The sequence below is a fragment of the Ctenocephalides felis genome, unplaced genomic scaffold, assembly GCF_003426905.1.
Source record: "Ctenocephalides felis isolate EL2017-DRISC unplaced genomic scaffold, ASM342690v1 CF-g0.4_SCAFFOLD_01492, whole genome shotgun sequence".
NCBI lineage: Eukaryota > Metazoa > Arthropoda > Insecta > Siphonaptera > Pulicidae > Ctenocephalides > Ctenocephalides felis.
Genome location: NW_020537646.1, coordinates 44,008,729 through 44,080,817, shown reverse-complemented (window position 1 = coordinate 44,080,817; position 72,089 = coordinate 44,008,729). Strand labels below are relative to the sequence as shown.

General features: G+C 29.2%; 2 protein-coding genes and 1 pseudogene across 2 annotated transcripts; 2 read left to right on the top strand and 1 right to left on the bottom strand.

Annotated features, from left to right (window-relative positions):
• The first annotated feature begins 14,286 nt into the window (after positions 1 to 14,286).
• LOC113371277 lies at positions 14,287 to 25,239 on the top strand. The gene is made up of 5 exons (XM_026611909.1): positions 14,287 to 14,329; positions 18,382 to 18,516; positions 19,888 to 20,036; positions 20,551 to 20,746; positions 23,660 to 25,239. The coding sequence occupies exons 1-5, from the start codon at positions 14,287 to 14,289 to the stop codon at positions 25,237 to 25,239; spliced, it is 2,103 nt and encodes a 700-aa protein (XP_026467694.1).
• A 3,196-nt stretch (positions 25,240 to 28,435) lies between these two features.
• LOC113370506 (MFS-type transporter SLC18B1-like) lies at positions 28,436 to 52,966 on the top strand. The gene is made up of 12 exons (XM_026611178.1): positions 28,436 to 28,712; positions 37,348 to 37,537; positions 43,456 to 43,536; positions 44,518 to 44,758; positions 46,433 to 46,506; positions 46,584 to 46,800; positions 47,790 to 47,880; positions 50,348 to 50,582; positions 51,600 to 51,695; positions 51,760 to 51,855; positions 51,912 to 52,080; positions 52,658 to 52,966. Exons 2-12 carry the CDS (start codon positions 37,350 to 37,352, stop codon positions 52,964 to 52,966), a joined length of 1,797 nt encoding a protein of 598 aa, XP_026466963.1. The 5' UTR covers positions 28,436 to 28,712; positions 37,348 to 37,349.
• A 772-nt stretch (positions 52,967 to 53,738) lies between these two features.
• Positions 53,739 to 55,086, bottom strand: LOC113370369 (annotated as a pseudogene).
• Between the last annotated feature and the right edge of the window lie 17,003 nt (positions 55,087 to 72,089).

Sequence of the window (72,089 nt, the reverse complement as noted above, 5' to 3'; positions counted from 1 at the left end):
CAAATGGATCAAATATATTTCACAAAAAATATTTTATATTTCAAATTATGCCTCTATGATTTAGTGCTTGTGTTCCGAGCTCATGTCCCAGCTTTCAATTTTGAGCTTTTATTCTCATCTCTCACTTGCATTATCTTGCAATTCAAACTTCTTCTATCATAATCGTAATATACAGAGCTTTTATTTCTAGCCATAAGTTTTCAATGCATTCTCAGCTCTAAATGACCAATTCATATAATTATTTGTTATTTTCTAATGCCTAATTTCATAACCTTGTGAGTTTTTGTCAACGTTTCATAACGTTTACATCTCTAACATGTATGTAAGGTTTTGATTCTAGCGCAGCATTGCAGTTTCTCAATTCGAATTTTCCAATACTCACCTGTTGCAAAGTTAACACCAAGTGACTCATCTAAGATAGTTTTGTTGCTAATTGGAGATTGCAAAGTTACGTACATAGCTGACAAACCACTTAATTTAATTGCTAGTATTATTTTATATGCATTTTAAAGTATTTATCAACGCAAGTATATGAAAATGAAAGATTTATTTGCAAATAGCTTATTCTCATTATTTCATCCACAAGCAGAGGCCATGAATATGAAAATTTGTAGTACAATTTGTCTTGTAATTGTACTGTCTAAATCAAATAAACTACATTACAACACATAACACGTATCAAACACATAACTATCGTGCCATATTCAGTAAAGTTTTTTAATTTCTAATTATAAAAATATGTTTCATTACTATTTTTCTTCATTAAATTTATCATATGTCACTTTTTCCAATAGGCGGAAAAAATGGGACAGCCAGGGACAAACAGATCTAATGTCTTATTTTTAATTTCAAAGAAAATTTACGAAATAATAGCTACAATATTCAATCTATTTAAAATATAAATCTCAATTTTTACAAACAAAAAAATAACACTTTATGTACCTAATCTTTATCTGGTATTATGTCAGGAATATTTATCAGTAGAATTGGAATAAATTTAATTTAATTTCTTTCTTGTAAAATTGATTTTTATAACTGAATTTAAAATTTTATTTACTATTTTCTACTGTTCACGCATTTAACCCCTTAACTTACAATTTAGATTCGAAAATGTCGGCCCAAAGTTGTTCAAGCTGGCGCGGCGTTGTGACTATTTTTCCTCATCGTGTACGGTTTATCAAAAAATAAAAATAATTTTATGTTTTATAGTTTTGTATGAATAAATATTTTATAATACTTCCGTTCACCATACCGGCCCATGCCCGAAATACGTAATATTTGCTTCTGGCCCGAATATCGTTTGCGGGCTATGGCCGTAATATTCACTTTTGGCCTAGCAATTGCACGCGGGCTATGCTCGTCATTTTAAGTTAAGGGGTTAATAGGTTAGAGCATATCAGTTTTTTTTTTTACCCCATCTACATGTAAGCTATTATACTGGTTATATGAAAACATCGGTTGAATCCAACTTAAAATTTACAATACATCTAATAAAACAATTAAATAACGTATACTTAAAAGCTATACTATTCTGTAATCATAAATATAATCAATTATTTGTTATTTTTCTTAGAGCTCTACGAGCTATTTGAAGGTTATGCGAAGTTCTTTCGTCCTTGCTGTTAGATTTCGGAATCACGTTTTGAATACGATGATTTAGTATATAAGAAGTAGAAGATTTAGATCAGAAGTCAGACTTAGTGTTCAGTTATTTAGAAAAATGTAGTCTTTGGTTATCGATAACCAAAGGGTTATCAAATAAATTATTCAATTGTAAAAATAGTTAAGAATATTATCAACATCAATCAATGACCATTGCTTATATCTTATCAACCGCTCAGGTCCAGCTACCGAAACACATTTCATCATTACATTAGTTGTAAAAACAACCAAACAAATTTCATTTTACTACAATAAAGTCTCGTTAACTGAACAATAGTGCTCACGACGTAAAAAACTAACATCGAAAGAAAATACATTTGATATGGATTTTCAAACATGGCCGTTTATCTTCTAATAACAAAGTAGTCCAATTTGAGGTGATAGCCGATTCCAGTTTTTTTTCTCTACTTTTAAATAATGAGTTTAAAAAATTTTTACTTTATTTTTGAGATATTGGTGGTGGATCTTTTTGTCCTTTTAAGGACTTTTAAGCCCCGCTCTACCCTATATATACATACACATCAGCGTCGAATTTCGCCACATCATTTTTCTTATTCGTCAAAATGAAAACCGATTGACACGGCATCGGCATAACATTACAATAGCCGCGGTGTCACAATGCGCAGTATATGTTCAGCTGTGATATATAATCTCCTAACGACCTCCTCTAGCGAAATGTCTGTAATGGGCCCAGCATTTCTAATGATAATAACAAAGCGCAAAACACATGCTATATGCCATTCATGTATGCATGCTATGAAATATTAGGTACTATATATTGCAAATGGATAAAGGTTGCATTCCTCCCGATTTCGACATCTATCAAAGTTTAAATACTCTATTATGGTAATATACAATATTTTCAAACTACTAAATATGACAAAATAATCTTGAGAAAGATCGAGTAAAACTTGCTCATTAATCGACAAGTATAATCGTCATGCTTACAAAATAGTGATAATTAACTTCCCGTAGGGTAAGTCTAAAAATCAAGATTGAGCATTTTTGCATTTCTTATCGTTTGTGTCTTCAAGAAATGGATGTGTGTGTGCGTGTCAACCGATTTGAATGACTCAAAAAACATTAGATTTCTATTGATAGGAAGATTTGTGGATTAGTTTTCGGCAAAGACAAGTCCAGCCGTTTTGGAGATACGGAGCAAAGAGTACAGAAAATAGAAATCGAGTTTTTGAGAGAACGGATCATACGATTTGAATGATCCAAAGAACATCTAATTCGTAAAGATGGGGAGAATTGGTGGTCAGTTTTTGACTAAGGCAGGTCCAGCCATTTTGGAAATACGGAGCCAAATGTGCAAAAAATGCAGTTTTTGAGAGAACCAAGCATCCGCTTTGATTGATTCAAAAAACTCTGTGCTGAAATATTCGGTAATGTCCTTCATTGATTCCGATTGATTAAGTTTTGTTTATTTACTTTTCTGTAAAATATATACAAACGTCGTCGTCCAATTAATAAGCTCTTATATTTTGTCTATAAAATAAAAATAATGAAAGTTACAGTATTTATAATAATTTCTTTGAAAACATTTAATATTCTTCAAATATTTTGTTACGGTATGGGATGTTCCAGCAATTTGCTTTAAGACACGATGCCATTCACCACTTGTTTGCTATTAATATTAAAAGTTAAAAAAAATAATAGTTAAACGGTTAAGGGTTTCTAGGGCATAATATACCACAATAGATACGCATTTGTATGATATACCTAATTTTAAGTATAACGCTCTCCTATTTTGTTCACATTTTGAATCACTTGAATCTCATATTAAGTAAACAAATAAGACATTTTTTGCATTTTTTGTTGTTTTCTGTTGTTTTTTGATACTAAACTAATGACATATCAATGAAAACTGTGCGACTTGATTGGATTCTCTAAACATTTTTATATGTCAACTTTTAGATGTCCCTCACCCGAATCAGCATTTTTACCACTATTTTTCACCCCCAAGATTATATATTTTTAATGTGGTAAAATTATTATAACACTATTTTTATCAGTATTTGCATAGTTGCAGGGATTTCTAAATTCTTGAAAATGATTAAGTAATAAATTTTTATGCGCCATTTGGAATAGGAGAATTTGATTTGATTGAGCAAGATGAGCATGATACAATTTAAGATATAATGCCCTAAGAGTTCTTTTTCTTTATGACTATCATTACAACATACGATGACACAGGTCGACACAAAAAAATTGTCTGTATTGGGTGATGGGCATTTGTTTTCTAATGTAGTTTTTATCGCTAAATACGAATCAAAATTAGGGATCAAATGACAAAAACTAAAATAACAAACGGCAAAAAATTGAACAAAATTCCCGATCTAGTGGTTCTTCTCTATTATATTTAAAATTATATCATATCTGTCGTTTCATGACCCTTATCACCTTAAATTATTACAGAGTTTTAATTAAATGATCTATTCAGTTAGCTTATTTTATAATTCAGAATTTCAGCAGTAATTTGCAAACATATTTACATCCCATTGCCTTTGGGTAATCTGCAAACATACTTACAATAGACTTTTTAAAAAGGTGTTTTCAAATTACTGCTGTAATCTACAAATAAAACTTTATAGATCATTTAGTAGAATACTCAATACACATTTAAGGTAAAAAGAGCCAGAAAGAGGCATACATTATAAGAGTTTAATTATTATGCAGAAGATCGGAGATTATGTCGGTTTTATATTTATTTTTTCTAATTTTTGCCAAATGACCCCAAATTTTGACTTTAGGTTCGTGCTCAGCCGTAAAAACTACAAAAAACAAACTACAGAAAACAAATGGACCTCCTCTAAGCTGCCCTGTGAAAATAACTTATATTACGCATATTGACTAAATGATAACAAGCTGAAACATTTTATTTCTCAAACCAATATGAAATATTGACAACATTCATTTCTTTTATATACAAGGCTGAATTTTACTTCTATCGATATCATTTCATCATTCAAATTTAAAATATCTATTTTTCATAATTAACTCGAGGTTTAATTATAATCTACCAGCTCTTACGCTCTGATAATTCTACTTGCGACTTACGAATTGCAATATGAATTAAATAAAAATAAAAACATCATGATTGAAAGTCGACAAATAACAAATCTCGTTGGAGAAATCCGATCCGATCGGTAGAGTTGCTTTCAGATGGGTGCATGTGATACAAGATAGATTGTTTGTTAATGTCAATTTCTAAGACATTATAATGCTTTTGACAGAACAAAACAATTTCTTTTTATCTAATACTGAGAATGATTAAAAACTTACCATGCAATAAGAAACTGCACATTTCATAAAGATTTTTTCAGACATGCATCATGTGCATAAAAATTAAATTTAAATATAATATAACAGCGCAAGTTCTGCCCGAAAAGGGCAAGTTTATGAACTAACTTATACTTCAACCTCATTCAGAGATGTTTATTGAAGGTTTCGCATTGCCATTTCAATAGTTTATTATTATATGAAAACCTTTTCTGATTTACATTTCTGAATGAAAATGTATTTTATTATTACATGATGGAATAATCAATGCACACACCACATACGCATACAATATATCTTTAATATATTTTGTTTCTTATATTCAACAAATTAGCTAATAGGCTAAAGATTATGTCAACGTTAAAAAAAAATCCCAAAATTATATTGATATACATCATTATAATAATTTATTATATAAAAATTTGTGAACTTTTTACATTGTTCGGTTTGATTTGTATAAAATAAAGATCTGAAGATTTTCTTGATACTTACACTTTTAAAGCATAAATATTTTCAAAAAAATAGCTCTATATGACAATTTTTAATATACTGCCTCATTATTTGAAGGGTGATACTGAAAATATGCAAAGGCATGTATAAAAATATGCAACTTTTAATTAGCAATACTCAAAAACCATCAGATTTTCCTTATATCACCTAAAATACCTATGAATGGCATATATATCATTTAAGCTCCAGGGTTGGGCAGATTTTGTATGAAAAAGCCCATACTCTTTTGATGAAGTTTATATGTACGTACAGAAGTTTTAATATAGATTTTACCTTATATATTTTATCATGGTGTTCCATGGCGTGACGGTTAAGCGCACTAACTGTGTGGACAGAGCCGTGAGTTTGATCCCCCACTCTGGATAACCCGATATCATGCAGGTGTGATATCTATTTTTACTTGAAAATATAGATCAAACATATATTTTTAAATAAAAATAGCCAATTTCGGGCACTGTAGTATGATATGACAATGAAAAATCTCTGACACTCTTTTTCCGTGAATCGAGCTGATGTTGGAACTCATCTTACGCACTTGTCCTAGGACAGTACTACCCACTGCATTTTTGTACTATTCAAATCAGTTCATATAGTTTATGAAGATGATTAAAATTCCTTCAGTATGAAAGCGAAGATACTAATTTAGTTATAATGTATTATACAGTATTTTAGGGACCGATTCTGCCGCATAATAGAAAAATGTTATGGCAAGGCCATGTTCCGCTCCAACTTCCATACATTATGCTACTGAATTATGCTGAAAACTGTCAAAATTTCATGTATTTGCTAATCAATTAGGCGTTTTACGAATATAGTGCAACGTCACTCTTATGTTATAAAGCCGTGTCAGAAACACCTTGTTATCTAAGATTTTTTTTTTGACAGTTGTCCTGTTTCTAGGTTAGATTTTCTATCTGACAGCATGAGAAAAACCGCCCGACGGCAGAGCAACCACATGGCCTTTTCAATATTTAATATGAAAAGTTCTGCATAACATGGCCTCGCTAACTAATATCATTTAGTATTGCATTATTAATTGAGAATAAATATTTTTAATACAGAACATCACGCAAAAATAAAACAACTCAAAATATGTATCCAATATATTTTTACCATATTCATTGGAATATCGTAGTTAATTACATCCGCACAAAAAAAAACTGTTTTTAGTACTATCCAAGTTCACCGGATTAATCAAGCAACAGCTCTTTGCAGTAATTGATCCCAGAAGTTCTAGGTCAAATTCGTGATGAGTACGGTACCGGCTTGGTACATGGTTTTTAGGCATAACAATAGTATATAATTACTAAAGTCGTATGTGAGTTGATCATTACAGGTTAGGTGTTGTTTTGTTGTCATTAAATAATTTGCTATTTGCCCGAAACCATTATACAATAACAGTACTATAATCTCATTAAACAATATCTGAGATAATCGAACATTTACGAATTTTGGTATATGTAAATATTAAACCTAATTGTGTGGTTTTCTGATCCTGACGATGCTAATATTTTTCAAAACATAAGTTTTATCTCCATATTTATGTATAATAGACTTTCTGATAAGATAATTAATTATCGATTCATCTCTTTAGAATATTTTAACTATAATATCTAATTAAACAATTGATTATTCTTTCAATAGATATTGATCAAAATATTAAATCTATTATTAACACAGTAATGAAGTGCCATGAACTCCATTATAAAAATGTAATTATAAATTATTTTTTATTGTGAAATGTGAATGTGTAATCTGAAGTCAAACAAATTCATGTTTAATTTATGATCAATATGATTGATTTATGCAAGAATGTTAATTGAAATGTACATTTACTTTTAATAATAATAATAAATTGTGTGTACAATATTTATCGTAAAATAAATATAATGTACATATTATTATATCATATAAAATGAAAAAGTATACCTATATTACTTAAGATATTGGTAAGTGGCAAATTGCAAAAATTTCCTTATATGTAAAAATAATTATTTATTAATCAATGAGAATGAAGTTATATAAATTTTTAAAAATCTGAAGACAGAGTTTTAAAATTTTGACGCAAACCAAATTTTGCGAAAGTTTTATAAATTAACTACATTGTAGCCTCAAATTATTTTAAAATATTTGTCAAGACCATGAACATCCAAAGCGCCAAAAATGAATCAGAATGTTTTCCAAATATTATCTTTCAATTGAATTTTGAATTTGCAAAATCAGTTTAGGATTATTTGGAAAAACTTTTTACTGCTAATTATAAAGAAACTCCTTCGCCGATCGTTTCGCAAAACTATTCAAAACTCTTTATCTAGTCTCTTTATCTCATCCTGACTATTAGAAGCTAATTTTAAATATAACAACATATATGACCAAGGAGGAGGAAGGGTCCATAAAACCTTAAAAATTGATCACGTGACCAACGAATGCCTCGTTTTGGAATAGAATAGGTCTTTCTTCGTGATTCTCATCCTGACCGTTAGTAGGTAATTTTAAATATCACCACTTATGACCAAGGAGACGGAGGGGTACAAGAATCCTTAAAAATTGATCACGTGATCAATGGATGCCCCCTTGTAGGAATAGAATTGCTCTTTCCTCGCAATTCTCATCTGACCATCAGTTGTTAATTTTAAATATAACCGCTTATGACCAAGAGGACGGAGGGGTCTGAAAATCCTTAAAAATCGATCACGTGATTATTGGACGCCCACATATCCGAATAGAATAGTAATTTCCTTGTATTTCTCATCCTGATCGTTAGTAGGTAATTTCAAATATAACCACATATGACTAAGGAGAAGGAAGGGTCCGAAAATCCATAAAAATCGATCACGTGATCAACGTTCGCGCCGTTGTCGGAAGAGAATAGCACTTTCCTCGTAATTCTCATCCTGACCGTTAGTAGGTAATTTTAAATATAACCACATATGACTAAGGAGAAGGAAGGGTCCGAAAATCCATAAAAATCGATCACGTGATCAACGGTCGCGCCCTTGTCGGAAGAGAATAGCACTTTCCTCGTAATTCTCATCCTGACCGTTAGTAGGTAATTTTAAATATAACCACATATGACGAAGGAGGAGGAAGGGTCCAAAAATCCTTAAAAATTGATCACGTGATCGATATACGCCCCCTTGTTGGAATAGAATAGCTCTTTCTTCGTAATTCTCATCCTCACCGTTAGCCGGTAAAGTTAGTATCGACTGCCTCCGTAATGCAACTGCAATTTGCGTACACTCTGACCCATTTCAAATTAGTTCCCTTACTCCGAACAGTCTATTATCGTCATTTCAACTGTAATTTTACGAACATATTCTCGATGCGGTACCCAATCTCGAATGACACAAGTACATGCCCATTCCGGGCTGCAATGACTTACAGACATGCCATTCCTGAACGGTAAGTCAATAACGTCAAACTATCTATTGTCTTGGCGAACGATGTTTCTGAGAAATTTCAGTTGTTTCTCCTGATAACGACGTGATCGTGTTTAAGATTATATGTACTCGTTTGTAGTTTAATGATACAATAAGGTTTTCCGTTATACAACAAAATTTTCAGCACTGAATGAACTAAACGAGATCAAATCGAAAATTATTGTTTACATAATTCAATAGACAGCAAATAGTCTCAGTTTTTTGCCAATAGAGACCAAGTTTGCTATGAGAGAAGCTTAGTGACACTGTCTTCAAAATGCTAACAAATTATCGAACAAAACGGTGCATAATTGACCTAAATAGGATCATTCTAACTATGTTTACAAAGCCTTTAATCTCATGCAAAAATAATTGATTTTTTTTACTTCACATAATACTACTATTGGCGACTAAGTAAGTGCAGCTCAGATGGTTTCAATATGATTTTTAGGTTTGCTGACGTAGTCCAAATGTACAAAACCTTTTGTTAATGGGTAGTAGCCTTTTCTTATTATTATTTTCATATTATATAACAATCATAGACAATCATTTGTTTACAGACCCTATGAGTTATATGGCTAACACATAATAATAATAATAATAATAATAATGATAATAATAGTAATAATCACAGAAAGAAATAACAAAAAAAAGAAATAAAAGTAAAATAAAATAAAATAAAAAAAAAAAAAAATTAAATAAATAAAATAAATTACAAATAAAGAAAAATAAATAAATAAAAAAAATGAAAAAAATAAATAAATGAACAAATAGTAATAATTGCTCCAATGAGCAAATGAATATGGAAAACATTTTTTTTACAATAAGACTATAGGCAGTTTCTTCTGTAGTCTTCTTATAGGCGGATTATCAAGCAGATGAGCCATTGTTGTATTAGGATGATTGTAAATTTTAACATGATGTCTAGTGCTGTTATTTTTGATGACATCCACTACACAAGGGATGTTAAGGTCATCATGTATGATTTTGTTGCTAACCAACCATGGGGCATCAGTAATCATCCGGAGTGTTTTAGATTGTAGACAATTTAGATGTCCATCAGTAAAAAAGAGTTTTTTTGAGAGATTGCTTAGTTTTTGTTTGGCATTTGTTGAAAGATGGAATTTTAAGTTTACAAAATGTTATGAGCTGTTTATGACGACGAAGCCTTAATCAAAATTGGTTTTCCCAATTTTGTTCTGGCTTTCTTCACTCAAAGATAAGAAACGTTCTGGTCATCCAGATGAAGCTGATTACAGCTGAATTGCCTACTTTTGCTTTTGAATATTAAACAATTTAATTATTCTGCTGGTGTCAAATTATACCTGATTTAGTTTTTTTGTAACAAAAATTTGTAAGGAACATAATGATGATGCTTCTGCTAAAAAGCCATGGATGAAAAAGGACAAAGACTTTTAATTGTATGAAAAAACATCTTTGAGTTTGTGACAAAAATCCGCACTTACTTAGTTACCAAACTAATATAAGGAAAAACCTATCGAAGGAAACATAGTTTTAACGAACTAAATTCCTAACTTAATAATTGAAATGAGTATGCCATAACTTACTAAAGTTTTTTCTAAAACCGTATAGCAATACTTGAACTAAATTTTATCAACATAAAATAATTTATTTAAATAATGAAACCGAATAAAAGTATAACTTACCTTGACCTTAAAGACAGTGGGATATATCACACTTGTAGTTGAGAGCCGGCACCGGTCTTTATTATTATGTCAGATGCTGCGACCGAGTATGTTCGAGTTTTTACGGTTACTTCGATCCGCTATGTTTTGCTCCCAAAGCGATCTTGTCCTCTGCTTGTCCAGTTTACATCGAGTTTTGCATTGCCATTTTATCATATGCACTTACACCGACTTAGACCTAAATATAAGGAACACAATATAAAATATGATTTGAATATATGATATGAAAACATAGTCAGTGCTTTAAGTTGTTTGAAAAGCTCTTAGCTTTAGTTACAGATAATTTAATTGTAAATTTTGGAGAGCTTTTTGCAGTACTGCACCTTACAATAAATAACAAAAAACTGCTCAAGCCAGAAATATATTGATTAATTTGATATTTATAGGGAAACCTGCAAATAGCAGCTGTTAAGCTAATCAACTATTCAACATTTGAAAAACCGATTAACCTTCTTTCCTAATATGTGAAAACTCATCAACATGAGTATATAGCGAAAATTTATATTGTTAGCAAATTACGGTAATGCCCCGCTTAACGCGTAATATACGTATATATGGATACGTTCCATCAAAATAGAGCGTAATGCGAAACAGCGTTAGACGATGCTACCTTTGCACGTAAATATTGAGTTAGATATTACATTTAAACTAGGAATAGATATTACCTTTTACTAGAACATTGGTTAGATATTAAACTTAAAAAGTGTTTTTTTAGTAAAAGTAAAAACAAACATTTATTTCTTAAAATTCAAATTAATACCACATTATTATTTCTTGCAAAAATAAAAACAAAACTTAAATAACAAAACGAATATTCTTGAAAACATCTTGAAAAAACATATAAAATACTAAGTCAGTCATATTTAGTTAGCCTTTTGTTCCATTTCTAGTGATCAGCCTTTTTGTGACAAAACATCTAATGTTGTTTGCCTTTTTTGCGTTGTTCTCTTAAAAGTTCTTCATAAACGCGTAGAGCATCTCTAACACCAAGCCTTTTCATTCATTCATTTGGGTTCATTTTCAATGAATTGATCCATCATTTTAGTTATGGAAGACAAACTCGTTTTTACAAACGCCATCAAAAAATTTTTTGATCTTCCTTTGAATCTGAAATCTAAAGTTTCCTTCTTGTTCATTAAATTCCTTAATCTCAACATTGAAAAGACTGCGCTGCTTCTTGAATTATTTCTTCGACATCATCCACATTTACCCCTCCAAAATCTGGGTTTAAATAAAAGAGCGCAGAACCGAAACAGCGCTAAACGAAACAGCGTTTAGCGGGGTATTACAGTATTTAGATAGGGGTTATGAAACTATCAGATCATGCTTAATTTTTTTGAGACTTTCTCTAACAACATTTCATCCCTCTACAGGGAAATTTCAATTTGGCCAAATATATTAGCATAAAATTAATAACCCCAAGACCCCAAATGTCTTTAATTCACATCCAATATTAGTCCAGTCATTTAAGCTTAAATTAGGTAAGAATCTCGTAATTCGAGATACCCTGCTGTAAGTCTGTAAATACTTGTATATTGACACCTAAAAGTTGTCTCAAACCCTACATATGGTAGGGTGTACGCAACATATGTAGGTTTTGAGACAACTTTTAGGTGCCAATATACAAGTATTTACAGACTTACAGCTGGGTATTTCAAATTCCTAGGTGTACTTACTACAATGACTGGACTATATGGCAAAATTGCAATTTAAAATGCTCTGGCAGATGGACGGTCAATACAAAAACAACGTAGGAAAGTTAGGAGCTTGTTTTATTTAAATTAATAATTATTGAGATCAATTGATTGCAATTCTACGAAATAAATATCAGCAGTAAGTGTGCCTCTGCCGAATCAAGTGTACATTATTCTATGACAATTGTTTATTATTTCACAATTAATCATTTTCGCAAAAAAGGGTGGAGTTACAATTTACCCTATATTTGAGGCTTTTTGTAACATCTGCAGAGACAAGTAGTAACGACAAAAAAAAACGAGAATAATACCTCTGATAATTTATCCTTAGCTCATTTTTTTAGAAAATCAATATGTTTCTAAAGTATTTCCTTACTTTATAATTAATACAAATAAAGTATATAGTGTATCCGATAATAGAAATTCTCATCACAAATAAACGTTAACTTCAAATAATACAAATAAAATATATAGTGTCTTTCATATATAGTGTTTTTCATTTGTTTCAGGTGTGATTTTTTATATTAATCAAGATAACTATTTGAACAATTTAGCAATCATTAAAAGTATTACACCTGGAAGATTGATAAATTTGAAACAAAATAATTTATATGAAAATTTAGAATTTAAAAACGCAAACTGATATATTATAGCAATTTTATATTACCTGTCAAAAATGACGCAGTTGCACACTTTTGCATATTGCGGCGAGCTACGGTATGGTAGCTAAGACAATATGAAGCCCTGTACACCCCTTGTATATATCCAATCAAAAGAAAAAAATATTTAGATATCGTATAAGATCCTATTGAAAAACTCCTGTTAATACTTACCCCTGTAACAATATGCACCCTTACTACCCTTTTAATATTTGCTATTGTATTAGAATATGACTGTATTTTAAAAACCAATTGTTATTCAAAGTGCATTGGATATGATTTTGCTTGAATACGGGTTTTAAAAAAATATACGGAAGTAGTAAACATGTAAAAAAATGACAGTATTTTATACTTTTTCTGTACTGTTTTGATTGCATTTAATTGTTCATTGAAGATCTTTATTATTATTTTTAATTCATCCATAAAGTTTTAAGCGATGAAAGCCATAAAATTATTTACAATTGTTCTATTATTCGCAATTTTTACAGTTGAGCTTCCTGTTTATTCGTTAGCGAAGAAAATAACAATATAATCGGTTGAATTCAGTATTTTCTGTAAATCGCACGGCATGCAAAGTCGTCACAGCCGGCTGAGACGTCTCGTCTGCCTCGGAACAATGCAACAGTACCTGTGCATTTCCGATAAGGGTGGATGATTGCATTTCTGGAACGTAATTACCGTTGCGAACAAAACAATACCTATAAGATGCGACTTATGCGTTACTCTACATGATCTTATTGCAATTCCAAATGATTAATTACTATCTTATGATATATTAGCAATTAATATCTGCAATGTACTGATGATCGTTAGCCAGCTAACCTTTTTTTTTTTTTTTTTTTTTTTTTATTCATTTATTATTTTACAGCAATCAGAACAGTACTTATATTCTATGAGCTGCATTTCTTATATACTCGTATATATAAACTAAAAAGAATAAACTAAATAAGAATAAATAAAAATAATAACATAAAAATAGTAACTAATAATAATAGTAATATATAATAATAGTAAATAATAAAATAATATAATAATACTACAAAAAAAAAAAAAATTAAATTAACTTAACTAACATATTTTGATGATTACTAGCCAGCTAACCTACGTGAAAAATATTTGTCAGAAGATTAATGGACCGAGCGTATACTATAAACTATTAATAATATCATTTTTTCAAAAGATTTTCTAATTACTTTTAAAATCGAACTTGGGGTTAATGTCATATTGTTATTGAAACTGTCAAAGAAACATTGGGATATAAACTCTTTTAAAACAAGTGACAATAATAAGACCCATTACAAATGATCCATTTTTTTCATTTATTAATATAATATATAAATAAAATATATCAATGCATACTGTATCTCAACCAGAAACATTGTCTGGTGTAACAAGTAAGAAATCACAGCTCCTACTGATATTATTGCAAATATAATTTGCATATTTTACGTTTTCTCAATGCTTAATTATGAATTGAATCAGAGCAAATTTGAAAAAAGTACGTGCCTGTGCGCATGTGAGGCGATTTTTGAACTTTTGTTGACGTTTTCTCAAAAACGGCTAAACCGATTTCAAAAATTTAATAGAAAGGGTAATGAAAAAACACTACAAGTAAAAAAAAATGTCTAGTTTGTGAAAGCTTATATTCTGAAAGTAGGAGTGGCGTAAAGCAGATCAAGTGCCAAGGAATATGCAGTTTCTGGTTCCATGTAAAATGCGCAGGTGATAGTCACCATTACATTTTTCATCATTGTAATGATGATTCCGACTGGGTCTCAGTATATTACATAATTACTGTAATATTTTGACTGATTAGTGAAATTATAAATTTATTATTTAACACTTAGTCGTGACAGCAAAAGTGATCGCACAGTTGAGCTTATTTCTTGTTAATTTTTTTTATTTACATTAATGATTTACAATATGTCGTTATAAATTACATTCAGTAATTTTAATGGGTTGTTAAATAAGAAAAAAAAGTTTGAATGTGGTGATCCGATTCAAGGTTGGATATGTTTAGCTTATAGATACAATCCTGATGTAAAAAAATTTAAATAAAGCCTACGAGTGATTGCAATGTACATGTTATAGGATTACTAAAGAATATCAAAAAGGGGACGTTTTCTTCTGAGCCGTTCAATGACATGGTTTTTTATTAAGTTTTTAGCCACGATGTTTGGGTGATTCTGTATTCTATTCTTGTATCTCTGACTGAATTTTGCTATTTCTTCCTTGACAGCGTTTATGTTCAAATCAGTATGAACCAACCAATTTGGGACATACTTGGATGAATTTATAAATTTTTCAAAATCTTGTTTTGAAATCTTTGAATTATGGCGATGTTGGATTTGCGCGCCGTTTCCCAAAGCTGTATTCCGTACGTCCAATTTGGATTTACCATGAATTTGTACAGAAGAAGTTTCTTTATACAAGTATGTTTTTGCCATATTATATTCATAAGCTTCGTGATTGTTTAATTACGTTATGTTGTGTTATGTTACATACTTGACAATAAAAGTCGTTATAAATCATTTTGGTTTTTATACCTATTATTAACCTACGTTTATGGCGTGGACGGTTGTGACACTTGTCTAATTTGATGTTATGACTAATGCAGCGTATTTATGGATACAATTTCAGTATTTTTGCGGAGACAAATGTTCAAATCGATTTTATTTACACTTTTTGCAGCGAACTGATAAATAAACTAAATTATTGCTGAACAAAAAGAGGCACAATCATACCCGGTCTCACCTACATTTCGCATTTCACTACACATTACTCGACAAACATTTCTTGACGTTTGCATTATATTACTGTAATGTTTGATTTTTAATGCATTCTAATAAAATAATGATACTTGTATTATAAATATTTTACAATATAACTATACTTTTATAAATAGTTTTTCACATGGAAGTGTCAGTAACCAACTTGCACTTCACTTATATTATTTTCCTTTCCTTTTCACTTTAATTTATGAAAAGATTTATTAGGCTTAATAAAATAAATGAAAGCTTACATCGCCGGTTTGTCATTGTTGAATAAGTCATTGATATTTTGCTGCATTGTGCCTTTAACAAATCATTTTTCTGATTGTGAGTGCATAGTTGTTGTTTGATCTGGGGTTATTGTTCTTTCAGCATTCCTCGATGTGATGATTTTTCAAATAGCTTCTTCTGTCGCAGTATCAATTGCGCCTTTCGCAGTTAATTGCGGATGCGCAAACAGAGATCTCATAATAAAATCTCTCATAAAAGTGCATCGAAGAATAGCCCGGCGCGCGCCAAGAATGCCACGGACTCGGATCATGAAAACATTCGCCAGTCTTAAGGTTTATATTCGCGATTAATTGTAGTAGGGACCATTCTATGTATTTTATTTTACCGGTATGGACTTCCTTATTATTGTGTTTTAATTTAAAACTATACGCAAAACAAAGCGGGTACTTCATCCTTCTCCACAATAACTACGAATTGCATCCGTACAATGGACAGGATGCAAAATGAACAGCTTTTATATGACTAATAAATATATGAGGAGCAGAACAAATTTAATACAATGAACACGTAGTGTACTGGAAACACAATCAAAACTCTATATGATTTTTCGTGATATCAAATTTCAATAAAATGTTGAAAATACACACGTAAATTGGGAAAAGACATAGCTCATAGGTAGCATGTCCGACTCTCATGCCGGAGATCGTTGGTTCGATTCCACGCACTTCCTAATAAAATAATTAATTGTAATAACGAATTTGTATATGATAATATAGAATTGTAATTGAATAAGTTAGTATGTACGAAATAAACAGTATCAAGCTAAAAAATTCGTCATAATTAGAAGAAGACGCAATAGCATTAGTAGAAAAAACGAAGAAGATGGATTTAGAAGAAAGAAGAAAAGAAGAATTAGAAGTAAGAAAAGGAATTAAAAATAATATTGAATAAATAAAAGAAATGTTATAGGTGGCTAAATGCTCCACGTAAGCGAGGCCAATAAAAAAAACACACGTAAATCGTATCATAGTATAATATTTTGAATTTGGATTTTGATTAAATCACTTATTCTTCAAATTTAAATACAGCATAGTCTATTTCGCAAATACCACATGATAGTTTATTCGAACCCAAGAAAAATTGAAACCTTTTGCAAATGATTGACTTTTAAATTCTACTCTAATCACTTCTTAATATATACTAAACAATGCACCCGAAAAGTAAGATTTTCATTTGTTGTAAAACCCTATTTCTCTGTTCTGAGCCTGGTGACGGTTGGTTATGACTTATGATTAATTTGTTTCCTTTGATATCATGTCTTATGTACTCATTTCCCAAAAGACTTGATTTAGAGATCTTGGGTTCAAGACCCACTTCGAGCAGCCTGTTGTCAAGCAGTGGTGATAACGGTTTTCACTTGGAAATATAGATAGCAATATGTTTCCAAGTTAAAATAGCCCTTGCTCGGCATTGCTGCACCAAAAAAGTCAGCCCTATTACATTAATTCTAATAATAAAATCATCAAACATGAGTGGATTAACCATTGGGTTACTATCTAAAAATACGAAGTAAGAAGAAGCTGCAGCTCAACAGCTCTTAGGACATAAGGTTCTGATTGCTGTTAAGATATGAGAATATAATAAAAAAACATATAAAAAATGTTCCAAATGTTAATGTTATTTTATTTCTTAATAAGCAGTATATTAGTATGTTCCTACCCTATATGTCATTTGTCCATACTATATGGATAAAATGGTTTTGTGTGAATAGTTGCATTTTTCCTTATTAAATATGCTATTATAGTTCCAACTTAAATGAAAGACTATGGGTAGTCAATATGTGTAAGATACGAAAAAACTATTGAGACTGATTATAATATGATTAAAAGAATAGATATCATTAAAAACAAATTACCTTATCAATTTCTTTGTTCTTTCCCTGCATTATTCAGAGTAGTTATGGTGTTAAATTAAGCATATTTCATTCAGCAATCGAAAATTTGTCTACATTTGTTCTTAAATTTTTACGATTTATCAAGTTTGAATACATTTATGCAAATAAAAATTAATATACTTATGAAGAACCAATTCAGATAATCATCTAAAATGTTGAATAAATAATATCGAGTAGTATCAAGTAATTTTTGAAATAGGGAAATTGTATCAGAATTTGTTTCTGGTTGGAATTTCAATAAGAGAAAATCATTGGTAGGTTCTGCATACTAAACAAAATCTAGTCCTCATATATAATAAGCGAGTAATATATAAAGTAACTCTTAGATCTTTGTAATGAAAATGAAAGAAAGATAGAAAAAGTCTGCCTTACGCTAAGAGAATATTGCTGAAATTTAAATAGAAAATTGTGTAAATTAATGTTAACTCATTATATTGGAGTGATAGAAGAGTATTCTGTTAAAGTAAATATGACAATTATTTTTTTTCAGGATGGTTTTCCTTGGTCAGCGACAAAGGTGACGCCGTTGCAGCAGTGCACACGACGCTGATGCAGTTGGTTCGAGAACGAGTTTACAAATTTGTTTCAACTGAACCTTTTGCAGCCTACTCGGAAACGCTCGCAGGTAATTTCAATTCAAATTTAATAAAATATTCCAACCGATATATTTAAAATTGTATTGTAGTTTGAGCTTCCTCGTGTATTAGTTGCTAGAGCTATGAGATTTCAATTAGAGATTCCAGGTTTGATACTTAACTTGAGCAGCCTGATGTCGGTAGTGACATCGATTTCCATTTGGATATATAGATAGCAATATGTTTCCTAAATTTTGTTTTGTTTTATTTCATTTTCAATAGCAATCAGAATACAGTGCTATTTTGCTTATTTCATTCACTCACACACATACACACACACTTTCTAACACACATATCAATTATTGTGATAAATATTAAATTGATAGTTAGAGAATCACTCCAATAAGTGACAATAAGTAAAGTTGTGCTAAGGGTCTTCAATATTACCTTTAAGCAGCTTCTTATTCAGTCTTTTTGAAATTGGGGTCTCAAGAAGCTGTCTATAGAATTTGAATGATGTTCTAGTTTTTGAAAATGTTTGACACTGTTTATTTTTATAACAATGTGAAAATCGTCGTGTAAGGTCTTTTGCTTATGAACCATGAAGCATTAGTAATCTGTCTCAATATTGTAGATTGAGCACTTTGCATTAGCACAATGCTCGACTTGCTCGCACAGCCTCACAATTGTATGCCATAAGTCCATATTGGTTTTATAACCACCTTGCAAATAGATTAGTAGCTTATTATCGATAGATAGAATTGATTTATGTCCCAGGAGCCAGTATAGTTCTGCGGTACAATTTTTTATAGTTTTTAATTTTGCTATATGATCCTTCCATGTCAGTCTGCGATCTAGATGCATACCTAGGTATTTGATACAATCAGTACTTGGAATTGCTTGGCCATAAAAATGCACTCTTGGTCATGTTGTCTTGTTGAGTGTAAATGTTATATGGTTAGACTTGCTCTCATTTATTTTTATTCTCCATTTTTATGTCCAATCCTCTATAACATTCAGATGCCTTTGTAAAACTAACTGCTATATCATCGCCAAAGGTTGCAGTTGTGGTTGATTGAATAGTTGGAAAATCATAAGTGAACAGAATATATAGAAATGTTTTCAAATGAAATGAAATGAAATAGCTTATGTCCTGCATAACTGCATCAATAAAAAAGTCATTGCTATTATATAAATTGTATGATAAAATTTAGCACATAGATAGAACAATAGTTTGGGTTGCCATCTATAAAACACAGGTAGTTAGTAAAGTCCAATCATCACAACAGCTTCTAGTGCCCTTAAGATCTGATCGCTGTTCCAACAATATGAAAAAAATTTAACATGAGATAATAATCAGAACAAAACATTTCTCTTTTCTAAATATCTTCAATCTTATTATTTTTGGTTAATTTATATAGGTCGAGCGCAATATATCCGAGGAATGGCACGAGCTGGTCAAGTCTACAGATTATTAGCTGTTTTCCAAGACGGGGCTGGTGATTCCAGTAACGGAAATAATAAAGATGGAAAAGGCCAATATGCACAACTTTTAGGAGACAATCAACAGGTAAAATAAGAAAAAATAGTTATTTGTTATTATTGCACAATGTAAGAAAAATATTATTTATGAACGCCATTGAGATCATTATTAATTCGCACTAATAACAGTAGCCGGTTGCAAAACTATTGAAACATTTATATGTGCTGAAAAAATAACTTCTCATTATTGACAAAAAAAATTAATGTTGTGACATAATTAGTGTTCCTATATTTTGATATAAATAAAATATTAAATTTATTTCATAATATTCTTTTAAGTTATAAATATTTCACTGTCAACTCTTTACACGTTTGCTTCAGTGCTACTTGCAGTGGTATTTATATCTTTAATAGAACAAGTAGTAAACGTTCAGCATAATGTCAAGACATGCATTAAACAATAGAGTTTCATAATAACTATATAATATCTAACCATATAAGGTAGCTTACAACAAATACGGCATAAAATAGCCATAATATCATTATGAATAATACTTATTCCTTACATTATGATCACTAACACAAATGAAATATTATTTCAGATTATTTACGTATCACTGTCAACCAAAGGAAAATTCTATGAAACCTCAAGCAGTTTACCAGCGCCTGGAAAGCAGTCAAATTTTGATAAAGATTGCGTTCATAGACTACCAAATATTCTTCAGCATTGTGATTTACCTGTAAATGTGAAACTGATATCAGGTCCGTTACCTGACTGCATGAGTCAAGATAGTTCAGGTAATAATGATATAAATATCATACATTTAATTAAAAACTTAGTAGAGAAAAGCTTGATGTTGCTCTTGAGCTGGCTAATGGCTCCTTGGTAAGAGCGTGGTCTAGCAAACAATTATTCCGGGTTAAATACCCACTTCCTCAGTTTATTATCAAGGAGTAGGGATGTTAGATTTTTACTTGGGATTGTAGGAATCAAATAAGATTTCAAGTGACAGTCTTTCTTGGCTTAGTTGCCCTATTATTCATTAAGTATTTTTTTCGTAGCCTTACTGCTTTATTCAAGGCCAACCTATTTTGAAATCCTATTTTTGATATTACTCAAGTTGAGTTGTATTTTGTCTATTCAAGGTAATATTTTTTAATAATCTTTCCGATAATCTATCCTATTGTAAATGAAATGATCATGTGTATATATTAGAGATGGGCTTATTATATCCGAAGCCGGATAGACTCGGATTTGACACCACTTCCTGGTGGAGTTATATCCGCTAAACAACTCCACGACTCCGATAATTTTGAAACCGAAATACTCGAAACAAATGTGTTCTATGGTACGCTGTTTATGTATCTAAGGATTTGTCAAATCCCATTAATTATTTGTAATAAAAAATTATGAATAATTATCAATAAAATAAGTTTTCTAAAAAATTTACGAATAAATGACGGATTGTAAAGTTTTTCGGTCGACCAGATGATCGACTCAGTGACTCGTATTTTTAGCAGCGTTGACCAAATTAAAAACGCAAAACTTGAGAATCAAATTCAATTGAATGATTTCCTTTTGATGAGAAAATAATTGATTTTTTTGATTAATTTTATATCAAAATTATGTAGTAAACTTTGTAATAAAAGCAAAACATAATACTTCTGCTTTAAAAATTTTTCTTCTGCTATTTCCATTTGGAACAATATTATATCGCGTAGTTCGATTAGCATATTATTACTTTTACACAATTATACAATGGTATTTATTATGACTTTTATACCTATAAAAGTTCATAAAACTGCCTGCGAGACAAGAAAGTGACCGCCTCCTTCTCAAAGCAAAAACGACAAAAAACACTAAATGCCTGTACGAGTTAACACATTTAATTCCAGTTTAAGGAAGTCGGATATGACAAATCCTGTGAAACAACTCCACTCGGATTCACTCCGAGGGAGGAGTTGTATCGGAGTGATAACTCCGGAGTGAGTTACCCATCTCTAGTATATATCATAGACCATGTATTACATGAATTGCAGGTCGAGCGCAAAATAAGTGCCAAACATAGGACGTCACATGTCTGAGCGAATATTGCCAACGACAATCGCGGACTCCCCCTCGATTGATCAAATGTCATATGTAATATGTTTTATTTTAATAATATAATGGCGATTGTGATGGCTGGCATCGTGCCTTAAGGCAAATTGCTGGAACTTCCCGTACCGTAATTAAAAATCTTGGGACGGAACCCAAAAAAATTTACAAAATGTGTACACATTATTAAAATCTCAATGAATTTTCTGATAATTTGAGATACATATGCCAAATAAACTTATAATTTTATTTCTTTTTTAACTTATTTTTATTGAGAGTACATAACCGCTGGACCTGCCTTCCCAAATATTTGAACAGGTGTTTATTTTGACAATACAAGTAAATTGTTTTTTGAATAATTAAAATTGGACGCTCCGTTCTTCTAAAAACTGAGTTACCGTTTCTGGCACTTTTTGTCCCGTATCTTCGGAATGGCTAGACCTCCCTTCGCCAAAAACTAATCAGCACGTCTCCTCATCAATACCAATCGACTATTTTTTGAATTATTCAAATCGGTTGATCGGTGTTCCCGAAATAGTCGACGAAAATTTGTACGCGCGCACACACACACACATACATCCGTTTTTAAGGTATGCCAAAATATTCAGTAACCTTAAATATATATACAAATTTTCATTTTCGATTTTTTTGCGGTTACTATAACTTACCCTACGGGAAGTTAATAATATTTAATAATATTTATCATAATAGTTTATTTAATTCAAATATTATCTGTGATAGTTTTATTTCAATAATATAATGGCAATTGTGATGGCTGATAATTTTGTAAGAAATGACATTAATATTTTTTTCATGTGAAAAAAATGTATATAAAATCGAATCCACCTGTTGAAATCGGTTTATATATTATAAGGCCTATGTTAGACATGTAACATATGACATTTGATCAATTGCGATTGTGGTCGGCAATGTTCGCTCAGAGACGTGACGTCACATATGTTTGTGCACTATATACAACGAAAAACATATGAGTACCAACAGTCTATGTAGTGTAAAGTTTATATTTTTCTTATAAAAATATTACAATCACTATATATCGCATTATAGTGCTGTAATCATATCTATAACGGTAGTATATCCATAAATCTACCTATATTATATGCCATTTTTATATACCATGACTTAATGTTCTGGTATGGCAGATTGTAATTAAAAGTAAAACAACAACTAAATTGTCAATGAAAATGTATTTACAAAATTACATTTATTACGAAATAAATATTAGAATAACTAATTAGAACAAGCTCGCCTTTGGGCGACGGTGGTAGCGGAAGAGTTAATATATAAAAACCAATAAAAAAACGTTGTTTACTTGGTTTATACTCCCATTAACTTTCACTTACACATTAATTTACGAATAGACAAAATGCAATTAATTTATGAATTTTATATTTTATATTTGCAACATTACGTGAAAAATTGACACCATACTGCCTGATGCCGAGCTTGGCCGAGATCGGTTTCGAACCAGGGACTAGAGTTTGCTAGCCATATGCTTTTACCATGTCCCTAATTTATTCAATTAATTCAAATTAGCTCTCAAATTCAATCACTTTATAAAAAAATAATAATAAATATTATTTTCTCTGATTCAGATATTCTCACATTGCAAAGTGTATCCTCTGAACCCATGCTCGTCACATGTTCTCTAACTGAAAATCCTGAAGGCAGCGAACTGCAGTACCAGCTCACCAAGACAACAGCTAGTCCGGACGTCACAGTGTCAAGGTGTATTGTAGGACCAGACACGGAACATCGATTATATAAATCTGCTTCCGCTCAAAACGTTTTAGCATTCTGCCAGAACAATTTGGATTCATGGTTCCGCAGAATAGAGGTAGTTGATGCCCCACCAGTCCCCGAAAATGACAAATACGAAAATATTTTGAACAAAATCGATGGGTTAAAACTCCTAAAATCCGCGAGTTTTGCCAAATTTTTACGCGGCGATAACAAGCATTCCCCGTCACACGAAAAGGAAGATTCTATCATATTTTTAAGTAAACACGATTTAGAATCGATGGAAAGTGATAACATGAAGAAGAAGCATTCGTCAGATTATAGTTTGGATAAAATGTCTTCAGAAATTTCTAGCAAAATGAAAGTTTTTGAACCTTCAAAAAGAACTAAATGGTTCAAACATTTCAGAATATTAAACACCAGCGAGCAAAAAGATTACAGGCAAGAAATTACTGAAAAATATAGAGAATTTGTTGATCCTTTTGATCCTAATGACAAAAGTAAATCAATAGAAAGATATCAAGATATGGCGAAATTGATTGAGGAACGCTTTGGCAAAAAGTTCAGCACCCAAGATAAAACTCCGCCCGTTAAAAACGACTCACTAAAGAAAGTTTTAACAAAAAGTATTTCAGTACAGACAAGTTGTCCTGATAATTCCTTAGATTGTGCTGAGAACGATGAGAATAAGTCAATTCAGCCAGATGTAATTCCTTTAGAAGACTTGAATAAAATAGAAAAATATGACGAAATTTCTGATAGAACTAATTCTGGACCAAAAACTTCATTTTTCACTGAAAAGTTATGTGCAGAATTCCACGTAAAAACGAAACAACTAAGTAAGTCGACTTCGAGTCTCAATACTATATTGCACTTCAGTGTACCACAAAAAATGAGTGTAATAGAATTAAGAAAAGAATCTCAATCAAATGAATCTATCACTAAAGCAACAGTGCATTTTCCAGAACACAAAACAAACGAGGAAGAAATCAGTAATATTCAAAACAGAAAATTGCCTGAAATCGATGACTTGCCTTACAGTACAGTGCGTGATCGATTGGATAATAAAAACCAAAACCAAAAAATCTTTGAAGAAGAAATCTGTCCAGAAGATAATGAGAATATTTACGCCGAAATTTGCGGGGACACCATAAACTTTGAGAACGGTCTGTTTGTTAACAATAATGAAATTGACGCTATTATTCTTGATACGTCTATTGACGCAGATCCGATAAATCTGAATTCGGGTACTACTTCTTCTTCAAGTAGTGCAGGCAAAAAAATTGTATCAGAGAGTAGCATCAAGATTAAAGTCGGATGCGATGAAGGTTTTGTCGATACCGAAAATATAACAGTCATCGAAAGTGATAATTGTTATATGAATGTTGTAGAATCGATTGAAGACACAGAAGCGTTTTACAACACATTGAAATAATTTATTTAAATAATTTGTTTTTTACTGTCTACTCAACAGTTGAGAAGTTTTATTATTAATAAACCAATTTTTTTATTGAAGAACAAAAGTAGAGGAACAAAAGCAATAATATCTAAATTTGCAACATTAAGGTATATTTATGAACAATAATTTTGAAATAAATAATAAGCATCAAATTCGAAATAAAAAAAATAAAATCATTATACCATATATTTTATATTTAAAGCTAATGTTTATATCTCAAACAAGTAAATAATCAAAATACCAAAGTTAAAAATATATTAAGTATAAATTTATATGCATATTATGTAAAAATACTATATAGTGTAAATATCTTATTTTAACCATATGTGATTAACTATATCTAATGTAGAAAGATTGTAAAGCACTAAAGTGTATAAATATAGATTTTGTATATTTGTATGTGTAAAAAATGTAGGAGTTTTGCCTATAATAAAAGATTTTATATGCCATGCGATTTTGAATTCTAAAGTAATAATATAGAATAAAAAGAATTACAGGTTCAGCCATTTCGAAGATGCGGGGCAAAGTGTGCCAAAAATGGTAAATCGGTTTTTGAGAAAACGGAGCGTTCGATTTCAATAACTCAAAAATTATTTTTTTTGTATTGACAAAATGAAGAATTAATTAAATGTTTGGAAAGTGTGAGTGAAAAAAGTAAGAAAATTACATTTGGTGGTCAAAAATGATCATTAGATATATGCACATCGAATTTTTGGATACTTTATGTAGATTTTCATAATAAGTAAACATTTTTACATTTATGTGCATTTGGTACCAACATTTATCTGTTTGAATGCGATGCGGCGCTTACGCGCTTCCAAATTTTTCAAATTATAATAAAGTCAATTTAACCCCTTAACTTATTATATAATGACGAGCAGAGCCCGCGTGCGATTGCTAGGCCAAAAGTGAATATTACAGGCACAGCCCGCGTACGATATTCGGGCCAGAAGCAAATATTACGCATTTCGGGCATGACCCGGTATGGTGAATGCAAGTACTACAAAGTAACTATTCATACGAAACTATAGAACACAAAATTATTTTTATTTTTGTGATAAACCGTACACTATGAGGAAAAATAGTCACAAACGTCGCGCGAGCTCGAACAACTTTGGATTCTCGAATCTAAATCGTAGGTTAAAGGGTTAAAAAAATTTAATAGATTTTTTTTAAATCTTATTGTTTAAAGGTTTTTTTAAAAAAAAAAAAAATTCTCGTAAGGGTAGTTCCAGCAATTTGCCTTGCTTAATGCCATTAGTTACATATTACAATGCCACTAGTTACATATATTAATCACATATGAATTACAATATGTTTATAAATAGACATTGAGCAATTATGGTTTCAGAATTGACAGTGACTGGGAAATAGGCATTAAGCGATTATAGTTTTAGAATTAACAGTGGCTAACCCCAATTATATTTATGTACAATTAGATTAGAATATGTAACTTTTATCTTATTTTTCAAAAAATTAAAAAAAAACAATAATATGCACATACAATTAGAAATACAAGTACACTACACATAACTACGCAGAATAGTAAAATTTTTTTAAGTCGAAAAATCTAAATCTAATTATTTCAAAGTTTTGAAGGTATTTTAAAGTTTTTTTTAATTAACTTCCTATAGGGTAAGTTATAGTAATGGGCCAAAAACCTCAGAAAAAATTATGTGTGTGTGACGGCATTTTTTGTTCACGTTTTCGGGCGCATGAAACAAATGATTTTAATGGTTCAAAAAATATTTGATTCCTATTTATAGGGAGATGTGCTGATTAGTTTTTGGCAAAGGCAGATCCAGCCGTTACGGAGCTACGGAGCAAAGAGTGCAGGAAATAGAAATCGAGTTTTTGAGAGAACGGAGTATCCGATTTGAATGATCTAGAAAACATTTAATTTGTAATAATTAGGAAAAGTTATAAAAAGTTTTTGGCTATTTCAAAGGTACAGAGCTAAATGTACAAAAAATTGCAGTTTTTGAGAGATCTAAGTATCCGATTTGAATGATTCAAAAAACTTTCAGCTTGTTTTGACAAAATAATTGCTTTTGAAAAAAAAACATTTTAGTTTTTTTTTCTCATTGAAAATAATTCAAATTTTATTTTTAATTCTGGCTGAAGTTCTAATACTGCTGAGTAATGCTAAAGCTCACTTACATACTTTAAATAAATAAATTTAATATTGTAACTCAGTTTATATAATTCTAATAAATAGAAAATGCAACAGTATTTATAATAAATAATCTACTTGAAAACATTTAATATTCCTCGAACGTTTCGTTACGCTGCGGGAAGTTCCATATATATGCCATACACCACTAGTTTCAGTTTTGACACGGAAGGTTTCAGCAATTGGCCTTAAGGCACGATGCCATACACCACTAGTTTCAATTTTGGTACGGAAGGTTTCAGCAATTTGCCTTAAGGCATGATGCCATACACCACTAGTTCAGTTTTGGTACCAAAGGTTTCAGCAATTTGCCTTAATTCACGATGTCATACACCACTAGTTACGGAAGGTTTCAGCAATTTGCCTTAAGGCACAATGCTATGCATCACTAATTTTTTAAAAAAATCTTTTATAATAAAATAAAAGCTTATAAATTCTAAATAACAGGATGGATTTTATTTCATAAAGCACCAATGTGTTGTTTGTATAAATCAAAATATATAAATTTATTTGTCACATTCGCGGACAAGTTGTCAAAAATTTTAGTGCCCACAATGCTTTGAAATATTAAAACAGTCCTTAATATGTGCAGGGTAATATTAAACAAACGTAAAAATTAAATTTTGATCGAAAATTCTGGCTTTTTCAGTGAAAAATTACTAAATTTCTTTATATCTCCAATGGAATTTCTATGTTGGCCATTAACATTTTATGATAAATTTAATATTAACAAGTTTGTAGGTTAGGTTACTTACCTTTACAATCAAAGTCATAAAACACTTTGAATCACTTTGTCATTTTAACTACTATTTATTCTTTCAGACAGATGCCGACCTTTATTTTCAAAACACTAATAATTTTAATGATATGATCCGACTACAAAAATTTAGCTACCGCCATCTTTTCGGAAGACATAGAACTCGATTTTTAATTCTAATTTAATATAATAATTCAATTGCACTTACATCATTCGTTTTGCAAAGTCTTACTGAGAGCATACCTTATTGCAGGTGTGATAGTGAAAAATATTATTTTATAATACGAGTTTTATTCTTGTCAATTTTAAATTTCCGGTATGCAATATGTATGCATTCATACAACAAATAAATTACCCGGTGCACAATTATGCAGTGCTGTTATTTAAAAGATAATGAAAATTGCATAATAATTAGAAAATATCATAAACATATTCATTAGTCATTTTGTTTTTACGTGAAAAATATGTGCATAAAGTTGCTGCTGAATAGAAGTCGGATTTCCTCAATAATATAGAAAGGTGAGTACATTGGAATAATTTTTGGTGTTTTTTGTTATAGATAATTTATATAAATTTGATTTTGTATAGATTTAGTGTGAATTTTTATATGTTCTTTAATCAAGAGTGATGTTAATAGCATGCTAAAGATGTGCTCGAAACATCTTTAGATTTTTTTGTTGGCAAAGAATTGTGTTCTTTAACCCTCCGTCGGGCGCAGTCCAAGTATGTACAGAATCGGGCGCAGTGTATCTAACAAATACAGATTATAAATATATTGACAGGAGGCTTAAAGTTTTATATATTTTTATTTAATTTGCGCTTTTACAATGCTGAATATGTGTATTATGTGTAAACAAAAACAAAATATATATTAGATCAATATTATTTTTATAATATAGCAAAATATAAAAATCCGTACATGCGCTCAAAATGCTAGACATACAAACCTTACTTTGTCTGAAATGAATAATTTAATTAATTATATAAAAACAATTGTCAGATTCTGTTGAAATGTTTATACAAAGACTATATAAACAATTAGGACAATAAAAACTTAGTGTTTTTTGTCATTTTGTACGTCAAATAGAATTTGGCTTAGTGCGTTTTTTTTAACAAAATTGCTACTAGCAAAATATGCGAAGTTCAAAGACAATCTAATATGGACGAATAAATAGTAGACATAAAATAACGAGGCTACTGAGATATGGAGATCTCGATGACATCAAATTATGGAGAAACATGCTAAAATGTTGGCCCTGTATCTGTCAGATCGGCTGCGCCCGACGGAGGGTTAATATATAACAAAAATTAGCAAAGTTATGTTCTATTTAGTGTTAATATTCTAATAATTATGGTGTGAATGCAAATTTGTATATTTTTTTAGTTGACGAATTGCAATAATTTATCCGAAGATTTAGTTACATTATAAAAACATTGTCTCAGCTAACAATTTTATTGTTGGCCAGAAAATCTGATGCTATTTCCAGTTTTCTCGACTTTTCAAGTCATTCTGAATCGTTTGAGGCTAAAATTGATAAGTTATATGTATATATATATATGTAGTGTGAGCCAATATTCAGCATTTTGTCGAGTTTTCTCTAAACTAGCTATTTGACTATCGGCCGAGCCGATTCTTTACAATTATGTGTTTATGTGTAAAATTTTGTATCCATATTCTAGCCAAACTTGAACCGATTTTAAACATTCAAAAACAGTTCAAAAAGATATTAGTTAGGAAAGTGCTGATTAGTGTTTAGTGTAAATCAGCTAGTCCGTTTCTTCGTAATTATTTGTGTAAATTTTTTTGACGATTTTGATAAAACTTTTTGCAATATTTGAGGTTATTGCATCAAAGAACATTCTAAAGTATTATTGGGCATGAAAAGTGGTTTAATAAATAACTAGTGGTGAATGACATCGTGCCTTATGGCAAATTGCTGGAACTTCCCGTAACGTAATGATATATTCGAGGTATATTAAATGTTTTCAAATAGATTATTTTTTCAAATACTGTAACTTATATATGTTTACAGAAAATAAATAAACAAAACCTAATCAATCGAATTTAAAATGAAGGACATTGTCTAATATTTATAAGCATTATATAAACTGAAGTTCAAAATTAAAATTATTTATTTTAAGTGAAAAAAAAATTTAAATTTGTAAGATATAATATTAAAATTCGATTTATTTTGGGCATTCAAAATATTTTTTTTTTCGAGATTAGAAAAAAAAAATTTTATCTCCCAAAGCAATCGTTTCGTCAACACAAACAGAAAGTTTTCGTCAGCGTTTTCGTAGAAAGTTCTTTGAATCATTCAAATCTGGTGCTTAATTCTCTCAAAAACTGCCATTTTTTGGACATTCAACTCGGTATCTCCGAAACGGCTGGACCCGTCTTTGCTAAAAACTAATCACCACTTCTCCCCGTCATTGCAAAGATTAGTAGCAAAGAGTTTTTTTCAATCAATTGCGTACTTTTCGTTTGGTGTTTGTTGAAAGATGGGAATTCAAATCGAAAATTTTGGTCATATTGTTTTTTTTTATTGTTGCATCTTATGCTCACAAAAACTTATCAGCTTTTTATAGCGAAGAAGCTTGGAAAACGACAGTGTTAAAATTAGTTTGGCTAAACTAGAAAAGCGACAGTGTTAAAATTAGTTGTTCTGGTGATTTTTCACTCGAAGATGAAAATCGCTCTGGTTATTATAAAGGAATTGTCTACTTTTACACTTACCATGCGACCAAACCTGATGTCTACATTGAACAACTAATAATTCAGTTGAAGAAAAGCGGCAAAAATTGACAAACCAAAACAAAACTATTCCGACATTGACATCACATATCTGTGGCCACTTGCCAAAAATGATTTAAGCTTGGTCGGGATGTTTCACCATATCTACTATATAGTCCTGAACCTTCTGATTACTTCTTGTTGATCTGGATCTTTACAAAACTCCTTTAATGGTTAGCATTTCAATGATTAAGATGGTGTCAAATTGAACCAGATTCAGTTCTTTGCAAATAAAAACCAATAATTGTTTAAAAAATTGGAAAATGATGCTCCTTGGAAGATGACAAAAAGTCATTGATCAGTTTAGTTCCATGATATAATTATAAATTTTAGCGAAAATCCGCACTTAGTTGCCAACCAGTTTTTTTTTACCACACTTGATTTTATATTACCTGATTGCAATCTTATACAATATAGTTGTCATAAACAATAACATAATAATAATTGTCAAACAAGTTATGTTTCATAACCAACATTACAAATTAAAAATGTCCGATCTTGAACATTAAGTAGCAGGTGCGTAGTTGTGGCAAATGCTTGTTCTATATTCAAATTGACATGAAAAAATACAATATATTTCTCTATAACAATTCTTTAACATTTCCGTTAATATTATTTTCCATCGATCTAACAAATAAACATCGTATTGTTAAATCAACAATTGTGTGAAGATCACTGATAAATCGCCTATCTTTGATAAAAACTCAACTCTGGTGTTCGTTATCAAAAGTCTTGTCAAAACATTCGTCGCCGGATCATTTCATTCAAGTTACGAAAGTCGTTCGATTAGCACCGATCAATTAAATTAAATAATTGTTAAGTAAATAATTTATGTCCTGTTAGATATTTCTAACACTTTTTAAAATTAACTCGTTGCAGTGTCGGGGTAAATGATGATAGTGCTATTTGGCGAATGTTCGGTCAATAGAAACTTTGTGATATTAAAAAATAAAACTTTTTATAAACAGTTTTCGATAAGAACTCATTTAGTGTTACGTTATTGAAGGAAACAATTGTGTTTTTATACTATAACGAAAAAAAGTTATTATCATCGTCACAAGACAGTTATCACAGTATGTATTTGTTTTTGTACCTTTGCTATCTGCTTTAATAACGCACATGGCTTTTGTGTCGTGCGATTGCATTTTCAAATTATCAACAAATGCAAATTATTTTTATACAATGTGTTTAATACTCATCGTATTTAAAATTAGTTCTATTCAAATATGGTATAAATGTATGAATATATAATCAAAGAATTAAAAAACTTATTTGACCCATAATTTTTATACAAATGATAAAATTTAACTTGTTGAATAATTATTATTAAAAATATTAATTTTTGTACTATTATTATAGAATAAATCATATGATAAGAGTCAATTAAAGTTACATAAAATATATATGCTATAATTAATAGGAATATGAATTTTGCTTTGAGCATTAGAATGGTAAAAAACTCCCGGCTGATTTTTGTCAAAATCTAATCGGCATGATTCCCAAATGATATCTTTTGAACAATTTTTGACTTTTCAAAATTGATTCCGGATTATTTGCTAGAACATGTACTAATCAATAAGATAATAATAAATTAATTTATGACTGATTTATAAGTATAACGAACTCCTATCGCAGGTTATTTCTGACACGTATTATACATTAATATATATTCTAAAAGCGCGTCTTTTTATTCAAAATTTTGAATTTGTATAAAAAAATCACTTCATATGCCTATGATATTTATTGTTTAGTCTAAACAAAGCGACTCTAATAGTGGTCCATATTGGGTCCCAGGGGTCCATGATAACGTTCAATTGAACCATGTAAACAAAAAAAAAAGTTCAGTCAGTGTATTGCAACACACAATTATAATAAATATTACCTTTATGATAAAAAGTCATATGTGTACAATATTGTACCTTTTACTAAAACTGTATAAGTTACGGTTGCTGGCATTGCAAAGATCATATATGCTGAGTTTTGAAAGACTTTTGCTTGGAGATATTTTTTGCGTTTTTTAAAAATTGTAAAACAGAGATCATAATACATAGAAAATAATTATAAAATGATTTAAAATAAATAAATAAATAAATAGATGTACGACTAAAACTTACAAAATTGTCGCCAAATGTTCATACTTAAAAATTTACTTATTACTACTACTTTATTTTGTCATTTCAATTTAAATAATAAATGTAAAAACTTAACATGTACTTTTGTTTTAAATATATGATACCAAACTTCAGTACAGTTAAAAAATTAAGGAAAAAATTTATATAAGGGGTCCACGACATAAAAAAGTTTGGGATTCTTTGGTTTAGTTAGACAATGAACTTTATCTATATGCAAAGTTTCATTATATTAGAAAGGTAAAAAAACCGGCTGATTTTCGTCAAAATCTAATCAACATGATTCCCAAATGATATCTTTTGAACAATTTTTGATTTAAAATTGAATCTGGATTTTTTGCTATGCACTAAAAAATTATTGCTTATATGATAATTAAGAAGAAACGGCTCAGTCTATCGTCGCGAATTAATCCTTTCATTGTAGTATGTATTACTTTCTTTTGATTTTTTACATTAAATTCTATTTCCGTATAAAAGGCATTCATTAGATTTTTGCGCAGCAGTTCCCGAGCGCTATTTTCAGTTGGAAAAATATTATTGGCCTTTATTTTCAAATAAAAACTGATATCTCCGCCGCATGACTCAGGTAGATTACACCAAAGCTTTTCATCATTTGTGCTAGAAGTTTTGAAAAATATTTACCCAAATATCAAAATGTTCAAAATATTGGAATTAAAATGTCTTGCCGAAAATATTTTTTTGCTCAAAACTATAAATAATCGCGTGACAAACGAGAATAATTTTGATTCCTGGCAAAAAAGCGTCAAACTGATGCATTTCTAAAATGCTGTGTTTCCAAAATACTTAATGAAAATATAAGAACATTTGCGTTCTAAAACAAGTGTAAGAAAACATTTACTATTAAATATTTTAAATTCCAATCCAAGTTTATCAACGTCTCTTATGCGATGGTGAGATGTACCATCCAATGATCAACGGTGAGTACTGATAAGATATATATATATATATATATATATATATATATATATATATATGAATGTATAAGCTCTTAAAAAAATCAAAGGAAAATTTTCTCGTTTTTCTACAATGTAGGTAAACATTGTATGTTTACCCTAATAAAATATCAATCGCGCGTCACAAATTGTACGTGAATACCTGTCTATCTAGTTATCTCCAATCTCATAACCTTTTCATGACGTTGAAAGGCTATATAATATATTTTCAAACTTTTTTAAGTCATAATTCATATATTAGCGATTCAAAGTGCGTATTAAAATCATTGATTTTGAAAGTTTTGAAGCAGAAATTTAGGCTCTTACAAGAAAATCCGATTTGCTAATTTTATATTTTTTCAACGTTTTCAAGTCATTTTGATTCAAACAAGACCAAATTTGGAAAAAGTATGTGTGTGTATGTGAGCCGATTTTTGTCTTCTTATTTGGCTAAACTGATTCCAAAAATATAAATGCTATTTGATGAATGTTAATAATTTTCGATTTTCTTGGGAAAGTTTCTTGGGAAACGTATCAGAAAAGCGAAAAAAAAACGTACACATTTTAGCCAAAAATCCTAAATCTATTTTAAAATTTCTAAACCAATTCGAAAGATAGGTCAGGTTTCTACCTAATTGATTGTTAAACAATTTTTCTCGCGATTCTAATAAAACTTAATATAGGACCTGGTCTTAATAAACACACTAAAATATTACAATCCGACAAAAAGTGATTTATTTAACTATTAAAATTAATTAAAATTAAGCATAATAGTTGCGCTTTTAGATAATATTCCGTGTATAAATTGGGCATGCGTTTGTTTTTTAATAATGTGTAATACAAAAGTTTGCTCAAAATTGAATAATCTGCAATAGTTTCTTTTACAATATGACGCTCTACAACAACTAGATATATATTGTTGTCTTATTGATTAAGTCGATTATTTAAACATATCAGGAAGTGCAGCAAGCTGCCTTAATGGTAAAATGCCACTTACAACTAGTTCCATCATTGTTTAACCGAATATGACTAATCACCTTAACAGCAAAAAGCACACCTGACTTAATAATAAAAAATATTCTATTTTACAATGAAATGAATGGAATGGTTGCAGTCATTGTCAAAATAGCTTAGTAGATAAAACAAAAATGCTTTAACATCTTGGAATGAAATTTAATAAAATATTTCTAGAATTTAATTTCCGTGTAAATATATAAACATATAACCAACAACAATGTTGAGTCATGAATAAGACTAATACAATGGAAAATAAAACAATGTTGTTCATATGTATGCTGTTATATATAGCTTCGTGCGAGTATATTTGTTTATTTTTATTTGCATAATTTGCTATCTGTTTGTAGAATTTTTTTGTATACATAAATGTCCAACTAAAAACAAATTAGTGCCTTGAACAAATATTTGTTTTGTTATCTTTATAATTTATAAAAATGTATTTTTGGGTATTTTCAAAACTTCTAATTATTGAGAAAGTTTTACATCATATATTGTACCACTACTCATACTTTTATTACATTTAAAGCTCACTCTAAAATTTGCAGCTATTATATGTAATTTGTTGACATATCTAAAATTACATATTCTTATCTGAAATATTCAGTTTTAATATTGTATTTATATTTTATGTTAACATATTTAGAATAGTAATAATATAATTGCAATGCACAGTTGATAAATTATTAGAATGTAAATTTAGTAAATTAGTTTGCATTCACAACATATAAATCTATACCATAATTGTTAAGTCATTTTTTTTAAATATGAGGTAAGCGGTTAAGAGCGACGGGGCTTGATTCAGAGGTCCCGTGTTCGATACCCACTTCGAGCAGTAGTTGTCAGGCAGTGACAACGAATTTTACGTGGAAATATAGATAACAATATGCTTCCGAGTCAAAATAGCCCTCACTCGGCATTGCTGCACCAATAAAAATATTCGTCCTGTTACAGAAATTGTAATAATGATATATCATACAAAGATGTGACAACTGATTGGGTTGCTATCTGTCAAACAGACTAGTATTAAGTCAAATCAGCATCACAATTGTGGATAAAAAATTGTATCCAAACGTACATACACACACACATACATCCATTTTTTTTTTCAATTAATGCCAAAATGTTCAGAAACTTGAAACGTAAAGATATATAAAAATGTTCATATAAGATGTAAGATATGCATCTATATAATAAATAACTTCATGTGCTCAAACTTTCTTGCAAAATCGATAGATCCTAGGTGATGATCGATCTAATTTGTTTACATATTTAAATATCGGACTCTAAAATATATTTTGAAAATTGTATAACTAAACATATTAGTTCAACCAATAGTTAATGTTGGTTAATTATATATATATATATATATATATATATATATATATATATATATATAATATAAGCTCAAGTGAAAATCAGCTTTCGTTGGTATAGCTTCATGTATAATAATAAAAAGTCAAGAAATACTTCGAGTATAGTTACTTATAGCCACAACTAGATTGGACAATAACTGGTTTTTCAAATCCATTCAAAAAGCCATACAATTATCAAAACAATTTATTAATGTCTCAGTGTAATTAAAACAAATTTTAATTAAAAGTATAACAAGAAAAGTTATTTTGTAATTTACCTTCAAATATCTAATTATCAATCAAATTGTCGCACATCTCTAAATTTAATTGATCTTGATACCAATTTTCTAAATAAGGGACAACAAAAGTAAATATTTGAAATGTAACATATTATCATATGTTACTGAAATGTAACATATTAGCAATCATAATATTTTTAAAATATTTTACAAAAACTAAAACGTTTATACTTGAGTTGCTCTTTTACCTTGAGTACAGCAAAAGTATCAAAATGTTAGAGAAATTTATCTTTACATCGAGAACATCATGTAGTAATATTTTCGATTATTATTTAAAACGATTTTATGTAATAACTGCATTTGCCTTAAATCTCAAAACTATTCGCTTTAGAATAAATTCTCGTAGCTGTGAAATTAAATTTTGGAACAAAATTTTGGCAGATTATGTATGACAGTAACTTCTAAAAAAACATTGTTTTTTATATATTCTTATTTAATTCATGATGTTTATTTTGTATACTTTTTCACTCTACTTTTATCATTTAGTATATTTTTTATTATGCAAACAATTTGTCACAATACTAATTTATAAGTCTTTAATAGGTGAATATTGAAAATGAGGATTTTATGATGGCTACTTTTGTTTATATTTGCAATTCATTTTTTTTAGAAATGGTTCAGGCTGACCCAACGTGCAGCCTCTGGCTGGACAAAAACATTGACAGCAGACGAGGATCTGATTTTTCCCGCTTGGACTTTGACACGAGTTCAATGTTTGAATCGAATGTCCAGTTGTCAAGTTCATTAGATGTCATCGACTGGTCAAAAACTAAAATTCCCAAACGGACTAGTATCAACAGGTAAATTTGTTGGAAAGTGTTTTTTTTTCTTTATTAATAATTAGCAATCAGAATAATTTCTATGAGCTAGCAAATTCTATGGGCTAATTGTGTGACGTCAACATAAAAAATAAAAATAAAGTATATAAAAAACAAACAATAATAAAGATACGAAACAAAGGTGATAGAAAGTATTAATTATTTTTATAAAATCTAATTATTATTGCAAGTTCATTTTTGTAAATAAGTTTAATTTATACTCACTTTATACTAGCTTTGAAAGTTTAGTTACGTTTTATGTCAATGGATAATAAAAAAGTGTTTTTTTTTAATAAAGCGAGGTATCTAATTTTCTATTTTAAGTAGGTAAATATGACATTTATTTCAATGCACAACCGTTATTTGATTAACATTTATTAACTTTTTTGATAATTTAAAATTTCAGAAATTATTTCTTGTTTTGTTTAAAAATTTTTAAACAAAACAAAACGGTTTAAATTTTGTTTAAAATTTATGAAATGAAATTTCAATTTAACAAATATAGAGAAACGCATAGGCAAATGTGTTGTAGCACTTATAATAGCGAGGCTCGGGTAATTTGTCTAGTAACCTGATAACTCGATCGTGTCTTTCAAAAAATCATATATTTTATGATTTTTTAACTTATAGTTGTAGTAATCGCAAAAAAATCGAAAATTAAAATATTGGGTGCTATATTTAGAATTCTGGTATACTATTATTATTTTTTTATTTCGAAAGCACTTTTCACTCAAATAACTTATTATCAACAAAGTCAAAAATGTTGAAGTACTGACTTATTCTATAGGTGGTGTTTTTTTTGCTCTATTTTCGATTTTCTCCCACATTTTTTTCTTTCTCTTAAATATTTTCAAGAACATGATATTTAAAAATCTATCTTTAACATAGTAACCAGAAACAAAACTAGTTGGTATTGGTATTTAGCCTTGAGGCAAGTTACATGAACTCCTCGATTTGTGTAAATAATTGACTTAATCCATGATAGATAAATTAATTTTTGAGTAGTTAAAAATATTCGAAGTGGATTTATTACACATTATTAAAAATCAAACACGTCAACCCGGTCGGAATATTTTATAAAAGCAAATTTTCAAAAATCAATAATTTTTATAATTGATCCAGTTTTTTGTAGGACTTTAATTGTTTAGCATGTTCATTAAAACCAAGTACTTTATCGTTATACCAAGTGAATCGTATAATTTTAATTTTAACAAATGTCAAAAGAACTACACATTTTCTCTACCTTTGATGAATTTTTAAAATTAAACTACTTTTTGTAAGGCAGTAATATTTTAGTAACTTCTATAAGACCATGATATATATCGCTAAAAAAAATCCATAAAAATGGGCTTAAATTTTTTTTTCAACAGTTAATTACAAGAAAACGGCTCGGTAGATTTTAACCTAAAACTAATCAGTATCATTCCCAACTACTATTTTTCCAACAGTTGTTGTATTTTGAAATCGATTCATTAGTATAGTATGAGCTTAAATGTGGACGAAAAGTTTAACACTTTTTTCCAAATTACAAAGAAACGGCTCGGCCGATCGTCGCACAAGCCTGAGAAACGTTAATCCTCATCGAGATACATCAAATGGTTTTTAATTACTGAAATCGGTTTAGGCGTTTTTGAGCAAACGTCGATGAAAGTTCTAATTTTGACAAATGCCAAAAAAGCGATACTAATTTTTGCAAACTTTGACGAATTTTTAAAGCTAAATGAGTTGTCGTAGGGCCGTAATTAGTATGATCTAGAAGACTATGGTATCAACCTTCAAAAAAATAATGATAAAAATCGTCGAATTTTTTTTTTAAACTTTATTACAAGAAAACGGCCCGGCCGATCTCTACCAAAAGCTAATCAGCACGATTCCCAAACAATATCTTTCGAACGGTTTTTCAATTTTCAAAATCGATTCAGAATTGCGGGCTAAAACGTAGACGAAAAATTTTTCACTTTTCTGCGATTTATAAAGAAACGGCTTGGTCGATCGTCGCACAAAACTGACAAACAATAGTTCTCATCGAGATAAATCGAATGGATTTTAAATTTTTGAAATCGATTTTGAGAAAACGGCGATTTACGGCAAAAAATCTGTTGATGCACACGCACACACACATACTTTCTCCAAATTTGGTCTTATTCGATTCAGAATGGCTTGAAACATCGAGAAAACATAAAATTAGCGAATCGGTTTTTCTGATGAAAACATAAACTTCTCCTTCGGGGAGTGAATTATTGCACTAAAATACGCAGTTAGCAATAATTTCGAATTGCTGCATTCTAAAACGCATTAAAGTTTTTTCAGAATACTTTTGAAAGGGTAACGATTAACTTGATTGATTATGGTTTTTGTTTGCCTCACCATGGATTTGAATGATTATGGTTTTTATTTGTCTTACCATGGACTTCAAGCAAAACTTAAAATATGAAATATACCTTCCAAGAAAAATTAAATACTCGGGTACAATGTAAAAAAATATTTCTGAAGTCGAGGATTCTCGAGCCGGAGCCTTCTTCGATCGGGAGACCATGGGCGAGCCCTCATTGGTAACATGAAATCAGTTTATTTCATGTACTCAATCTCTGAAGCAAATGCCTTATGTCTTCTGACATAAGTCATCAGATCATTCAAAGCCACTTTTTAATTTTTTTTCATGTCGAATGCCTACATCGACAGAGCTCTGGCCATATCTTGCTCCTGGTTACTTTGTATCTCTATTGAATATATATATTCACATGAATTGTTTAGTTTAATTGAGTGTTATAAAAATATCATATAATGTACATTTCAATGCAGGTTTTTCCGTTTCTGGGATGAGTATGTGAGAAAGAAACTGTAAAAGCATTTTGTATCAAAATTTTATTTTGAGACTACAAACTAGAGCTGAAGTTGATTATGTATACGTATCGGAAAATATGTGCAACTTGCCTTGGGCAAAATGCTACTTACAACTAGTTTAAAAATATCAAAATTTGTTTTATTCAACTTCTTTGCGATGTTAATAATTAATTAAATTAGCAGTAAAAGTTAAGTAAGCAAAAAATTATTGATCAAGTAGATATGGCATTCCACGGATATCTTCAAACAGTTATTTTTATTTACGTATAAGGTAATGTCAATTATAGCCTCTTGAACATATCTATAGCTTGATATGTGAAGTAGTTCCTATCTGCCACAATGTCGCAGAGTTGATAACATTATCATATGAATTTTATTACTAGGTGGATATCAAAATTAATTTGGATCATAGATTTTATCTCGTTTAATTATTCATAAGTTTAATTTAAATAATCTTTCTCGCCATCTCACTGCAAACCAGAAAACTTTATATCTATCATGTTTCTAATTCATGTTGATATATCAGAATTGTTGAGATATCATACACATGTTTACATGGACTTTCAGCAGGATGAGTAACTGTAAACGCTCAAAGATCAGATTTTTTCAAAGCATTCAAATAGGTATTTAATACGCTGTTATATACGATGTTTATTTCTAGAACTCTAATATAATGCAATCTAATGTTTGCCTTTATTCTTCAAGATCTATATCGATTTTATTTAGAAGGCTACACATTGTTCGTTCTTTGTAATTGTAGTATTGCAGCAATGCCTTCAAAGACTTTTCTCCTATGGAAATATTTTCGGGTCCACGGTTTCAACTGAAAACTGATATGAATACTGCTTGAACCCGGAACTTGAAGTTTACATCATTTCAAATTGTGTATTTTAATTTTAATACAATTTCTCACACAAAGATTCGTAGGATCTTTGGACTTTAATACAATAGATATCACTCAAGGATCCGTAGACATAAACCATAATGTCATCGAATTTTATTAATTTAAACATTTTTTAATCATATTAAAATTAGTCAGAAAACACAATTATGAAGAATGGAAATTGAACTATTACATTAGAAAGAACTATCGAATATTAGATTATTTTAACACTAAACCAATCGACAATTTTGTATATCTATTTTGTATAAATGCCTATAGTGCGCGGTCAACATGACCGATAATTAAGAAGTTATCTATTCCATTATTCAATTTTAATAAATACTGATTTGTTGCATAATGTATATATAAAAAAGAAATTCTTAAAAAAAAATTGACAATTATTTTTATCTAATTTATAAATAAATTGTTTATAAAAACCAATTAAAATATTTTTTATATAGAATATCATAGACAGAATATTTGGTTTTCTCACATAGTCAACAAAATATTTTAGTTTGAAATGTTTGTTTTACGCACAAATATTTGTTTTTTTTTATACCTTTTAAGAATTTTTAACAAGTTTTTTGTAGGCCCAAATTCAAACTTATGAACGGTGAAATTTGATTTTATTGTTCAGAAGCTAACTGAAATAAAACATTTTTTCATGTAAATGATTTCATACAAAATAAGCTCATTCATCCAGTTGGTTCCAAAATGTTGAAAAACACCTAAAGTGGCCAACTACAACTATTCATGTTGCACTTTTTTATCATCCGGTCTGGCACATCTACACCAAATTATGTACATATCTCATATATAAAAATGAATCGCAAAATGTGTTAGTAAGCGCAATTTTGGATAAGTTAAATAATATAAAATTAAATTAATTTAATCTAACATGAAGTAACAGTGTTATGTTATGATTATGGTTATGTTATACCGTTTAAAAGACTTCAATTTCCAACATAGTGTGGGAATTGAGACTCATCATTTTATTTGAAGCAGTTCTATATTTAATATCGCTCATATTATAAATGTATATGCATTTTGGCGTGAAGAGCAATACAATAATTATTATTTTTAGGTGAACGGTAATTATTAGTATATTATATTAAAAAATTGTAGGCATGGGTACAGGACAACGTCTGTCGGGTCATCTAGTTCAAAATATAAGAGATTTCGGTAAACGCTTGCTGCTTTCTCGTATTACTATTGAGTTATCATTTTTGAAACTTACAACAAACGCATTTTTCGGCTTACTTTTACAGACTTGTAAGAGTAAGCCGAGTAAGTAAGAGAATTTTATTCATACAATTCGCTTCAAAATCTGTGAAAGGATTCATCAGTTTTAGAACAATGAACATTTTAAGTGGAATTGAACAATTTTTTTCCAAATAGGGAATCCCATTTATTATATATTTACCATTGAATCTGCATTTTTGGTTGAATATGAGATATTTGATATATAGACATTTTATTGTTCATTTTAAAATGACTAATGCATTGATCTGCAGACCGATATCGTATTACATAAAAACCGTATTTACAATAATTACATACAAATTAAATTGTGTGACATGTATGAATAAAAACATCACTGGATTATAAATACTTATTTGCACCATTGCAATAGCATTGTTGATGCAATCTATAATTCTGGATATAATGTTAGAGATGAAAATTGAACTCTATGTAACTTTTTTTGATAATGAGTTATAATAATTTAAAAATTACTTTTTAAGCATATCTGGTAGAAGAACCTTCGGTTTACTCCTCTAGGATTTTGATGAAACTTCACATGGTGATAGAGTTAACGTATAGTACTAATAATTAGAATACATTTTTGCAAAATTGCAAAACTACATAATAATTATTGCTAATTATTGAGTTAGTTTTAGTTTTATTGTGTAAATACATTGAATTATCGATTTATGAAACAATATATTTTTGAAACTCTTTTCGCTTATTAATTTTGTTTCTAATTTTATTTTCCATCCGCACCATCTACCTATACTAACCTCACTACTACTATTTCTGTATTTTTTGATATTATTTTTTTATCTAATTATAAAATATAGCTAAATAAACTTTTCAGTAGTGATTTAAATCTAATGTAATTATTTAAGAAATGTATGAATGAATTGTCAATATTTAATCCAGAATATTTTTGCAGAGGATCGCTGAGGAGCAAATCATTATGTATAATTAGACCAAAAGATTACACATTAATGGAAATACGGAGGATAAGGGAAAGGTAATACGATATAGGTATTTATGCATGATTCATTACAAGATATATAATAAAACTCTTACTGATGTAATAGAATAAGATTTATAAACTAATTCAAACTGGCAAAAATGCTCACATGCTTTCAGTTTACATAGAGAAATGTTTATAATTTAATTGCTTACCAAACTAACTACTGAAATAGTATTAGCAAAATTTCTTTATTCTTTTTATTCTCAAATGCAAATTTTTATACTTTAAACTTTCTGTCTTGTTGAAAATGCTTCAGTTCTTATAGTTTTACAATCTTAAATATAATGGTAGATTTTTCCTTGATTTGTTGGTTTTGTTGTTTATTATTATAAAAATTAAATCTAATATTATTTAATTGCCATATATTGGAAAATTATAAAACAGATCATAGAATTTAAAAAAAATTTTAAAATTAAAAAATTTAAACTAGTGGTGGATGGCATCATCTCTTAGGGCAAATTTTTGGAATTTTCGTTCCTGTGTTTTCTTGTATTCAATAGTTCAAAAAACATTTTATTTTTAAATGAAGAACTGATTAAATTTTTGAGAAGGCGAGTCTAGTGGTTTTGGAGATCAAGAAAAAAAAGTAAAACAAATGCCATTTGGCGATCAAACGTGGTCCTTAGACATATGCATACAGATTTTAATAATAAGTTAAATTTCGTTAACATTTCTATGGGTTTCATACCAATGTTTATCCGTAATCTTATCTAGAAAAGCCAAGCAGCACGATTGCTTTGAAAAAAAAATTATAATTTTCAAAAAAAATCAAATTTGTCAAAAAAACTCATTTTTTCAAAAATTCTCGAAAATATCATTTCTTCTGTTTTTGAAAAAATTTGAAGCTTTTTTAAAAAAATTAATGTGTTTGGTACGGGAAGTATTAGCAATGCGCCTTAAGGCACGATGCCATGTACCACTTGTTTTATTCACCAATATACCATAAATTGGATTTAATTTACATTCCAAATTTAGATTACTTCGGACCCAACCTCATCCAAAGCCATCTGCCATTTACAACTTGGGCTCGAGACAACGTATTACTTTGGCAGTTTTAGCGCTGGTGGATTTCATCTCTTTCTGCTCTATGAGTGTTATGGCCCCATTTTTTCCCCAAGAAGCGGAAAGGAAAGGGCTTACTCAGACGGAAACAGGACTCGTGTTCAGCTTTTATGCTTTGGTTATGTTTGCAGCTTCACCTCTTTTTGGAAAATTGGTTAGTTCTAATTACTTTCAAGCGTTTAAATAGAGTATGTACAAGATAATATAATGAAATTGATAAGTTTTTATTTTATTGTGATATTAGACATGAGAATTTTGTTAAGCATTTTAGACCTCAATGACAAAATCAAAATTTAAAATTTTCCAAAAAAGCTTTTAATAATAAGTCTCCCGGAAAGTTCGGTCCGTTCGAGGAATAAAACAAAATACATTTTTTTCTTTCGCCAATTAACTTTGCCATTGTTATCAATCATCACTTGACAGCGTGAAGGCAAATTGTATACCCCATTTTCTAAAAACGTTTTTTCTTTATATGCTGAAATTTGAACCAGTGCTTGTTTGACATTGTCATTTTTTTGCCAATCAAAAAATTTTGTAAGAACAAAGACAAGTATTAAGCACATGGCTATGTAAAACCCAATTATTATCTCCAGATATTTTTCTAACTTTTTTATGTGACACGCATCAGAACAGTTTCATACAAATTCAACAAAAAAAATGGTTTGTTGAGCTGAACTTAGCCTTTCTGCGAACTTCGATATTTCCAGAAAATGATCTTGCTTTTCTCTTAACAACATTGTTGTCCTTCAAATATGCTTCATCGGAACAGAAAGATCGAAATCACCTGTTTCCAAACTTTCATACCATCTTTCGCATGTCCTATAAAAAATACTAAGAACAGTACATTCACCAAATGCTTTCAATAAATTTGAAGCTTTGTTAAAATTTATAGAAGACGTATTAAAACCATCTATAAACTGATTTATATATTTTTAAATGACAAAACAGAATGATGTACAAATTGAACACATTAAAATTTTAACAGAATATCTGCACATAAAGTTATATGTACCAATTGCACCTAGCTGGTTAAAGTTTTTCAAAATCTTGCATATCAATATGATATTTGTGGTCTTTTTGTATTTTTATATCTAATGAATTTTTGAGGAAATATAGATAAAATGTTGGAATCGTTAGCACAAATAGATATTCATATATAATTTTTCAATTACGCCAAAACATTTGGAAATGGAGAATAAAAAATAGAATTTACTGTCCTTATGATTAAGTTTTACTTTATAATACTCACCCCGATGCATATTATTGCATTGCATATTTCTAAACATAAGGATGAATCAGAAGTTAATAGCAGATACTTTAATTATGAGACCTAAAATAGTATTTAGTGTTTATTTTTAAATACTTTTGAAAGTATGTCAGGTTGAGATTTTATTTGAAGATTCATTAATATAATATGGCATGCATATACAAATCTCGGTAAATTTTTTGGATGCATCATCTTCAAATTTATTTTGTAATTGTGCTCTCGGGCGATTGTAGCAATTCGTATATTTGTCCAATATATACCCAATAATTAATCGTAATTCAATCTTATTCGTGTTTGCGCTTATAGTAAAGAATCGGAATAATAATCTTTAAAATAATTAGTTTTAAACCAAATTCATATACAAAGTAATGAAATACTTATATCGATATATCTTCTAGTAAATTACAGTACTAATAAGATAAGTCACTTCTAGCAAATTACGGTACTAATAAGAATTCGTTCAAAAATTTATATTTCATTTCAATTTCTGAACTTGGCAATAACGAATTGTTTTTATTTCTCTAGAATTTACCATTATTATAATATAACTTATTTTTGCAGCTACCTAAAATTGGAGCAAGATTTCTTTTCCTATCCGGATTGTTCATAGCAGGTGGTTGTAGTGTGGTTTTCGGGTAAGATAAATATATACATAATAAATAAATAGAACTCTCACTTAAATAAAAAAATTATAATGCATTTTTTGTTACAGCTTATTAGAATATGTGGAAGATCGTAAACTTTTCATGATTTTCTGCTTTTTTGTTCGTGGCTTGGAAGCTTTGGGAGCTAGTGCTTATTCAACAGCCAGTTATGTATACGTAGTTGCTTGCTTTCCTGATAATATAGGAACAGTGCTGGGTCTTTTAGAAACTTTTGTTGGACTTGGAATGTCTATGGGACCTGCGATTGGAGGCTTTCTGTACTCGGTATGCAAATAAAATATTAATAGTTTTTTCGGGAATAAATATTCAAATAACACAAAAGTGGTGAATTTTAATAACTGATTCGAAGTCATCATAAACTAGTTGTGTATGGCATTGTGCCTTAAGGCAAATTGCTGGTACTTGCCGTACTGTAATAAAATATTTTAAGAATATTAAATGATTTTGAATACATTAGTATAAATACTGTAACTGCCATATTTTATAGACAAAAAGAGTTTATAATCTAACCGACATTTATGTATGTTTACAAGAAAAATAAACAAATTAAACCTAATCAACCGGATTTAAAATGAAGAACATTATCTAATGTTTTTAAGAATTATATAAACTGAATTGCAAAGTTAAAATTATTTAGAATTGAGACAAAATTAATTAGGCAATATATAAGTTGCCTTTAAAAGTTTAGCTAAAGAAAATTAAAATCCGACTTATATTAGATATTCAAAAAAAAAAGAATTTTCTTGAAATTTGGAAATTAATGAAATTCTGAAAAGCAATCGTTTCGTCAACACAGACAAAAAGTTTTTTGAATCATTCGAATCGAATGCTTCGTTCTCAAAAGCTCAATTTCTGTTTTCTGCACTCCTTGCTCTGTATCTCCAAAACTTATCAGCACGTCTGCCTATTAGTAGCAACCGAATGTTTTTGTAATTTCGCCCAAAAACGTGGCTGAAAAAATTTATCCATACATACATATAGCCATATAAACACACATCCATTTTTATCTAATAATGAGGTATACAAAAATGTTCAGAAACCTACATCACGTGAAGATATGCAAAAATTTCAATTTAGATTTTTGGACGATTACAAAATCAGCATATCCAAGTTTGCATGCAGTATGATTATTGTACAATCAAAAACTAACTATTGATAAATCACTGCTTTAATAGTTATTTTTTGATTCACAAATCTTTTTAATTAATATGAAAATATTTCTTTAATTGTCTGATCTGCATTTTTTCAGATAGTTAGGAGGATTTGGTTTACCATTTTATGCTGTTGGCATTCTGACATTATTCGTAGTTCCTGTAACCATGTGCTTATTGCCACATAATAACGGTGAGGAAATATTTCCAGATATAACAAAAATATTCTTTGGTAGTATTACTTCAAATGCCATTCAGTTGCCAACTGATTCCAGTTTATTTCTAAATATTTTAAAATTAGTATTATGTTAATTGGTTAAAACAATTTTAATATAATATTTTATTTAACAATCTACCTCATGTTATTTGAATACTAATTAGCAGACAGTTACATAATCCTACTAAATTTAAATTAAATTGAGACTTTTAAATGTAATTGATAACTAAATTTTCATAACACACACAATGATAATGATTACGTTAAAATGAAATCTTTCATTTTTTTGTGAAACTCGTAGCTTACTTATATAACATGCTTCGGATTTTCCGATTTGGGTCTCACAAATTTCAGTTCCCAGACAGCACAAGACATGCCAGGGAATGTCCCACTTGTCCTCACAATCTCCTAATATCGCGATATCCTATGAATATCCTATGAATATGCAACGGGACGTCTCAAAACCAAAGGACTCGAGCAGGTATAACGCACGGGTTCACGAACATGTCGCTCTCGTACGCGCACGGCTTGAGACCTCGAAACGTATATGTTTGTCCCTTTCTCTTTCGTCGCGTCGGTTTTGCGTCCTTCGTCCTTTAAGGTTAAGCATATAGCGTCTATATGTCGAATTATCATAGTTTTTTTAGTAATTGAGTAATAATAGTGAAAATTTTATTTGCTTTATATAATTATATGAGCGTGTGTTATAAATAATTAATATTATTTATCAAAATACTCTAAAATTGAGTAATAATAGTGGAAATTTTATGTGTTCTATATAATTATATGTGCGCGTGTGTTATAAATATTGCAGCCAACATATTGAAAAGGGGGCAGATATAAACGATGGTAATTAAAGCTTTCTGTATACTGTTATTTGAAATACTATGTTACTAGTACAAATAGAATTTTTAATTAATGCTGACATTTCTACCCTGCCAGCTTATCCAGCAGCCATGCCTAATTTTGTATCAAATGCTGTGTTTGAAAGAGAATTAACAAGAAGAAATGCTCTCCACTATGTTGTTGGAGGAGCTTCAACTTATGGAGGCTATATTTCTGAGCAAAGATATCAAAATACAATTGGTAATCAAAAGTTTATATAGATTTATTTTTATTTGTTAACTTTATCATATACTAAACAAACTTTCTCTTTATTTCTGTATTTAGCCATCAGAGTCCAGCTATGAAAATCCATTTTTGATGATGGTTTGGACAAAGAATTTTGCTAGGGACGAGGAAAGGGCAAAAATAAATTTTGTGATCTAGTGCCTTGCGATGTCATCACAGGTAATTTATATATCTTATACTTATGATGTGTTGTAAATTATGAATTAAACTAATATATAATTAATTCCAGGAATTGCTTTGAAAAATTTGCCGCATGAGACATAGTTTACTGTTTCAGAGGCTGCAAAAGCTGGCTGCGATGTGCCAATAAATATTATACAAGGTATTTTTGTGAGATAGGTACTATATGTTTTTCCTATTTACAAAAAATCATGATTATTGACTGGTTAGTTGTATCAATGTTAGTGCAAAATTTGTGCTGTGTACACATTTTTAGATGTAAAAAACCAAGTTTAATATTCACTCGTAATGACATCAAATTGTGTCGATATATTTGGAATTAGAGATTATTTTATAAATCTCTGTCTATTTTGATTGATGTATCGCTCTTAAAGAACTTACTCATATATATATATATATATATACATATATATGCATTTATTCATTTGTTTTCTATTTCAGGAGAGAAAATCAACCATGAACTAGGATTGAATGCCGAATTAATTATATTTTTAATATTGTAAAATAAGTTATTTTGAATTAAAGTTGTATATATTAAATTTTGTTATAAAATTATCTCAGGATTTTGTTATTTTGTAATAAAAGTTTTTTTTGTGAAATTGTGTTCTTTTAATTTATTTAATTATAATTATTATCTAAAAAGTAAAAATCAATTCCATAATTATATCCTATTCATGTCCGGTTTATGTCCGGAATATCCCGCGCGGGATATCCTACAGAACGTCCCATAGGTGCGACATATTAACATGGTTTCGGATAAGATCAGGATAAGCGGGATATCCGTAAGGCTATCGCAGGGACAATGAATGTCCGCGCGTGGATATCCTGTGGACATTCTCCGGGATGTCTTGTGTTGTCTGGGTTTTGATGCAAATTTCATGAAACTAAGTTTGTTTTTAATGGAAGAAAATAAATAATAATTGCTTTGTGTAGAATAATCAAAACATACAATCTCCGTAAACTCCTGGTAAGAGACCTCTTCTTACCTTTATTTTTAACCTTTATCTTTACCTTTTCTTTGTCGTTTTTGGCAGTTACTGTAAATAAATATTTGAATTAAATAGGCTCTACATGTGTATAAAACTGCGAAATATATAATATGAATAATTACTAAATTTATAATTATTTTTAGACTTAGGTAAAACTAGTAAGCCTGGATCACTGCTATTATTAGCCTATTGCCCAGGAGTCCTGATGACTGGATTAGTTGTAATAGTTGCATCAAGCGCTTGGGGATTTCTAGATCCAACTTTAGAACCACATTTAAGGCAATTTTCACTCAGCGCTAAGCAAGTTGGACTGATTTTCTTGCTTTTTTCATCGTTGTATGCCGTATCAAGCTCATTTTGGGGATGGCTGGCCGACAAGTAAATTCTTATATTACTACTTATACTATTGCTAAATTATAGTAAAAAAATATAAGATATAACATAGCTATTAAGTAATATTTTAGACAGCAATATATTTAAAGACTAATGAATTTTTTTTTTATAATTATTATGATCAACCTATTCGCGTTTTAAAATTATTAATGACGTTAAAGCAAATATTTACATAAATTTCGCTCCACTGGCAAGGAGGAACGAAAGAAATTTTTATGAAACTTTGTACGATGATAAATTTCATTATTATAGTCTTATAAGATGTGGTATTAATTATAAAACTTAATTAAACTTCAGAAAATTAAGCTTTGCGCCATATGTACGCATACAGTGTTTCTTACCAATATGTGGAGATGGGCATATTTTTTATTTTTATTTCCGTAATACATCTTAAATATTGCAAAAGTATTAATTTATCGCCTATATTGTGTAAACAAAAAAGTATATATCTGAAAAAAAACTGTAGGTGTATATTACATATATTCTCTGAGTATAAGTTCTTTTCAAAGCTTATCTATTTTATAAATATAAACAAAATTAAAATTAAATTTTTTACTAACTAAATATTTAAGTTATAATTATAAATATATTATATTTTGTTATAATTAATTTAACTGAAAGTATTTTTAAGCACGTGCTTAATTTGATTTTTTTGGATTCATTCAATTTCAATAAAATTATACTTTATATTATATTATACCATACGTCCCGGCTTTTTCTAAAAGCAATATTTGTCCCGATTTTAGGTGTTTTGTCCCGGATTGTCCCGGATTTTTAAAAATGTTTTGATTGCCAATATTTTTTTTAAATATATTTCAAGAAGAAAATTTATAGCGAAAAAATGTGCATATAAATTTTTACCTCGCCAACCCCCCTTCCCCCGCTCTCACACACATTATAATCCGTCCCAGATTTCATGCAAAAAATATGGTTACCTTACTATATATAGATAGTTTATTATGATGAACAGAATTAAATAATTAATTTTATTTTTATTTCAAGATTCAACAACCACTGGTCAATGATGTTCAGCGGACTTTTATTATGCTCATTGGGGCTTTTATTACTAGGCCCTTCGCCGTTGTTACCACTCGAAAGGTAATATTTTGAGATCAATTTCTGAAAATTGAATATTTGTTCTGAGTTGTGCGTTATTTTTCAGTTCATTGTGGTTGAATTTAACATCATTGTCCATATTAGGAATATCAATTGCGTTGGCTCTACTTCCTACTTTTCAATCAGTATTAATGTTTGCAATGTAAGTACTAAAATAGAAATATATTGTATCACCTTTAATAAAATTTATACTTTTAGGGACGCAGGCTGTCCTGATTCAGTGTCCACGTACTCTGTAGTTGCTGGACTGTGGTCATGTATGTACTCCCTTGGAGAAGTTATAGGGCCAACATTGGGAGGAACTTTACTGGAAAAATTTGGGTTTCCTTGGTGTTCTACAGTAATGGCTGGAATTACATTTTCACTTGTAAGTTTATTTAATTAGTAAGTATATTTAAGTAATTATGGACTGAATTTGTTGTAACACATAAATACATCTAATTTATTAGTATTGTGAAGATTGAAATATTTTTATTGTTTTTTTAATTTAGTCAATAAACACTCATATGTAGATATTTCTAACAATAAGGAATGTCATATATTATATATTCCTATCATTTTAATTACAGCAAACATAAGCACTATGATGTATGATCAATAAAGCACAATCACAGAAAACAATTTATCAGAATAATATATAAGTAAAAATAATTGTAATATAAATTTGAAAGTACAAAAAATTGTTAATCCGTGCATATTATTATTTTAAGAAAAATCGAAAGACTTGATGTGTTATTCAAATGAACATTTTGTAATGATAATTTTTTTTTTTGCTTTATGTCATACTTTTTATTATTTTCTGCTCAAACATCCTGTGCAGTATACTTTTTAGAACTATTTATATCTCACATTCACAATTAATCACTACATATAAGCAACTTGAACTAAAAAACATTGATTGACTATGATTAAAATAGTAATTAATACTATATTTCAGGCTATAGCATCATTTTTTTTTCTTTGCCTTTCGATCTCCAAGTAATGCAGGAAAATCAACATGCGATAGTGGAATGAGTGAATATTCTACAATATATGGAACAATGACTGATAGTGATGATAGAGATCCATTATTAACAAAATTTTATGATAGTGATGATGATAACACAAGTCATATTGCATATACGATAGAAAAAATAAATTACTATGAACAAAGCAGGAGGAATGACCAAGAATTTGGCGATTTAGATACTAATCAAATGACTGATGTGAGGGGAACTGTTAACGTAACATCGAGAGGAGCTTGTGAAGTTTAAAAATTGAGTCTGATCGGTATCATTTATATGTTTTATGTACATCCAATAATATTTAGGATGCATGAAATTAAAATAGTTTAAGATAAGTTTTATATTACAATTCAAAATGCTATGAATGATTTATGAATGTTAATATTCTTGATAATGTGTGCTGTGCCGTTCTCTTGAGATACGTATTTATTAAGTAATTGTCATAAAACTTTTAAAAATAAAAACAAATTTTATATAATTTAATTTTTATTGCTATACATATTATAAAATCCATACACAGTATTAAGCCATGTACTATAACTTTATGTACAATTCCTTCTATAAACTAGTGCATACTTAAATTAAAAAAATTTGCTACATCATAAAATAAAAGTTGTCTTTCATAATTAAAATATTGAAGCTAACTAACTTTATATTTAATTCATAATTCTGATAAATGAAAACAAAACAAAAACATGGAAAAATTATATCACAATAAATTTAAAATCTACAAGCTACAACTTCTTCTTCATTTTATTACTTACAAAAGAACTATAAATAAAACAAATTAGATACAAATATTAATTTCTTATGAACTTAAGCATTCATATATATTACAATAAATTATTCTTGCACACTATTTTAGGTCATTATTTTGTTCATGCATATATGTAACATAAAAGTCCTTTTGTGTACATTTTGTGAAGATACTGGTTTCACGTTTTCGTTTTCTGAAATGTTTATTCAAACTACTTAATAGTTTCATTTTTTCATATTATTTATTAAAAATGCAACACTCAAATTATCCTCCAGCTTTTAAATTTTGTAGTTAAGGATTTGGAGGAGGATAATAGGGTCTTGCGGCAGGAGGGCCTGGTGGGTAATAACCCGGAGGCATACTTCCATAATGAGGCATGGGTGGTGGTGCGTAAGATCCATAAGCTGCTGGTGGTTGATGTGGCATAGCGGGAGGTGGATGAGGTGCCGGAGGTTGGTGAGGTATTACAGGTGGCTGATGGGGATGAACAGGAGGTATTGAAGCCGGAGGTATAACTGTTGGAGGTCCTGCTATTGGTGCTGTAAATGCAGCCGGATATTGTACTCCTGTATATGGAATGTGATATGCAGGTACCTCAGGTCTAGAGACAGAACTTGCAGCTAATGATTTAATAGGTTGTGCATTCTCTATCTCACCGTTTTTAGGCAGTAACGGTGGTTGAGGTGGAGGTTGTAATGGGGGAGGAGTTTTAGCTCTTTCAGGGGTTTTGGGTTTTGCAGGTAATGGTGGACTATCTGGCACTGTTGTAGGATTTGGTTGTGAGTATAAATCTAAAACTTGATGGCATATGTCTTCTAACAAATCTAATGTAACATCTTCTATAAACATATCCCACCAACGTGTATGTCTTGTAGTCCTTCCGTTCCAGTCTGTAACTTCAAATTTACTAAGCTTACCAGCTAAGTACATCAGAGCAACTGCTATAACTTCAGGTTCCCACTGTAAACACAATGTAGTGCACAAGCTATCGTTCACAAAAGTCCAAGCCATTTGTACCATTTTTTGTAATTTATTTTTATCACCCTTGAGACACTTTGCATATCGAAGCAAGTATGCATAAGGGTGATCTACTTGCAAGTCGAACTTAATTGTCTGCAGCAATATTCGCTCTAATGTAAGGACCTCTTCTTTGGGGTCTGAACCAAATGCGGCAAACTTGTCTTCAGGCAATAAACCTTTAGCAGTTTTTATTATGTCTTTGCACTTTTTAGGCGTTTCTTCAACTTTTCCTGCTAGTAACAGGCAGCAACATGCAGTGACGTATCTTGGAAATGTTCTGAATGAATGAAACATATAAAACCTATGAAAATAAACTACACCTGTCGCCATTGTATTATATCCGAGGTCCATTTTTGTTCCAGTATCTATGATAAACCTAGTTCCTTCCTTTCGGTATCGGCTTTCAGTATCGAAATCAATTCCATCCTGACAAGAAGGACTATTGCGGATTTCCTTCTTGTCGTAATACCAGAAAGGCATACTTGAACGCATTTTTGTATTATTTATATTGTGTTCACTCTAATTAACATCTAATTGCATATTAAATAATTGAACAATATTTGTGAAGTTATAAAAATACATAGTTTGAAATATACACATAACCTCAAAGCATTGCTGTCATAGCCATTGGAACAAAATGGCGAACATAAAATACGGGTGCCATATAGCGGAAAATTGCGAAACGATCGACAAATGTCAAATTTCAAAAGCAAATTTCAAATAAAAACACTGAAGATTTTTTATCATAACTTATCCTGTTATAATTAAAGTGCATAATATGTATTCATGTTCAGTTTTGAGAGTCTGCATAAAACAAGGTAATAACATTTGAAGGTTCAAGTATCGACTGTAAGGTACTTTACTTGAATATTATATATTATATATTCTGATATTGTTCAGGCGTTTAGGGGTAATTTGAATTGAATTCCCTGGACAATATTAGAATATAATATATTCATATTATATTATTTATGATTGAACCATTTTGATTCCACTATTGCATTCTAATGCCGTGGTTTCCAACCTGCGGAGCACTGTTGCAAGGGGATCTTTCAACTATTTCCAAAATGCTATATATAAAAGTAAATCAAAAATGTTGAAAAGATATAAAAAAAATATTTATCATTTATATTTTTACATAATATTTCATATTAATTTGTAATCTGATAATTAAATTATATCAGTTGGATAGTTGCATATTTATGAAACAAAATTGCTAAAAAAATATGATGATTGCAAAAATTTTTGAGAAGAGGGTATCGGAATGAAGAGGGTCACTAATTTTAAATATTTCTTGAATAACATAATATAAGTTTATGCTAAATAAAGTACATTAATTTGCTAATTTTTATTTTTTTTGCTAATTATAAAACTAAATTCCTGTGCGTCATATTGGAAGCATTATGCAACGGATCAAATTACATAAAAATATTTACATTATGTATTAACTGAAATATGAAAAAAAAAAACAGCGTAATAATTATAATATGATATGTTTTGTGATTCCAATTAAGTGTATCTTAGTTAAATACATAATTATCGTTTGTATATTTACACGTGAAATAAGGTATATTCATAGCTGGGCACCGTTAATCAAATAGTTAACTTCGTTAATCGTTAATCCGCTACAAAAAAAGTTAACTTCGTTAAACGTTAAAGCGTTACATTTTGGAAGAATTAACGCAAGTTAACGTTAATCGTTAATCCGTTAATATGTGTAAAATTACATTTTTATATCGTTGCGTTAGTGAACTTAAAAAACTTATTAGTTTAGGTTCTGGAAGTTAACAGGTTATGAATAAAACAAAATACTTGTATAATTCAAATGTGTAATTTAACCCCTCGCGCGTTTTATGCACACTTCCGTGTGTATAAGGAAAATGGCACAATTATCACATACCGTGTTAACGCTTTTGGTCAACTTTCCGTTTTTATGATTGCATATTGCTTTTACAAGAATTTTTTTCTAAATAAAGGGAAAGAGTTTTTTTAACTTCCCGTAGGGCAAGTTATAGTAATCGCAAAAAATCGAAAATGAAAATTTTGCATTTCTCGACGTTTCAAAGGTTTCTGAATATTTTGGCATACCTTAGAAAAAATGGATGTATGTGTGTGTGTATGTATGTGTATTCGGATACAAATTTTCGTCGACGATTTCGGGAACACGGATCAACCGATTTGAATAATTCAAAAAACATTCGATTCGTATTGATAAGAAGACGTGCTGATTAGTTTTTGGCAAAGGCAAGTCTAGCCGTTCCGAAGATATGGGGCAAAATTGAGCCAAAAACGTTAACTCAGTTTTTAAGAGAACGGAGCGTCCGATTTTAATAATTCAAAAAACATTTTACTTGTATTGACAATTATGAAGAACTGATCAATTTTTCATGAAGGCAGGTCTAGCGGTTTCGGAGATCTAATGAAAAAAGTAAAAAAAAATGCCATTTGACGGTCAAAATGATCATTAGACATATGCACATCAAATTATCAGATATTTTATAGAGATTTTAACAATAAGTATAAATTTTATTTACATTCCTATGGGTTCCGTACCAATGTTTATCCTTTAGACAGCGACGCGGCGCTTACGCGCTTTATATTCTGTCTCTATGCACTCCTAAAGCAGTAAAATTGCTTTGAAAAAAAGTTCAGATCTTCCAAAATATGTCAAAATAAAGAAAACATTTTTTTTCAAAAAAAATTAATTTTTTGTCTAATTGTTTGTCAAAAATCTTATTTCTTTGAAGTAAATTTTTTTCAAAAATGTTAATCGTTTTATAAAAAAATAATAATTTTTGGTACGGGAAGTTCCAGCAATTTGCCTTAAGGCACAATGCCTTAATTGCCTTAAGACAGAATTCCACTTACAGCTAGTTCTTTAAAGAGTTTGTAGCTCTTTGGTTTTTCTATAGACTGAGTGACAGAATTGAAAAAGTCTTCCTCCTCGTCATCATCGTTGTTACTCGCATTGCTCCCTCCGCCACTTAAACTATCTCTGTCCTTTGAATTTTTCGCTGCTTCTTGCCATAAGGCATCTTCTACCCTTTTTTTCATGCATTTTCTTACTGCATTCCTCTCTACTGCTGTCATACGTTTCCAGCCACATTAACCGAAACTTTTGGTGAAATGCCGCGGCAAGTTGTACTGTTCATCATTCAGGAGTAGTCCAAATCTTTTCTCTATGCCATTTAATAAGGCATTGGCTAAAGCTGTGCCGTGCGGTAAATAGTAGGCATTGGATTAACGATTAACGGACTTCTCGCATTTTAACGGAAGTTAACGTGTCCGTTAACATTTTTAAAAGTTAACTTAAAAGTTAATCCGTTAATCAAAATGTTAACTTCGTTAATTAACGATTAACGGATTAACGAGTTAATGCCCAGCTATGGGTATATTATATTAATGCTTTATAGTTCTAATTAAAGTTACATGAATATGAGTTTTATATTCACATAAATATTGATACATTTGCACTTTCATTTTTTATTGTTATATTGTAAACGAATTTCTTATTGAAATCATAAAGCATATAATAGTAACGCAAAGTAAATTACATTTTGTTATTGTAACGGTAGGTTTGCATTAACAAAAATTTACCTACATTTATTAAATTTCCGTAGGTAGTTCTAGTAATTGCAAAAAATCGAAAATGAAAATGTTTACATATATTTACTTTTCAAAGGTTTCTGAACATTTTGGCATACCTTGAAAAAAATCGATGTATGTGTGTGTGTGTGAATGTGTGTATGTGTGTGTGTGTGTGTATGTGCGGATACAATTTTTTGTCGACTATTTAGAGAACACGGGTTAACCGATTTGAATGATTCAAAAGTTATTCGAAACCTATTGATAAGGGACGTGCTGATTTGTTTTTGGTAAAGGCAGGTCCAGCCGTTTCAAAGATACAGGGAGGAAAGTTCCAAAAAATGTATTTGAGTTTCTGAGAGAACGGATCGTCCTATTTGAATGATTCAAAAAACATTTTATTTGTATTGACGTAAGGAACAAATGAACAATTTTTTTTAATAGAGAGACTGGTTTAGGGGTTTCCGAGATACAATAAAAAAAGTAAAAAATGCCAACGGTCAAAAATCATCATTAGACGTATGCACATCAAATAATTAAATATTTTATAGAGATTTGAATACAATTTTTGTGGATTCTGTGGCGCTTACGCGCTTCGATATTTTGTTTCTACTCAGCTAATACATCGCGATTGCTTGAAAAAAATACAAAATATCAAAAATATTTCAAAATAACAAAAAAAAATATTTTTTAAAAAGTGCACTTTTTTAAAAACTTTTAAATCTCAAAATTCTAATTTTTTTAAAGCTTTAAACAAAATTGAATCTTTTTTAAAAATTTAATTCTAATTTTTTTAAAGCTTTAAACAAAATTGAATCTTTTTTAAAAATTTAATGTTTGGAACGGAAAGTTTCAGCAATTTCCCTTAAGGCACTGTGACACTTGTTATTTTTGTTACTAAACTATTTTAATATACAAAATATCTAAACTAAATATTTAAACTACTACTCACAATTACATTCCATAGTATTGTGTGAAAGACAATGAAGATTTAATTTAAAATATTCATCATTAAATTTTTTGCTTATATAAAAATCTCATAATGATTATGTATGCAAATCCACATGTGACATTAAGTAACGGTTCATTAAAAAATGTGTTGGACAATATTATGTATCTTCGTATCGACCGCAAAAGTTATGTCATTACTATATTGACCTTCAAATAGTTTTTTTTAAATAAAATATAAACAAATGCTATCAACATTTGCAAGATTATTATAAATGAAAATCTTATTAACTTACGAGGTGAACAAAAAAAAATGCAATCATAGCAGTATAGTAGTCAAGTAGTTCTCGATTAATTTGGGACAGTGGATTCGAATCAGAAGTCAAGCGACCTTCGAAGGCGCAGTATCGGTGATATTGATATATATATATATATATATATATATAATATATATATATATATATATATATACATGATATTATTTCTCTGTTGATCTATGATATTATTTGCAAACTAGTTTTCTAATATTATTCGCTTTAATATCTACGAATAATATTTTCCTATTATGGTGATTCTGCAGCTTTAGTGAATCAGTGTTAATTAGATAAATAAAGCATGTGATGGACTTTGTACTAATAATTTATACACATTAACGCGGTTTAGTATACAAAATGTTTCTGTGCAAATAAAATGAATAAAAGTGAAATGTGAAGAGTGACTTCAATCAAATAGTTTTGTGAATTACAATGACATTTATATTATATTATATTAGGGAGTGTTTGCTTTGAGATTTTTTTATGCAAACTTACTAGTTCACCCTTCCTCTTTTATTATTTCCTGAAGTTTTTGACAAACTTTTTTTCCCCATTTCATCCTCCCCAATTAATGGACAGCGCCTAATTTTTTATTTAATGGAGGGCAACCCAGTGGTTAACCACTTTTATTTGCTTCTATTGCGTACTATAAATTACTCATAGTGTTGTCTTGAAAATGATGCAGCATAGCAAAAGGCGATTTTCATTTTAAATTATATTTGAGATCTATAACCTCAAGTTGAAATTTGAAATCATACTGCTTGATATCGAGTTTGCAGAGGTTTGGATCGTACCCGTTGCTAATCGGGTATGATGAATGTACAACATAAATTTGCACCATTGTCTTTCATTTATAAAAATAATAGGTATTTTGCAAAGTTTTTGTTTTGTTTATAATCTATCCGAGTTTGTCTATATTTTTGTGGTTTCTGATTTTTTCTTAAATAACATTTCTTAAAAAGTTTTCAGTTCTCAATGATACTTCAATTGGAAGCGCTGCGAAAGAATAATATAAATTATTATGAAATTTTAAAATTAAACAAACTAAATTAATTTGATTTTATTAGCATGTACTGTATGTAAAACAAAAACTGAGGTAAATTTTATTGATATTACACATTATAGTAAAGTTTGATTATTTTTGCCAATATTTTACTAGGACAAATAGTAATATAATTTACCGGCTAATTGTACCAATGTTATGGCAAGTTATGTTGCGATGCGTTTTTCATATAAAATGTTACTAAAAACTGTCAAAATGCTATGTATTTGCTGTGCGATCAGGAGTTTTATACAGAAAATGCCACTTTTTTCGTGAATTATTACGGCACATCAGAAAAATATATTTATGATAAAATTATTTTTTTGAAATTTCTGCGATTTCTAGGGTAGGTTTTATAACTGACTGCACAGCAACCACATAGCATTTTGAAAATTCTTAGTACCATTTTATATGAAAAAATGCAGTGCAACATAGCCCTGCCATAACATTGGTCTATTTTACGGTAGAATCGGCGGTTATTCTTATGATTCTCACTCAAGTTAATATATTCACCACAAAAGTGGTTTTCAAATAGTAAATTTCTTTACTGTAACCACTTAAAAACTAGTGGGAGAATTCTCCACTATTATATTTTCATAAAAGGTTCACAGCAAAAGTTAGAGCTACAGATAATAATGACTCATTTGCAATAGAATGAGTTTAATTGGAAGTAAAAATAATCCGAGAGAAAAACTGGAAATAATTATGAACCTAACAGCATAAGCAATATGATTATATTTATTAAATTAGAATCCATAAAACAAAAATCGTTCAGTAATTTTGATATATGCTATAAACTTCTTTTGTGTATGGGTATATGCACCCAGGGCCGGTCCTACCTTAAATGCAATGCTTGCAAAAAATGCGGGCGCACGCCTTAGGGGGCGACAAAACGAGGTTCGGAAATGAAATTTATAATTTATTATCGAAATAGAAATTATTTATTGTTTAATCCCATAAGAGTAAACTCACGAAAGTTTAAATTAATTATTGGGCGTTATTGGTGAAATATGGCGAGCTGATTTAGTTGAAATGGAACTTGTTTAAGAAATATATACTAATTATAATAAAGAAAATGGAAAATGGGGAGTAAATGCTTAGAAATTTTAATAACAAAGGACTTTTAGGACTATGCGAGTCCAAGTATAAGGATATATGTATGTATACATAAATGAAAATGCAATTTTCACGTTCGATATAATAAATATGTATTTTACACGAGATTTTAGGAAAACTTTTTAAATTCAGCGTTTCAATTTGAAATAGATTTTCTTTAATATTTTAAAATTATAACTTTTTTTTAATTTCTGCGGTTTAAATTATAGTTTTTGTTAGTATTATAAATGCGCCAGTAAAATTTATAATTTCTTCTATATATTGAATTCTCTTAATTTAAGTATTCATATATGTATGTTTAGTATTGACATATGTATGTTGTGATTACACGTTATTTAATTATGTAATGTAATTATTCTTTAGTTTGGATGTATTATACATAATCTTTATACTCTCACTAATACGCCAATAATATAATTAGTCACTAATAATATAAAATATTTTCACTAATAATATATAAAGTCGACATCTTTAGGTTAATTAGAAGTTTTTACATCTGACTAGAAGATTAATGAAAGAAAGACATTGGTAGAATGGCAAACTTGCTTAATTTGGAAATTGTGCCGATGTGCAGATAAAGTTTCCGACCTATACTATAAGAAACGTTCTTAGGAGATAATTCAATTGGCTCTTATCTGTAACTATATTTTGTACTAATATTACGCGAAATGTTATGAAACAAACAGTTTTGATATTGTTTGTAAACAACGGACGTTTCCCAAATAATTCGCTCTTGTCTAACATCGTAATGGTTCTTGTTTTGCGTAATTTTAGAACGAGTACATTTTTAACTGTCGTCAACGCATATCAACATTAGTTGAATACCAAACATCGCCGAGTCCGCACATTTCGTTTGAACTTATTCTGAAATGTTCTTGTGATCAGAACAATGAAGAAGAATTTGTCGTGATTTTAGTGTAGAATTTTAATCTCTGTATAATTTATAAACGAGAGTTTTAATGTTAGTGACCCAGTTTTGTGTAAATATTTATTGTGGGCTAATTACATATTAATTATGTGATAAAAGTTTTGGTGTTGTTTGTTCTTGTAATCTGGATTTATCCTGTTATATCCAATGGTAAGATTTTTCTTTTTAATATATGAATTAGAATGAAAATATTAGGTTTCTGTCATTAGTTGTTGCATATAATAATACGTCCAATTACTGATATTAAACTAGTGGGGTGTATGGCATCGTGCCTCAAGGCAAATTGCTGGAACTTCCCGTACCGTAACGAAATGATCGATGATCGAGAAATATTAAATGTTTTAAAATAGATTGTTATAAATATTGCAATATTGTCTAATATTTATAAGTATTATATAAACTGAATTGCAAAGTTGAAATTATTTGTTTAAAGTATATTAGAACTTTAGTCAGAATTAAAAATAAAATCTGAATTATTTTCGATATACATAAAAATTTTTTTGAAAAAAAAAAATTGAAACAATTTTTTTTTCAAAATCAATTATTTTATTAAAACAAGCAGGAAGATTTTTTGAATCATTCAAATCGGACGCTTAATTCTCTCAAAATCTGTCATTTTTTGCACATTTAGCTCTGTATCTTCGAAGTGGTTGGGCCTGCCTTGCCAAAAACTAATAATCACTTCTCCCAATCATTACTAATTGAATGTTTTTTAGATGATTCAAATCGGATGCTCCGTTCTCTCAAAAACTCGATTCCTGTTTTCTGCACTCTTTGCACTTTATCTTCGTAACTGCTGGACCTGCCTTTGCCAAAAACTAATCAGCACATTTCCCTATCAATAGGAATCGAATGTTTTTTGAACCATTTAAATCGGTTGATCCGTGCGTCCGAAAACGTGACCGAAATATTGTATCCATACATACATACACACACACAGATTCATTTGTTCTGAGGTATGCCAAAATGTTCAGAAACCTTCAAAACGTCGAGAAATGTCAAAAATTTCAATTTTGATTTTCGGCCCATTGCAATAACTTACCCTACGGGAAGTTAATAATAATTAGTTCCAATATATCTCACAGACTTATTGAGTGCTTACAGAATAATAAAAAGTTCTTAAAAAACATTTGTTAATATTATCTAAAAGTACAGCTTACAGCTCATTAATTAACACCATTTTAAAGATAATAAATTATTGCTTTTCCTGCTAAACATATTACCATTTACAATAATAAAATAAAACTAGCGGTGTATGGCATCGTGCCTTAAGGCAAACTGCTGGAACTTTCCGTACCGTAATGAAATGTTCAAGGAATTATAAATGTTTTCAAATAAATTAGATTATTATAAATACTGTAGCATTGTTTAATATTTATAAGAAATATATAAACTGAATTGCAAAATTAAAATTATTTATTTAAATTATATAAGTGAGCTTTAGAAAATAAGATCTGAATTATTTTCGATATACAAATTTTTTTTTTGTTTTTCCATAAGCTATTTGGAAAATAAAGTTTTTTGAATCATTCAAAACGGTTGCATCTTTAAAAACTGTCATTATTTGTACATATAGCTCTGTATCGACATGGCTAGACCTGCCTTTGCCCAAAACTAATCACCACTTCTCCCAATCAGTACAAATTGAATATTTTTTCTGCACTCTTTGCTACGTATCTTCGTAACGGCTTGACCTGCCTTTGCCAGAAACTAATCAGCACATCTTCATATCAATAGAAATCGAATGTTTTTTAAACCATTCAAATCGGTTGATCCGTGCGCCCGAAAACGTGGACGAAAAAATGCGGACACACAAAACACACATCCATTTTTGAGATATGCCTAAATTTTCAGAAACCTCTGAAACGTGAAGATATGCAAAAATAATAACTTTCGTTTTCGGCCCATTACTATAAAACTACTACTTTCCTATTAATTATAATGACCATATTAATGTGAGCTTCGCCGTGGGCTAGAGGTTATGTACTATCCGACTTGGAGGTTGCAAGTTTGCTATCAGACTCGGACAGCTTGAATAGTCAAATGATTACAAGTGCAAATAGCTCTTTTGAAGCATTGCTGAAAAAACTCAACAGCATTAGAGTTATTCCCATAACAAATTCTTCAAAAATTCGAGGCGGATGGTTATTAAAAAGTCATTGTCACATTCTTTTATCACTTTTTTACCTTCTGCTTTGATCGCAGTTGAAATACGAATAAAAAATAATAATATTTTACAATATCATTATAAGAATACAAAAGCAATATGGAGCAAGTTATTTGTATTATAGTTAGTGAATTTATAATTTATAACTCATACGTGTTTTAATAAAAAATGAGGTAAAATCTGAATACTGTCAAAAATTTAATTATTAACTTTCCGAAGAAGGAGTTTGTTTTCGCAAAAACTTCTGACATGCTAATTTTATGTATTCTCGATGTATCAAGTCGGTCTGAATCGAATGAGACCAAATTTGGAAAAAGTATGTCGACGTTTTCTCAAAAATGGTTGAGCCGATTTTAATTTTTTTTTAAATTATTTTTCCGGCTGATCTACATTTTAGTCCACAATCTCAAACTGATTTAAAAAATTTAAAAAGTATTCAAAAATATTGGTTGGGAATCGCGTTGATTAGTTTTTTAGTAAAGATCGACCTGGTCTTTCGTAAATAAGTGTTGAATTTTTTTTGGCGATTTTGATGAAACTTTGATTGACAATAGCCTGAAATAACATACTGAAGTAGTACAGGGTTGCAATAAACGCGTGAATTATAAATATTCACCAAAAATTGAATTTGCGCCTCGTGCTCAAGCGATTCTAACCAGAATCTAAGGAGAAGAAGCTTATCAACGTTCGGCGTTTAGTGATTAAATACCGATTTCAGTTTATGTCCATGCTTAAATAAATTTGCGGTTTTCTAACCCGAAATAGATGAAATGAAATGTGTTGAACAAATATTAATTAACTTCCCAAAGGAGAAGTTTTTTCTTGCCAAAAAATCCGATTTGCTTATTTTTCTCGACGTTAACAAGCCATTCTGAATCGAATGATACCAAATTTGGAAAAAATATGTGTGTAAGCCGATTTTTGACTTTTCATCCACATTTTCTCAAAAACGGCTGGACCGCTTTCGAAAATTTTAAAGTCATTCGATGTAACTCGATAAGGATTAGCGTTTGTCAGTTTTGCGCGACGATAGCCAAGCCGTTTTTCGTCAATAGTAAAAAAGTGAAAAAATTTTCGTTCACGTTTTAGCTCACAATACTGAATCAATTTTTAAAATTCAAAAACCGTTTGAATAATATTGGTTGGGAGTGATACTGATTAGTTTTAGACAAAAATCGGCCAAGCCGTTTCTTTGCAACTACCTGTTTTAAAAGATGCACTGGCACTTGTTTTTATGATTAACCGTTGAAATTTTTTTTCGACGATATTTATGAATTTTTTTGATCTATCGTCAATAGTGTCAGCATATCATGGTCTCATACTAGAATATTACGGCCCTACAAAAGACAAGTCGTTTAATTTTATAAATTCTTCAAAGTCTGAACAAAATAGTAGCGTTTTTGGTTTAAAATTAGACGTTTATCGACGTTTTCTCGAGAGCGCCTAAATCGATGAGGACTATCGTTCTCAGTTTGAAACGACCATACCGTTTTTTTATAATTGGCAGAAAATTGAAAATGTTTGTTTTACGATTTAGCCAGAAATTCGGAAATTATGAATTTTAGAATTCAAAAACTATTCAAAAGACATTATTTGGGAATCGTGCTTATTAGTTTTGTTGATAGATATCATGGTTGTAGAGAACTAACTAATATTTTACGGCCTTACGACAAATCGTTAAAAATTCATCAGTTCGAAAAATATGATAGTCATAATTTGTGCCAAAAGCCGCTTTTGTAGTGTGATAGGTCAATGAATTTGAATTTCACAAATTTAAAATCTATTGAAATGAATTCGATAAGGAGGAGCTGCGATTAGGTTTGCGAGAAAATTAGTCTACAAAACTTTTCTAGTAGTGTGAAAAATGTTACCATTAATTTAAATCAAGGACTAGGTATACGATATATGCAATCGTGCAGTTGAAAATTTAACTAAATATCTAAATCTTAATTTGGCTGATAAGGCCAATGCCACTTTCAGATATATTAGTTTAATTTGTACATAACTGAATTTATAAGTACCTTTGTAAGACATCAATTGCAATTCGCATTTATTAATTTTTAGTGAAAACAAACATTTTATTATGGAAATAAACAGTTGAAATATCTATCTAAATAGCTGAATCTCATTTCTTGTTGATTAAGTTTATTATGTATACGTATCGGGAAGTTTGGGCAACTTGCCTTAAGACAAATTGCTACTTATAACTAGTTTTAAAAGTTTTTGAAGATATAATATTTTATAAATATATTTTTTTATTCCAGGTGATTCCTATTGTGCTAAACTGATGTGTCTGCAAGATGGATTGGTAAGTTTTGCTTATCTTGCATAATAGATTTGATGATTAATTTACGTTTTTTTATATGAATTCTACACGTTATTCTCATAAAAAGCGAAAGTTACTCGTTCCTCGATGGATGATACATTTACCACATAGTGAAAACACGATGCATTGCGTGTTTGATACACCGATGTTATCTTTTGTGTGTTAAACATATACATTTCACTTTCGCAAAAATTTGCGAGCCGAATAAAAATTATCTCTATTAATATTTATTAAACTTTATTGCATAGATTCTACATAGTTATTAGAAATATCTATCTTGCTTCTAATTTCCATAATGTCTAAGAAATATGGCTTTATAAATGTTTAGAAAATAGCAACACGCTTAATTTATCGCTTGTATAATAATTGATTAAATGTGTGAAATGCTTGTGTATTTAGAATTTTTCATAGTTCAACATACAACATATTTCAAGTATAAATATTGACCTCATTGTTTTTCATACCTCTGGAATATTGTTTCATAATAATTTAAATCATAATCCACTTTAATTCCTTCAGAAGTTAACAACTCGGAATCAGTACGCATAAATAGGAGTTATGACTTTCCAGGCCTTTTAACAAATGACGAGTTCTAAATACTTTAATGTCCTTTAATGAAGACCTAAACTCTAAAGTTTTCTTCTACCTTCGGAAAAGTCTCAAACCGAAAATAAAAGTACAAGATATTTAAGAAAATTTTACATGATTAAAGTTATCTTTAGTTAATTAACTTTCTACTGTTACTATTTGAATTGCTATTCTGTAATTAAAAAAAAATATCACCAAATAATTTATAGTCATTAAAAGCAGATTTTAACCCACATTATTTACTATTTGTTTTTATTGATAGCAATTTTTATGCAATTTATTTAAACAACAAAATATCAATTGACAAGGTTTTAATGACTGTAGAAACAATTATTAGTTGTTTAGGCATAATTTACACATACAGGGATGAAAATATTTTTATAATATTGGATTGAGTTATTCAGGATTTGAATAAATAAAAACAAGATATTTTCATATGTTATTAGATACGAAAAAAACAATATTATTAGATACGGATGAATACTATTTTTTATTGACTATCGATATTACATTATTTGGCCACATGCCATTTCTATAAAAATTTCTTATACAATAATTAGTAATTAAATACAGATTGCAAACATTTAGAAAATGTGACTGTGTATTAATGTGAATCATAGTTGAGTGCTAATCTTTTATTCTGAATGTAATTAAGCAATTATTTTATATTCCGGGCAATTTAATAAAACTTTAAATCTTATATTTATTTTTTGCAAGATTCCAAGAAGAAAGTGCTTGCAACAATGCTTTCAATCAATTTGGTAAATTTTCAACCAACATTTGCTACTAAAAACTTATTTTCCGAATTTCTTTTTTAAAAACCTACAAATCCCACGCAGTTGTAATTTCCACTTTAACATGTAGACCATTTCTTTTTGGACACTACATATATATATATATATATATATATATATATATATATATATATATATATATATATATATATATATGTACTAAGAAAAATTTAATAATAATTTCATCACGTAGATAACGAACCAACCACTGTGTTGTCTTCAGGAAATACTAGATTATATATATATATATATATATATATATATATATAAAACCTTAATAATAAGTTATTAGATTAGAGACTTGATAAAATAGCACAGAATAATCTGAAATACTATCTTATAAATTAAAAAAAAAAAAAACTATAGTGTGTATAATATGAAATAGCAAGCACCTGTATAAAGTAGAAACTATTAGATTCCTGTTATTTTTTACAATTTATTCAAGCAATAATCTTAATATGGGAAACAATGCAACAGTTATAGTATTAAATCCTAATTTAAATTAACATTATAATTATAGTTATTTTTCATGATCAAAATCTACGTCATTTTGAAGCGCACAATGCCAATAATATATAATATATAATGCCAATAAGATATAATGTTTTAAATGGGAAAACTATATAATAATGAATGTAATGATCGAAAAACGTTGCATTTTGATCTACTTTTCATACTTTTCACCATTTTTTTATCATTTGTCTATTCTATCTTGAAAATAAGCAAATCTTTGATAGTACTTTATTGTATGATTTTAACTAAGTTATAAATATAGAGATAAATGAAACATTCATTAGACTTCAGTTTTAGGTTCTTTCTTTATTTTATGAGTATTACATAAAAAAATCTATTCTTTAGAACTCTCTCTCCTTCATTGTCATTTTATTTCGAATATTGCAGCATTTTTTAAGTAATAATAATCATAAGGTTTTGATTTCATGAAAGTTTAATGGAATCAAGATAGAATACTTAACAGATAGTATGATTGCGAAAAAAATAATTAAAAACAAGTATAACCAACAATAATTAATAAACAACAAGTAAATGATGCATGCAAAAATAATTAGTTTACTATATGCCCATATCATTATTAATAACCAAGTTCATAACTAAAATAAAACGAAAAATAATAGGCATTCAATTATGGACCTTTATATTTGTGTTAAATTCATATATAAATATATATATATATATATATATATATATATATATATATATGTATATATGTATATATATATATATATATATATATAAATATGTATGTATACATATATATATTTATATATATATATATATATATATATATATATATATAGAAACATTTACAAATGATAATTAAATAAAAAGATCATTCAAATGAGATTGATCCATAAGATTAAATTAATTCCAGCAATTAAACTTTCCGGATTAACTAATTGATATGGAAAATTTTCAACGATCGTTAACATTGAATATGCATAATTGCTTATATGATCTACAAGCATTTGTATCTCATGGAAATTATTGTACTTAAACTACTTTCATATAAAACCACTTAGATTTTTATAATATTAAACTCGATGCCACATTTACTATAGACTAGAGAATATCGATTTACGATAAATTAGCATAATCATTACCAGACTGCTTGACCTAAATAGATGTAAATTTTTAACAAATGTATATTATTATTGTACGTTTTTGTATTCAAAATGAGATAATTATAATAATCATTCATGATATATAGCAAAGAAAGAAGATTTGAATTAATTTTGATCCCAATTTTTGCCAGATTATAAAAAATAAAAAATAATATTATTTAGCTCACAGAAAGATATATTAAAACTCTCTTTTTGCAGTATTACTCTTTATAATAGTTTCACTCGCCAATGTGATACAATGTGATACTCCCCTATACTTTTTGATTAAAAAAAAAATGATAAAATTTTACATCAGTTTTTCATCTTATATTGCGGAGATCAAAGTTTACAAAGACGAAACTCAATTTTTTTAGAAACATGAATTTTAAGTCGTAGGATTTTGTAGATCTAACGATAAGATATGTTTAATCTTATTAATCTTATAAACAGGAAAAATAGTAAACCAATAGCATTTGTTGAAAAAAAAAATACATAGAAAACATGAGGTTGAACAATAAGATCCATCAATCCATCATTCCAACAGAATCCATCAAACCGATTTTTAGAAATTTTAATTTTTAGTTTAACAATAAATATTGAAGTTATACATATTCTTATAAGCTAATAATTATATAAGTCCATAATTAGCTTTGCACTAATTTTATATATCCTTTTATAATAAGATAAAAATGTTTTCCATTTGATTTTATTCGACAGTTTTAGAAAAAATATTTGATATGTTAATAAACTTAATTTTGTAATCTGCTCATGTAGTTATATATTTAATCTCGAAACATATCATAAGACTTTACAGTATACAAAACACGTAGTAGAATGATGGCTGACAAAAAAATGTATTATGTAATTGTGTTTTAAATTCATAATTCACATATTGTTTTTTTGGAAAGCAGGTTCATGTGTATTTATCACAAATTATTAACTTTGTATATATTTTTTTGATAACTAAAGTAATTGAGTTGATCAATAATAGTTAAGATCTCGCTTTTCTAAACTATGTTCTCCAAAAAATTATTAAATAAAATTATTAAACTAGCACTAAAAAAGTTATAAATTAAATCTGCAACTTTTAATTCCATGAGAATTTTCTTGACCGATCTCTAAACTATATCAATTAACTTTCCGACTAAACAGATTCCAATACATTCACATATATCTCAAAATTACTAGAAAGTTTATTCGGTGAAAAAATAACAAGCTGCTAAGAAATGGCTAGACCAATATTTTTATTAAACTTACAAATTTTATTTTAACCCTACATATTTAGCAATAATTTGAAATCTTTGTGGAATATTTGAAGTAAAATCGTTAAAAATATATCGCCAACTGTTTTTTAATTACAAAAAACGTTTCAGACGATTATTTACGAATAAATAATTACAAAAATGAATATTGATATCTATTGATTAATTTTTGAATTTTTGCAATTGTGACCATGATTTGCAATTTTTAAACTGCCAATTTTATTTAGAATTTTTGACTTCAAGAACATTTTTTGCATTTAATTGAAGATTTATTTTATTCATTAGAGAGTTTTATTATAAAATAGATTTCAGTTTTTTGTGATGATTTATATTAATAATTGCAGCAATGTCTTATCTTTAACTTAACTCTTACACAATGCCGCATCTTTAGTTAACCAAAGTATTTATTAACTTACGTATAAATTGAAACTATATAAAACTATTGGAGTCAATTGATCCACAAATATATTTAAATAATTTTGTTTAAACTTAATTGGATTAATGAATTATTAAAATTGCTTTAATTTATTGTTTTGATATTGAAGAAGTATTTTGTTTGCCATCAACTACGTAGAAATATATTATGATTAACTATTACCATCTAAAACTATAGTCTTCTGCTAGATTATTTATTTTTCTAAATTAATTATAAAAGTAATATGTTTAATATTATAAATATAGAAAGAATCATATTTGTCTTAATTTAGCAAATGCGCCATCACACCCGGACATCCAATCAGTGGATTGGAATTGGCTTTAAAAATTCTAAGCACTACCAAAATATATTAATGACATTAAAAAAAGCAAATTTTTAAATATTTTCATGATCATTTATTATGAAACTTATAGTTGAGACAAATTAATTAATATTTAAAACGTGTCCCGTGCATAAATCCATTTTTTATG

Excerpts from the sequence above, each read along its gene's own strand:
- LOC113370506 (XM_026611178.1), top strand. The coding sequence starts at position 37,350 with ATGGTTCAGGCTGACCCAACGTGCAGCCTCTGGCTGGACAAAAACATT. Across the intron at positions 47,881-50,347 it reads CTTATTGCCACATAATAACG|ACTTAGGTAAAACTAGTAAG; the intron begins GTGAGGAAATAT and ends AATTATTTTTAG. Across the intron at positions 50,583-51,599 it reads TGGGGATGGCTGGCCGACAA|ATTCAACAACCACTGGTCAA; the intron begins GTAAATTCTTAT and ends TTTTATTTCAAG.
- LOC113371277 (XM_026611909.1), top strand. The coding sequence starts at position 14,287 with ATGCATACTGTATCTCAACCAGAAACATTGTCTGGTGTAACAA. Across the intron at positions 18,517-19,887 it reads CTACTCGGAAACGCTCGCAG|GTCGAGCGCAATATATCCGA; the intron begins GTAATTTCAATT and ends TAATTTATATAG. Across the intron at positions 20,037-20,550 it reads TTTTAGGAGACAATCAACAG|ATTATTTACGTATCACTGTC; the intron begins GTAAAATAAGAA and ends ATATTATTTCAG.